Source organism: Juglans regia, chromosome 1 (genome assembly GCF_001411555.2).
Source record: "Juglans regia cultivar Chandler chromosome 1, Walnut 2.0, whole genome shotgun sequence".
Lineage (NCBI taxonomy): Eukaryota > Viridiplantae > Streptophyta > Magnoliopsida > Fagales > Juglandaceae > Juglans > Juglans regia.
In genome coordinates this window covers 10488226-10557896 of record NC_049901.1, presented here as the reverse complement: position 1 = coordinate 10557896, position 69671 = coordinate 10488226, and the positions used below count along the sequence as shown (strand labels likewise).

Below are 69671 nucleotides of genomic sequence, written 5' to 3'. Positions count from 1 at the left end.
TAAGAAAGGTTTGGAGACACAGACACTACTCGAGCTACTAATTCCATTTAACCTAAATCAATAACATTTATTAATCCTCTAAATTTCATCCATGATTGGCATCTCAAGAAACTTGACTTTCAACCCATTGTACAAAAAATCAGGTTTTAACGAAAACCATTGTTAGCATTTCCTTCTTTGGTATCCACCTTGTTTCCCTTCTTTCTTTCCCAACGAGAAGGAAAGTTCACAAGTAACCACATGAGTTAGAGACTTATGAACCCATTTAATAAAATATTTTATTTTTGATATATGTTTTAAGTTAATTTTGTATATTTGAAGTTTGAATAGTAGCCAGTACAACTCAGAGACAAGGAAAGGTCCCAATACACAAAAGTTCAAAACCTTTTTTCTTATTTCTTTTTACCTAAATAACTAAATCTTGTTCAAGAATTGGAGTTGGAATTCAATACCTCAAATGACAAGATATGGGTGTCAAAAGATTAACTTAGATTATTTGATAAATGATCACGCTGTTAATAAAGAAGAGGTAAACTACATATTGCTCCCCAAAATTATTACCTCATTTTCAAATTTAACTAGCTGTTACCAACACCCTAAGTTCAAATTCCAGCCTCAATTTGTACAATATGTCCAAATCAGGTATTAATCTGTAAGTAGTTAGAAGCACATCATCATCACACCAGATTATGGGAGGTTGTGAACTGTCTATAATACTAAGAAACTAAGATAAGGAAAGTACTCCATTTCCCCCACTTCATACATTGATTCAATCCCACGTTTTCCTCAAAATCCCACTTCATAGCTTCGTTTGGCTGCTTAAAAATGAAATCGTATGGAGCTAATATAACTATTTAAAGTCAGTAGACCGAACCTATTATGCTATCTTAGTTTGTTCCAAACAATAATTTAGTCTTTCCTTTAAAACAACACAATGAATACATACCATTCCCAATCTTCTTTAATGATACTGGCTACAATATAGGGTACTACATTGCCAATGGTATTTATCTAAACTGGTTAATATTTATTAAGACAATCCCATCCTCACAAGGGCAAAAGAAGAAATATTCTCTAGCAACACAAGAATCAGCAATAAAGGATATAGAGTGTGCATTTGAAGTTCTTCAACAACGCTTTGCAATAGTTTGTGGACCAGTTCGAATGTTTAAGGTCAATGATCTTAAAAAATTATGAAAACATGAAAATTTCTAAATAACATGAGAATCGAAGATGAGCAAAATGATAATCATGATCTTGACTTCGAGTACGAACAACTTGATGATAGTACTCCTGAACTGTCGCGCAGTCATACAACTAAACTTATGGAGTTCATTCAACGTCATCATCAAATTAGAGACACTTCAACTCATTATCTCCAATCGAAACTAATTGAGCATCAATAACAATTATATAGCCGGACATAGAAATGTCCGGAGCTAGTGTAATATCTATTTCACAAGTTACCCTTATTATTTCCCTTCCTATGTACGATTTAACTTTCTTTATAAAAGTTAGCAGAAGTTATTCTAACTAATTGTTTCAAATTAATATCTGTAATATTTGTTGGAGAAAAAATATTAAACTCTTGTGTTACAAACATTACCAGCATACAACATGCATTCAAAACAAAGTATAGTTGCATGCATCCAACGTAGCAAACATTATCCTCATACAACATCCATCCAAAATCAAGTGTTACAATGATTAATTCAATTACAACAAATTACCAACAAAATAACAAAGAGTCACTGCTCCTTCCTATTATGATTTGGGTTTTTGGTGAATAATTCAAGGTACTTGTATTTTAAAAAGTTTTAAATTAAAAAAAAAAAAGGAATCAGGTCGAAAATCAGATTTTTTTTTTTTTAATATGATTTGGGTCGGAATTTGGCCATGCAACTTCGGTTTGGAAATAGCTGTTCGAAAGTGTGGTGTTGTTGGGTCGGGTTGGTTTGGAAATCTAAGGACTTGTTTAGATTCAGAAATCATCTCAATTCAACTCATATCATCTCATTTAATCACTATAACTTTTTCAAATTCCTAACAAAATACAATAAACAATTCAATTTTTTTAAATCTAAAAAAAATAATATTAAAAATATAATAATAATTATTTATTGACATGTACTAAATATATTGTTGATCTTCGTGTGGAATCTTAATTAATTCCTACTCGCATCAACTTACATGAAAAATATGAGTAACGTCACGCTATTTACTATGAAACTTTTCATATTTATAAAATAAGCTAAAAAAAAAAAAAGGTAAATTAATGTGACATATTATATGCTTCTAACATTAACAGTACTGTGTTTAGAGTATCGATCAATAGAGGTTAATTTGCAAATAAATTTGTTTTTGATGCACCCATAACTGACACTAAACTTTGCTAATTACACTTTTGAGTTGCTACTTAACCTGGTGTCATGCGTTTGGTGTCAGTTAAGGGTGCATATATTCATCAGAAAATATGGATAGCACAGATCTAGAGACATGAATATATAGGTGTTTGAATAAACACGACAAGATTTAAAGTACGCAATGGGCCAACTTATTCAAATACTCACAGATATCGTGACCAAAACTAAAAAAATGAGAAAACAATGAGCACAAGACTTTTGGTCAAGAAGAAAAAACTTTTGAAGAACTCTTCAAAAGAAACTATTCGGAGTGCCCAACTTTAATCTTTAGGTTGTGTTTGGATGGTAAAACTATCTCATATCATTTGAGATAGTTTTGTATGGATGAATAGGCTCTCCATCCAAACACATATAACTTATTTCATCTGAAGTAACATTGTCTAAAGTAACTTATTTCATCCAAACACATATAAGCAGTATTACTGTTCAATGATGGGACTTTATTTGTAAAACATATAATCAAGAGCGGAACTAGAATTTCGTGTGTTGGGGCACGACTGAGAAAGTGTGTAATATGTAAGGGTCACTACAAGAAAACTGTTTATTTGTAATATGTTATTTTCAGCAAAATAATTATTTCCTGTCAAAATGGGTCTGTTTTTATCGTAAATAGTCGTTATCATCACAAATAATCTGTCAGTCGGGTGAACAATATCGACAAACCGACAGTCACTGACATTTAACATGAATCATATAAAGGTAGCTAGCTAAAGACAAACTCAATTATTGAAGCCGTCCCTCTAAACCTTTCACTTGAGCTCTACCTACCTGACTTCATTTTCCTCCACCATGGTTGCAAGCAAGCCAACGATTCTACAATCTTCCAACTTCAGAGCAATATGCATGTCGTGAAGAACAAAAAAATTAAAGTGAAAGAAGAAAAAAAAAAGTGGAAGATATATAAGAGAGAGTTGTGTTGTTATTCAACGGGTCAAGGGAAAAGAAACTCAAATTTCATTGTCATTTAATTTGTATCATAGACCAATGGAGATGGTGTGCCAATGTGTGAATAGAAATATTAGATTTAGGCTGTGTTTGGGTGACCAAGTATCCTCAACACTTTCTAAGTATTCTCGTACTTTTGAAAATACTTCACATGCCAAACAACTTAAAATACTATCAATGGAACCCACAAACCCACTTCAATCTCTACTCATAACTATTCACAAATATTCTATAATACTTATCACTATTATATATAAATAAAAAATAAAATCACTATAATATTTATCACTATTAAATATAAAAAAAAATCGTTATAATATATAAATAACAAAAATCACTATAATATATAAATAAAAAATAAAATCACTATAATATTTATCACTATTAAATATAAATAAAAAAATCATTATAATATATAAATAATAAAAAATCACTATAATATATAAATAAAAAATATTTATCACTATTATATATAAATAAAAAATAAAATGTCTATAATATATAAATAAAAAATAAAATCACTATAATATATAAGTAAAAAATAAAATCACTATAATATATAAAATAAAATAAAATCACTATAATATATAAATAAAAAATATTTATCACTATTAAATATAAATAAACAAATCATTATAATATATAAATAATAAAAAATCACTATAATATATAAATAAAAAATATTTATCACTATTATATATAAATAAAAAATAAAATCACTATAATATGTAAATAAAAAATAAAATCACGATAATATATAAATAAAAAATAAAATCACTATAATATATAAATAAAAAATAAAATCACTATAATATGTAAATAAAAAATATTTATCACTATTATATATAAATAAAAAATAAAATCGCTATAATATATAAATAAAAAATAAAATCACTATAATATATAAATAAAAAATAAAATCACTATAATATTTATCACTATTAAATATAAATAAATAAATAAAATCATTATAATATATAAATAAATAAAAAATCACTATAATATATAAATAAATAAAAAATCACTATAATATTTATCACTATTAAATATAAAAAAAATCATGATAATATATAAATAAATAAAAATCACTATAATATATAAATAAAAAATATTTATCACTATTATATATAAATAAAAAATAAAATCGCTATAATATATAAATAAAAAATAAAATCACTATAGTATATAAATAAAAAATAAAATCACTATTATATATAAATAAAAAATAAACTACTATAATATTTATCACTATTATATATAAATTAAAAATAAAATCACTATAATATATAAATAAAAAATAACATTACTATAATATTTGTAACTATTATATATATATAAATAATATCATTATAATATTTATCACAATTATATATAAATTAAAAATAAAATCATTATACTATTTATCATTATTATATATAAAAGTAAAATAAAATCATTACAATATTTATTAATATTGAAAAATCACTATAATAAAATCATTATAATATTTATTACTAAAAATCAAATCACTATAATATTTATGGGACCCACACATTTTTCAACTACCCACTCAAAAGTCAACAACTCAACATACTTTACACATCCAAACAACTCAAAATATTCTCAATGGGACCCACAAACTCATTCCAATCTCTACTCATAACTATTCACAAACATTCTACAATCTTCCAACTTCAGAGCAATATGCATGTCGTGAAGAACATAAAAATTAAAGTGAAAGAAGAAAAAAAAAAGTGGAAGATATATAAGAGAGAGTTGTGTTGTTATTCAACGGGTCAAGGGAAAAGAAACTCAAGTTTCATTGTCATTTAATTTCTATCATAGACCAATGGAGATGGTGTGCCAATGTGTGAATAGAAATATTAGATTTAGACTTTTAGAAATACTTTCGGTTGGGTGTTTGTGACACCATTAATGATCACCTAAAGGCCAGCATGATCATATCATAATTCACACGTGTCTTTTTAAACTTCTTTTTAATATGCTAACCAACAAGTCATCCAATATCATGTTTGATGTGGTTGCTTCTGAGAAACTTACCGAGTTAATCACCGCCATGGAGACCAGGAACGTTAACGGATCAAGATGAAAGGGACGTCAGGATCAGCTGCAGTACCTGGCCAGCCCTTTCGGTTTCTTTTAAGATTTTTTTTTCCCCTTTAAGCAATTCTAAACAATTGCAACTCATTCCTCAGATAAATATGTTTGTGGTTTGAAGTTTTTTTTTTTTATTTAATTTTTTTTAAGAAGAGGATGGTATCCCAATTTTATTGATAGTCCTTACTTATGGCTGATGAAAATCGTGGTTACATTCGTAGATACCTGGGGGTTCAAATAATCAAAGAAATTCAAACCCAGGCATTAAAAGAAAAAGAGAGAGAGAGAGAGAGAGAGAGAAAAAACTTAAAACTCCCAACCAGAATACAAAATACCCAAAAGGAAAATACTTAACCAAATATATATAAAAACCAATCTAAAAACCTGCAAGAAACAAACACAAAGAAGCCGCAAGCATATAAAAGTTAAAAAAAAAAAACAAATAAATCAAAAGCAGGTTATCAGGAAAAACTTACCGGATCCGCAAATTAGGAAGACCAAGTTTGTCCATGCGAAGAAGACCTCTTATTAAATTGCTAGGCAGTCTATCTCTATCACCTGTCCAATCCAAATCTAAACCCCCAGCTCCACTCTTGGCAAGAGAATTAGCCACCGCATTTCCTTCTCGAAAAATATATATGTTTGACGCAGTACTCCATAGACTCAAAATAAACATAAAACTCATTCCAAAAATCATCTAAATACCATATATTATAGTCGCCCCGAGTGATCCAATTCACAAGAATTTAGGAGTAAGTCTCAAATTTTACCCTGCAAAATCCAATTCAGATGTAATATTCATTCTCAATTTTTTATTATTTTTATTTTTATTTTTATTTTTTTCTTTTAGCAACAAAGAGATGAGTACTTATCCGTGAAGGTTAAAATCAACGATCTCATCTTCCACTTTGTTGAGTTTCAAAGAATTGTAAGACCTAATATATAATAAGTTTCATATCAAATAATTAAAGAAAATCACGATCAAACTATATATTTGGAAAATTTAGAACAGAAGAAGAACGTAAAGGTTCAGCGAGCTTCGACATCCAAAATATTGTCGTTGATTCCTCTTGTTGATATAAGATTTGAAACACTAATATTTCTCACCCTTTAATTTTTAAAAGCGTTAAAAACCTTATATATACATATATATATAAATATATATATATATATATATATTTATATATCTATGGGATCAGCTTACGACGTTGTTACGTACGAATATAGAAAATTAGAAATAACGCTGAATGTTCCCAAACAAGAGACGAGAAGTCCAATAACATGTCAAGGCGCCCAATAGTACAACAAGATTAACGTAGATCAAAAGTATTCTCTGTCCCATATATATATATGTTCCACGCCAAACTCCTGGCCGGTGACCGTGGCTTCCAAAACTGAAAGAAATGAAAATTCGGCTGGCTGTACTGTTTCCACACTAAGACAAATTCGAATGTATTAAAAAATGTGTAATATGTAAACTTTTTTATTTTTTTACTAAAGGAATAGAATAGCAAATGTAAACACCTAACCAAGATCCAAAATCCTTGACCATGACTAATTCATTGCCATGCCTTTATTATCTGTGGAACGAATTAGGACTGGCTTGGGGAGTGAAGTGAGATGAGAATTTTGTAAATAGTAGTAAGATAGTTTGTGAATAGTTATGAGATAATTTGAGTTGAGTATTTTTTAGATTTTGGGAAAATATGAAAAAAAAAGTTGAATAAAAAATATTATAAAATTAAAATATTGTAAGAATATAATTTTATAATATTAATATTTTTGTTTGGAGATTTGAAAAAGTTGGAATTGTTTTGTATTTTTTATTTGAAAGTTTGAAAATGTTGTAATGATTAGTTTGAAAATTTTGTATTTGAATTATCTAGATTATCAATCCACCCAATAAATTTATTTGCAAGGTATTTTATTTATTGATCACATACTAAGTATATTCATGTTGATCATCATGTGGAAGCTAGCTTAATTAATTCCTACTCACATCAACTTACATGCATGAAAAATATACAAGTTACTTTAATTCATGATTTACAAGTCTAGTGAATTTATAAAATAAGCTACAAAAATTAGATATATTAATGGAACCAAGATGGGTCAAGTCTTAAAGATCATTTGCAACTTCCAGATGGGCCAAGAAGATCAATGAGAAAATGCAAGGATTGATGTAATCCATTTGGGACAAGTTTAGCAAGAGCCCAACATTCAAGATGGGGCTTGAAGGATGAAGATCCAATTTTAATTCATTTGATCAGCTACGGAAGAGGGCAACGACAAGACTTAAAGGCTTTGGACTCTTGAAGGGTTTCAACTTATTTAATTCATTTAAAGAACTTATTTTATTAGTTTATAATAATTGAGTTTATTATGGACTTAAGGGAGCCTATGCAAAGGCATGTTGGGAAAGTTATTATTTTATTGAACTAGGGTTAGGGTTACTGTAGCCGAGTACTGTAGCACGGCACTGTAGCCGCGGCACTGTTCATCCAGGGGCACTTTTGGAAGATGGGGGTTTATTTTGGCTAGGGTTTCATTAGATTTTGCTTTAAATACTCTATGTAGCCTCATTCTAATCAGATTATGAAATTTATGAAATTTGATGAATTTTATTCATTGTGAGTTGAGTTTTACTCCTCTTGTTCTTAATTGAACTTTTGAACTTATCAAAGGTAAATCACAACCTTTGTGGCGTTCCTCCTTTATAATCTGGGTTCTTGAGACGGGTTCTTCAACGGGTCTAGATTTTAATATAATCTAGGTTCTTGAAACAAGTTCTCATCGGGTCTAGGTTCTCCATCCTTTGACTTGATTTTGGCTTTCTTGGGAAGTTTTCAAATTGACTGTGGGTTCAAGGGATTCCTTTCCCGCGGGTTCATATCATTTGGTATTCAGAGCAAGGTTTCCAATCAGGTCTGATTCTATCTTTTAATTTTAGCATCCTTAAATTTAATTCTAGGGCTTCATTGTTCTAGGGTTGCCAAAAAAAAAATTGAAACAAAAAGTAGGCTGCCAAAATTCTTAGGGTTTTGGGTTTGGCTGAAATTTGCATCACCTAGGGTTTCAAAATTCTAGGGTTTCTGCATCTCTAAGTTTGTCAATTGCTTGGAGTGTCGTTCCATTGATTCTTTTCTATTTCATTGTCCATGTTTGTGTGTTTTGAATTCAATTGGTTGGTTTTCACAATTGAATATTGCTGTTTGTGGATGAATTAGAGAAAAGAAAAGAAAGGAAAAGAAAAGAAAAGAAAAGAAAAGAAAAGGGAAAGGAAAAGAAAAGAAAAGAAAATTCCAAAAAAAAAAAAAAAGAAGAAGTTGAAGAGAAGAGAATGGCATATTCAAAGTTGCTACATAGTTACAACAATGAGAAAGAAAGAAATTTGTTGATTGAACCTTATCATCAAAGGGGCTGCTGCATACATCACTCAAGTTGGTATCTTGTCTTATTGTTACTCTTTCATTCGTATAACTTCATTGATTCTCGTGTCATTTTTATTCCTTCATGTTTCTCTTGTTCTTGTTTCCTGAATCTAATTACTAGTTGGGATAAAACAAGGTTGCCTTGTCTTGATTGAGTTCATTTAGTTCTGAAAGAACTTGAGTGGAAAAACTATTGAGGTAAAAGGCAAGAGAGTGTGAGACTATTATCGGGAAAAAGCCATTAAGAGTGAAACACGAGTAGAGTGTCATTATTCGAGTTGAAACACGTAAGGGAGTGTGTGAGGTTTTCTTTTTTTACCACTAACATTCTTCTGTGCAGCACCTTGTAATGTCTCATCGGAGTAGCTCATCACCAAGGGGGCGAGTAGATAACTCATCCTTTGTGTTGCATGCCATGCAACATGAGTTTGAGCGGTTGAACTTGGTGTTAGGTGAAGTGAGGAATAGCATGGATAATCAAGAAGCAATGGTTAGAAATCTGCAAGCAGAGAAAGATAGGAGGCGACATGAGCCTAATATTAAGAATGGGTATGAGAATGGAGAGTATGGTGAGGATGAGGAAGTGCTAACATCTGAAGTTGGATTGGGTAGACATAGAAGAGTTAGGCATGGAAGAGGCCTTAGGGCAAACTCAGGGGGTCGAGATAGAGTAGATAAGCACCTTGGAAGCATCAAAATGAAAATACCATCATTCCAAGGTAGAACTGACCCTGAAGTTTATTTAGAGTGGGAGAAAAGAATAGAGTTGGTGTTTGATTGTCATAATTACTCTGAGCAGAAAAAGATGAAGTTGGCTGTAATTGAGTTCACTGATTATGCGATTATTTGGTGGGATCAATTAGTATCCAATAGGAGGAGGAATTTTGAGAGGCCTGTAGAAACATGGAGAGAGTTGAAAGCTATCATGAGGCGGAGATTTGTACCTAGCCACTACTATAGAGACCTCTACAAAAAATTACAAAATCTTATACAGGGGTCTAGGAGTGTAGAGGACTACCATAAGGAGATGGAGGTGGCTATGATTCGGGCTAATGTAGTGGAGGATCGGGAGGCCATAATGAAAAGATTTTTGAAGGGGTTGAATAGGAGATAGCCAATGTAGTTGAGTTGCAACATTATGAAGAGGTAGAGGACATAGTGCACATGGCTATGAAGGTGGAGAGACGGCTAAAAGGAAAGGGTACATCAAGGTATACTTCGGTTTCTAGTACTTCTTGGAAACCAAAGTGGGACAAAAATGATCAAGTTGTAGCAAAGGAGAAGACCGAACAACCAAAGGGAAAAGATTTGGGTGAGGCTGAAACCTCAAGAAAAAGTGAGAATGAGCTTAATAGTAAGAGTGAAGGTGACAGTGAAAGTGAGATTGTGCTGAAAAGAAAGAGTGAATGTGAGATTGAGAAGAAAAGAAATAGTGAGACCGAAATGGAGAAAGACAGAAAAATGAGAGAGAAAAAAGAAGAGGGTGAGACTAAAACCTTAAGCAAAAGAGAGAATGAGTTGAAAAGTAATTATGAAAAAGAGAGTGAAAAAGAAAAACAGAGTGGAAAGAAAAGAGAGTGTGAAGAAAGTGAGAGAAAAACAAAGAGAAAAGTGAGTTTTTGTGCTAAGGCGAGTCTTAATCCTAACGGACTTGACGTATGTTTGCCTAGTATTGTTGTCTCTTTGTTGCAGGGATATGAGGTCATGTTTCCTAGTGGTGTCTTGTGTGGATTGCCACCTTTTAGGGAGATAGAGCACTACATTAATTTTATGCCAGGTGCGACAATTCTTAATCGACCTTTCTTGGAAAAACAAGAGTCATTGACACACTTAAAGGGACAAGGTAAGTTGTTGACTAGAATGCATACTAAGCGGGAGGATTGTATTGAGACTTTTCCTCATGTATTCAAATACACACAATGTATGAAAAATTTTGTGGTTGATGCTTTAGCAAGAAGGTATGTCCTTGTCTTCATTTTAGATGCGAAATTGTTGAGATTTGAATATGATAAAGAATTGCATGCTAATAATGATGACTTTGCTAGTGTGTATAGAACATGTGAGAATGCATCTTTTGGTAAGTTCTATAAACTAGATTGGTACTTGTTTAGAATGAATAGATTTTGTGTGCCTACTAGTTTTATGCGTAAGTTGCTTGTGTGTGATGGACATGCTGGTTTGTTGGGTAACCATGGTGTAAGGAAAACTTTTGTTGTGTTGCATGACTGTTTGTGGGAATACCATTTGCCATTCAAAGACTTGTTGCACGAACGTTTGTGGAAGTATCATTTGTCATTCATTCATGTATTGCATGAACATTTGTGGGAGTATCATTTGCCATACATTGACGTGTTGCATGAACGTTTGCGGGAGTATCATTTGCTTTTCATTGAGTTTGCATATAATTGGAGTGGTCATTCTCGTGAAAATAAGATTTCAGACATGTTGCATAAACGTTTATGGGAGTATCATTTGCCATTCATTGACTTGTTGCATGAACGTTTGCGGGAGTATCATTTGCCATTCATTGACTTGTTGCATGAATGTTTGTGGGAGTATCATTTGCCATTCATTGAGCATGCATATTGGAGTGGTCATTTTGGTTCGAGGAAAACTTTAGATGTACTTCATGCACATTTGTGGGAGTATTGTTTGTCATTCATTGAGTTTACATATAATTGGAGTGTTCATGCTACTACTAAATTTTCACCAATTGAAATTGTTTGTTTACTTAATCAATTTCCTCCTTCAGATTTAAAGTTTTTACTAGTTGATGACATGAGTAGCTTGGATGGACTATTCCAAATTCTTAAACAAATTAATGAAAATGCATATGTAATGGATCTTCCAGGTAAGTATCATGTTCCTACTATTTTCGATGTTACTAACAATTTTCCCTTTGATCCAGGTGGAGATTCGAGGTCGAATCATTTTGAGGAGAGGGGGAATGATGGGAACCAAGATGGGTCAAGTCTTAAAGATCATTTGCAACTTCCAGATGGGCCAAGAAGATCAATGAGAAAATGCAAGGATTGATGTAATCCATTTGGGACAAGTTTAGCAAGAGCCCAACATTCAAGATGGGGCTTGAAGGATGAAGATCCAATTTTAATTCATTTGATCAGCTACGGAAGAGGGCAACGACAAGACTTAAAGGCTTTGGACTCTTGAAGGGTTTCAACTTATTTAATTCATTTAAAGAACTTATTTTATTAGTTTATAATAATTGAGTTTATTATGAGAAGGACTTAGGGGAGCCTATGCAAGGGCATGTTGGGAAAGTTATTATTTTATTGAACTAGGGTTAGGGTTACTGTAGCCGAGTACTGTAGCACGGCACTGTAGCCGCGGCACTGTTCATCCAGGGGCACTTTTGGAAGATGGGGGTTTATTTTGGCTAGGGTTTCATTAGGTTTTGCTTTAAATACTCTATGTAGCCTCATTCTAATCAGATTATGAAGTTTATGAAATTTGATGAATTTATTCATTGTGAGTTGAGTTTTACTCCTCTTGTTCTTAATTGAACTTTTGAACTTATCAAAGGTAAATCACAACCTTTGTGGCGTTCCTCCTTTGTAATCTGGGTTCTTGAGACGGGTTCTTCAACGGGTCTAGATTTTAATATAATCTAGGTTCTTGAAACAAGTTCTCATCGGGTCTAGGTTCTCCATCCTTTGACTTGATTTTGGCTTTCTTGGGAAGTTTTCAAATTGACTGTGGGTTCAAGGGATTCCTTTCCCGCGGGTTCATATCAGTGTTTGAATAAACAAGGCAAGATTTAAAGTATGCAACGGGCCAACTTATTCAAATAGTCACAGATATCATGAGACCAAAACCTAAAAAAAAAATGAAAAAACAAAGAGCACAAGACTTTTGGTCAAGAAGAAAAACATTTTGAAGAACTCTTCAAAAGAAACTATTCCTAGTGCTCAACTAGCTATAATATTTAAGGTTGTGTTTGGACGGTAAAACTATCTCATATCATTCGAGATAGTTTCGTACATATGGATATACTCTCCATCCAAACACATTATATAACTTATTTCATCTGAAATAACGTCTTTTTTTTTTTATCATAACTCAGCAGTACTATACATTGATGGGACTTTATTTGTAAAACATAAAAATAAAATAATTATTCCATCACTACAACAACAAACCAATCAAGAGTGGAACTAGTAGAATTTGGTGTGTTTGAGTGCGATTGGCAAAGTGTGTCATATGTAAGGGTGAACAGTAATCGACAAAACTGACCCTCAACAACATTTAACATTAACCATATAAAGGTAGCTAGTAAAAGACAAACTAAATTATTGAAGCCGTCCCTCTGAATCTCTCGCTTGAGCTCCACCGGACTTCATTTTCCTCCACCATGGTTGCTAGCAAGCCAACGATTCTACAATCTTCCAACTTCGGAGTAGTATCCATGTCGTGAAGCACATAAAAAGAGCAAGAAGAAAAAAAAGTGGAAGATATATAAGAAAGAGTTATTTGGTTATTCAGTTGGTCAAAAAGAAAAGAAACTCAAGTTTCATTGTCATTTTCTATCATAGGCCAGTGGAGATGTTGTGTCAGTGTGTGAATAGAAATACTAGATTTAGACTTTTAGAAATACTTTCGGCTAGGTATTTGAGTGTTGAGGGGCAATCACGAATATTTTAAGGATATTTAAGTGTAGAATTATAATTCTACAGTACATAATATTATTTTTTAAAACTTTGTTTTGAGGGAAAGGAAGGGAGGGGAGGGGGGGGGGGGTTGGTACCCACTATTTTCTCAACTTTCCATAAAAAGTTAAACATATCTCTACCTATTTTAAACATTCAAACACATCTCAATAGGATTCACAAAACCTACTAAAAAATCTTAATTCACTACTATTCATAGATAAGTTCAGATTATCTAAAACACTCTTAGCAGCCAAATGGATATTAAATATAATGAATATCTTAAGCTCTTACATAGCATTTGCTTAAAGTTTAAACTTAAATATTGGACTGTAATCTCGGTGAGTGACCTATTCGATTGATCTCAACCTTCAATAGTCCCAAGACTCTTGAGTTCTTTTATAGCTTCTATCACAAACAATTCTCATATGTTCTAATGGAACTCCAGTAGCATGCACCACCAGTGAACTCACAAATGAACTTAGGGACCTCCAATACAGAAAGACCAACCTGGTGATGTTCTCATGTGTATAGAAAGAGAACAGTTAGGCTTGAATGCTCATCAATACCTAATGATATATAATGAGTTTTCTCTTAAGGATTGCAATTGGCCTAAAAACTTGTTTGGCCTGATCTCTCTCAACCCTGCAAGTTGCATATACTTGGAGTTGTTTAGGTCACTCGAAATATTCCCTTAAAATTATATGTCTACAAATAATTTTTACATTAACATGCACCATGTACCATCATCCTTATCCTTATTAGGGGTGTAAATTTAAACCGAAAAATCAGTCCGGTCAGTTTTGAACCGGTCCGGTTCGGAACTGGTTTTTATTTTATGAAAACCGGCCGGATCTGGTCTGGTTTCGGTTCCGTAGTTTCTGGGACTGGACCGGTTGGAAAAAAAATATAAAAATTAATTTTATATGTTATACAAAATATTTATATATAGAATATATAATTATATATTAAATTTTTATGTATAATATATATAATTATATATCATATATGAAATAATTTCATATTATAATTTATAAATTATAACATAAAATGTTAATATTAAATATGAACATTTGTAATTTGTTTGATCATATGTTATTAATATAATTATATATAAGATAATGTTGTTATAATTTATAAAATAAAAGTTTTATCTAAAAGATGAAAATTTAATTGATCATATGCTTTAAACATAATATATATATATATATATATATTAAATTATTAATAACATTTTATCATAAGAAGTAACACTTTATTATATGTTTTACATTTAAAAAAAAACTAGAAAACCAGACAGGACCGGACCGGACCGGAATTCGATAAAACTGGAGGTACCTGTTTAGGAAAGTAATCGGGACATAATCAGTTTTGAAAAATGTAAAACTGGTACATACCGGTTCGGTCCTAGATTTTGTTCAAAACCGGACCAGAACGGACCGGTTACACCCATAATCCTTATAATCATATTTCCTGTCGTTAAGATCTAAGTTTTGCAGTTTTGCATAGTACATTAAAATTAGACGACATGTACATAATGAAAACTATATACTAGAGACACAAATAGATCCACAAAGAGATTCCACAAACTGACGTGGCATAATAGTATTACTAGGCCACGTCCGTTTATGCTAAGGGTTTTTTTTTTTTTCCTTTCCCCCTCCCCATCCCCCCTCCCTTTCCCAAACCCTTGCGTCCCCCAAACCTCCCTCCGTGCAGCCTAGTGCCGCCGCTACTCCCCGTTGACGTTCACGTCGCCGCACTGCCAAGTATCTGTCTCGCTCTCGCTCTCTCTCTCTCTCTCTCCACTTTCGATCTTGTTATGGATTTAGTTTGTTTGGATTGTTCTGGGACTTATGTTTTCTTTTTCTTTTTTGGATGAACTGAGTTGGTTAGGTTTGGATTTATGGATTTTTTTTGGATGGACCAAGTTGTGGGGTTGGCTATGAGGAATGATAATGGCTGTGATGGTGTAGAGATGGGAACAATGGCGATGACGTCACCCACAGTGGCGATGAAAATGCAGGGGACGCGAGTTGGGGACGAGGACAACTTCTACATAAGGAGTTTGTGGGCGAGGAAGAGCAAGACGTGGGGCTAGCGGTGAGGGATGAGAATGGTGGTAGTTACAATGTCACCCATAAACTCACAGTGGCTTCGATTGGAATGCAGGGGGATGCAAGTTGGGGGTGGAGAAGGCTTGCGCCAACTGTGGGAATGCAGCAAATTAATGAAAAAAATAATAATTTGCTAACGTAGCAAAGTACCACGTACGTCAGTTTGGGAGATCCATTTGTATCTCTAACAACCCTCGTACGTAAATATCTATGCCTTTTACAATGACATAATTTTCTCCTCACACTTCTTTATATTTGAAAAAAAATATTGAGGTCAATTATTGCTATTAGCTAGCTATTAGTTTCATACTAGGGAAAAAAAATCCTTGAAAGAAAAAAACAAAAACAAAAACAAAGAAACTAACGGGCAATGAAACGATCGAATTACAAAGTAAACAAAATGATCTGAAAGTAAAATTATACATGTGTTGCTTCAGTCATGAGGCCGTTAGGTTAAGTGATATTCTTTTTGCTGCAATTAATCAGCTCTCATCCAGTAAGTAATAAATCCGATTGGACAACAAATTATAATTAGTTCTATTACTAGTCGACGTACAGCTCGTAGTATATCAACTACTGTTATATGGGAAAAGAAAACTGTTTTCGACGTGAATTTTGACCAACAATATTGCGTGGCGGCGACTTGCTTGACGTTTTAAACTCGATTTGATCCACAAGGGGCGGTGAGAATTGATGAGATTCAATGCAGAAAAAGGCCACTCGCACTAATTCGCCCGTGGTTTTGATCTCCAAAACAAGTGGTTTATCTCGGACCAAACGTAAATACGGTACAGATCATTGGCCGGAATAATCCAAGAAAGTCTGAAATTAAGAACGAAAAAGAAATAATATTAATGGGATATGATGAGATAAAGATCACTAAGATAAATAAGTGGTCAACGGAAATTATAATAACAAACAATTATTTATAAAATTTATCCGAAGGGCACATCTATCTTACGTACTAGTCATGGGCCGGGGGTGTCAATCCTGTTCCACAACAGAGAATCATCGTAGGAAGGATCATATGTTATTTTCTTAATTAATTACGTTAATGTTGATTATGTTTGTTACCGCATTGGATTGAGACGAAAATTTTGCACGCACATTATATATCAAACCTGGAGCTTTTGATGCATCATGCCGATATATAAAATAAATGCTACGAAATGTTTGTGCATATATATAAAATATGTGTGATGGGTGGGAAATGTCTCAATGAACTTTTCCATCATAAGCTGTTAGATCGATGCGTTGTGCCTTCTTGTTCTTGACACGTACGTACACATGCTAATTAAGTTCATAACAGCTGTAGGCAAACTTCTGCGACCAATTAAGAATTGCTTCTTGGGACAGCGACATTTATAAGTCATGACTAAACATTTGAGTCTGAATGCCCAATTAACAACTTCTATTGGCTGATAGTAATAACATATATGTTGAGGTTTATCAACTGATTTCAAAACCTTAATCTCAGTCTAAAAAGACCGGCGCTGCTGGGATTTGAGTTTTAACGTACGTTACACGACGCGTACGTAATTTTTAAATATATTTTTGCTGACTATAATTGTCACCGAAACACATTTAGACTGTAAAGAAGTGAAAGAAAGAGAGAAATCGTCCAAAGAAAATTCCAAAAGTAGCAAGTTAAATTGGTCTTGGAGGACGCGGGATTAATCTTATTATAAAACCTGGGCCTTGGGCTTTGGTAGCTGCTTCAACTCATTACGCCCTTCATCATCATCATCAAGATCTAGAGATGGTGGGGAGATTGGTGCTTTGGACCATTTTGTCGTTGTTGTCAATTAATTCATTTGCAGAAGCAGCAGCGAAATTATTAGCTCAAAATTCATCATGTAAAGATCGTTGTGGGAGTGTTCATATTCCATACCCTTTTGGAATGGGAGCTGATCATTGCTACGTTGACGATTGGTTTGAAATAATTTGTAAAAAGGACAGTACCCTGGGCACTCCCAAACCTTTCTTGAAGAGGTTCAACCAGGAGTTACTGGCGATTTCAATACTAGAGAGCACCGTTCGCGTCAGCCATCGCATTACTGCAAGTTGTAGTACTACTACAACAGTGAACCAGTACAATAAGGAGTTTGAAAATAGCCCTTTCGCCTTCTCGGAGAGCAACAACATGTTCGTTGCCATGGGTTGCAACAACTCTGCGTCAGTGTGGTCGCTAGATGGGCGCATTATATTTGGTGGGTGCAAGTCTCCTTGTGACAGAGGTAGATTCATACATGGAAATCGTAGCAATGGCACCTTCAATTGCTGCCAAACTGAAATTCCTTATGATCTCAATGCATTCATCACAACTATAGAGCCCAAAGTTTCCCACAATATTGCTAATGTTAATGGAGAATGCAACTATGCATTCTTGGTTGACAAACATTGGTTCCAGAAATATTTCACAGTGCCAAACCCTAATATATCAGTTCCAGTGGTATTGAAATGGGGAATTGATCCAACTTCATACTCTTCGAAATTGCATGGTCCAACCAGCAGCAAGCAGTATCACTGTCATCGCCATGATCCTACTTTGTTGGGTAATCACAACTTCACAATATCCACTCATACATGTGCATGTGCTCATGGCTACAAAGGAAATCCCTATCTTCCTCAAGGATGTCAAGGTATTTATACCTCTCGTAATCTCTTTATTATCCCATGATCATGCATTTAATTCTTCTTTCTTGAAGATAATTCCGTGAATGTAAGTTTCGAACGCAACACATATTATAATTGGTTCACGCCGTCGTTACATTATTAATTTTTAGAAAAATCTAATTGTAAACGATTCTGCGCACTAATAAGCGCACTTATTCAATATGATTGGTCAGAAAGTAGATTTTATTAAAAACAGTACTAATTTGAATTTAGAATATGAAGGCAACAACATTAATACGCAGATTGGTATGCAAACTTGCTTGTACATAACAAAATTCTTAATTTTTTTAGTTGCACACCTAGCTAGGATGTCTTTTTGATGATATGATATAACCTCAATCGATCTGATAGATCTTTTATGCGGGAATTTAATTTCAAAATTGTGTTAATTTGAGTCTCATCTTTTTTTTCAACCCGAGTCTCGATCGGTATTTAAAACTTTATCATGTTCTGAATTTTATAAGGGATTACCGATCTTTTTTTTTTTTGTTCCTCCATTGTAGGGTACTGGTCTTCTGATCCTTGATCTGTCATTGATATATAATCTCTTTAAGATTAAGTGAACAGAAAGTGTACATGATCAGCCTCATATAATATATAAGAACTTAAATTATGTGATCTGACATAATTACAAAATTACATGTAAGTTCAAAATTACAAAAATCAAATCAACACATTAATGGACCATTTTATAATTTCTAGATTTTATTAATTAAAGAGCCTAAATGTCATAATTAAGTGCATGATATGAAGCACACAAGCTTTCTTTTTATCCAAGAAGTGATTTCTTAGTTAATTAATTGTGAGAAAGAAATAGCTAGCTATCAAATTATCAAACAAACATGATGGATAAATCATCCAAAAATACTTATGCCAAACACAATTTAGAATTGGGTTTGTGATTTTTGGTATATAAGAGTCGAAGTCAAAGTTTGAACGTCGTAACTCAAAAACAACTCCGACTCTAATAATTACTTCGAAAGGTTAAATTTTAATAGTTATAATTATGAAACTTCTCTATAACTATTTATAGCATATTTATATAATCATATTATAGAAAAAACAAAGTTATATTGTACAACCGTGCATAATTCATACAGTACATTAAATGTTATAAGATCCATATAGTGTTTATAGCATATTCTAATTCATACAGTACATTAAACATGAACATTGTTATGCTAAACTTTGTTTGGTACGACTGTATATATTAATTCTAGCTAGATCCAAGTAATAATTAATAAAATCGTTTTAGCAATAAACAAAGTTTAGCATAACGTAATCTTCATGCGCATACAACCATATATAATCAATATATATATATAATTTGTCTTTGTAACTGTATTCACTAAGTAGAAAAACTCGCATGGATTTTTAAAGAATCTTTTAGGTACTTATCCATCTGCTTCGTAAACCCTCAGAAATAGATCAGGACACAAGCTAAAATCATTTTAGACTCGGAGATCTTTCCAATATCTCTATTTCAGATGGTGTTGACACCCTTTTATTAAGGGATCGATCATGCAATATTACTTGGTCTATCATCAAGTGTTACAACCATATATCATCACTAGCTACATGATGAGATGCGGCTTCTTGAGGCAATTAAAATGTTGTGAAAAGAATTAGATTTTGCGGAAAAAACCTTATTTCGCCTCAAATAGTCATTCTGACAAAATCAATTAGTTTTCATCGCCAAATTAGAATCATGCACAGAGGTAATCTTTTTTATATAGCATGCATTTCGTTACATGCAGAAACATATGATCAATTATTTTATCTATAGATCACCAACTAGAAAGAAACCCATTAACAATAGATTCCCATATCATGACTATTATTCTCTTTGTCAATAAACTTTAGTCATGGAGAAATATAAACAATAAGAGTAATGCATGCTAGGTATAAACTTCAATAATTATAGACAAACCGCATGCAAACCATTTGTAAAAAAGTGACAAACAATAGCACCTTCAACAATTTTGTCTTAAGTTATGTATATAAGCACTGCAAGTCTTTCATGAGTAGATCAGAAACTCATGCACCCTGATTTTGAAAGAAATCTCTTAGTCTATCCATGATCTGATCTATATATATGCCCGCATAGATGAAGTACTACACAGACTAAAATCATGTTAGGCTAGAGACCATTCTATCTCTATTTAGAATATATAGTACTGCATGCTATAGTATCCTTCCATTAATAGATGCAACATCTGGTGTATCATCAAGCGACAGAAAAGTGCAACATTATTGTTAATGGGAAGGTAACATTATGTCTCTTAAAATAAGAGATGCATCTCAGATATATAACATTTGCATAATGTCTTCGAGTTTTCCTCATATACTATATTCCAACAATTCTACTGCATCTGTTTGTCTTTGCCATGCCAGATATTGACGAATGTGCATATCCGGAGCTCAATCATTGTTCGAACTCACGCTGTGAAAGTACTGATGGGGGTCACCGTTGTACGGACACCCGGATGTCGATAATTATAGGTATGGCTTCTTTTTCAATCAATCAATCTAGCTACAGTGAATATTGTTGGAAGAATTAGGAATTTTTCAATCAAAGAGTAGTACGATGATGCTTAATGCTAATTGCAAATTAATATATGAAAGTTTTGTTAGAGCAATTAACAAGTGATGCTAGCTCATGTAGTCTAAGTAAGATCTTAAGAATGTCCAAGCCACAATTACTAACGTACGCCACTTTATCAGAATGCATATAAATATATATATATATATATATATGTATGTATGTAGCTTTGAAAGATGATCGCCTATCTTTTACAAGTGCTTCAGGTCATAAACTTTTATGAGGTTGGTGTGACACGTCTATTTTGAAAGCTTACGAACAAAAGCTAGCTGTGCCACGTGCGTACGTTCTTGATAATGGAACTTATTAATAATGCTCCAAATTAATTAGTTATATTATTTTAGCTCATTTTCGTTAATGATCTTCCGGATCAATCGTGGACATGACATGAGTACGTTCTTGAATGATAAAACAATACAGAATGAAATTATATTGATCAAGAGAAAAATATATATATATATATATATATAAATATATCTATATATATATAGAAAATGATAGATATATATATATATATATATATATATATTATATAGGAAGAAGATTAGAAATAAGAAATGATCATAGAGAAAATTGAGGTGGTCTGAATATATGTTATACCTAAAGGTCAATGAGGATTTACTTTTATTATCTTGACTTGTGATTTTCTATAAGAGAAAATACACATTTTTAGGAAGGGAACCAAAATCTCAATTTCTTGTCTAAGAACCAAATGGGTTTGAGACAAACAATCCGTGATCTCGGTATTTGAACTCTAGCTAGCTATTCGAATTGGGGAGATCGATAGACATAAATAGTGCTTAATTTGATAGAATTCCTCTCTTTTGCAGTACCATTGCTTGTAAATTTCTATATTTCTCGTAACATGATGTCTTTCGCATATGATAGTTTGTCAAGCTTTCTAATATTTGAGAAAATGTCTTTCTAATTTAAGTCGACATCTTCACAATTCAAAACTATTATTATATCTTCACTATTCCAAGGAGTAATGATCTTTTCCTATTCTATTGAGTTGAGAAGGTATTAGCACAATCCTTGGAGCATTATTTATGGTTATTGGTGGATGGTGGTCATACAAAGTGGTCCAGAAAAGGAGGAGGTTGAAACAAAAGGAGACATTCTTCCAACGAAATGGTGGACTATTGTTACAGCAACAATTATCTTCAAGGGAAGCACATGTTGAAAATATTAAATTGTTTAATTCAAAAGATTTGGAGCTGGCCACTACCTGTTTTAGTGGAAATAGAATACTTGGCGAAGGAGGACAAGGCACTGTCTTTAAAGGAATGTTAGCAGATGGAAGAATCGTTGCAATAAAAAAATCCAAGGTAATGGATGAAGAAAAACTCCAAGAATTCATTAATGAAGTTGTCATTCTTTCGCGAATTAACCATAGGAATGTGGTTAAACTACTCGGATGTTGTTTGGAGACAGAAGTTCCACTGCTAGTTTATGAATTTATTCCTAACGGAACTCTTTCCCAATATCTCAATGATCAAAATGAAGAGTTTCCACTAACATGGGATATGCGTTTACGAATTGCCACAGAAGTTGCAGGAGCTCTCTTTTACTTGCACTCAACAGCTTCAGCACCTATTTATCATCGGGACATTAAATCTATAAACATACTCTTAGATGAAAAGCTCAAAGCAAAAGTAGCAGACTTTGGAATTTCAAGATCTGTTGCTATCGATCAAACTCACTTACGCACTCAAGTACAAGGAACTTTTGGATACATAGACCCTGAATATTATGAATTAGGTCAATTTACAGAAAAATGTGATGTTTATAGTTTTGGCGTTGTTCTTGCCGAGCTGTTAACAAGAGAAAAGCCGATCTCTTCAACAAGGACATCAAAAACCAAAAGTTTAGCTATATATTTTATTACTTCAATGGAAGAGAATAATTTATTTGGTATCCTTGATAATCAAATCTTGAAGGAGGCTAAGAAAGAAGAGATCATTGTGGTAGCAAACCTTGTAAAAGGGTGCTTGTCCAAGAAGGGAAAGAATAGACCGACGATGAAAGAAGTGACAATGGAGTTGGAGCTAGTTCAAATGTTGCGGAAAGACTCCATTCCTGTTCAAAATTGTGAAGAGGAGGAAATTGTCAGAACTGATAAAATGTATGGCAAATGCATGCGATGCTGTTAATGATCTCTACCTAACAAAGAAATGTACGGATATTGATGTAGGCTCATCTTTGGACCCCAACCATTACTGTCTTCCTAGGTGGATAGGCGCGCGCTGTTTTCATTATATCTACAAAACATTTTATGAATATTTTCCGAAGGTGAATTCACACAATTTAATGTCTTATTGGTAGTATATGATAGCAAAAATCTTCATTTTCGTGTTATGATCACGGCTCATTTTTCGTAGTAGGCAAAATGGATCAAACCAGTCCTCAAGCGCTTAAAAATGCGTCTCCCTGTCTATCTAAGTCTGCAGCTCTCTTACTAATTCGGCGGCCTGTTGATATCCCCTACGGTATTGGAATCAGCATGGTTAGCAAATAAAAAATGGGTGCCTCTTTCACAGCTCACTTTAAGCTTTCAGCACGTCTTTTTCATTTTTATTTATTATCTAACGGGGTGAAGAAGGCTTGCAAAAACAATAAATAAAAAACAAATTCCTTGGGGTACTGAATGCATCACTTCGACTCACCAAGGAGAAGGTAATTATTTAGTAATTTTATATGGTTTTTTCTTGAGTGATATAGATCAGACCATTATTTTATACTCAAATTAAAGCAAGTTTCAGGTCACATGACAGCATTCTTAATTTCTTAATTTATCTCATGACAAAGATCATGTATGCATTACGTAAATGCATGTTTTGTGAGGAGGAGTGAATAATCGTACGTACGTTTGTCCCACGTTTTCAAATATAATTTCTTTAAGTACTTGTGTTTAGATAATGTTTAAAGAATTTAAATTTAAGCTTAGATTTTAAATCAAGAGATTTAAGATATTTTGTTTGGATGAATTTCAAAAATAAAGGGATTATAACCTATTTGCCATCAAGTAAACCATGCTCTCAGCATTATCAAGCTAGTTATCAAGCTAGCAGGCCTCCAAATTAACCGCTACTTCCAATACTTTATATATAGGATCATTGGCCGAGTAAGGAGTCTTGGTTGTGTAATACTAGTCTACTAGATCAGTTGCGCCAGACGTCCTACGTAAGGTTTTTCCATGGGACCTTGAGGCGTGGCTTTGCGCCAGACGTCCTACGTAAGGTTCTTCCCCTCCAGCCGGCATCCCTCCCCTTCCAATCTCAACCCCTCCCATGCCGCCGTTATGTAACACTTCACACACAAATAGGTGACAAAGGGGTTTCTCACTTTGAGGGTGAGGGCCTCCAGATTTAGACGAGAGGAACAAGATGAGAGAATTGAGGGAAAATCACTGAATATTACTTTTTGCATAAAATCTCAACAAATCATCATTCTGCCTATACAAATGGCATAGGTCTAACAGAAAGTGGTCACAACCAATGGGATAATGATACATAAAGCAGGGATATAATAGACAATACAAATATAAGGATTGATAAAATCGTAAACTACAGAAAGTGTCGCTACTAGTAATTTCTGCTACATAATTAATAAGGTGTTGATGCGTCCACGTATAAGCTCTAGGTGCTTCCAACATGCATGATCCAACGGCTACGAACCAACTCCTTTGTACCAGAGACTTCAGAACAACATCACTTCACTTCGTCTTCCTCCTTCTCGACTTTACTCCAAAAACTCTGCCTTTTCTTCCTTTTGTTCGCCAACTGTAACAATTCCCCATCATTAGAACACCTTGCCTACAAGGTGGGGATACTGATTTTTCAACTCCACATATGATTCCCAAGTGGCATCTTCCGGTCCCTGCCATGCCATCGTATCAGCACCTCCATGCATGGCTTGTTGTTCTTCTTCAACATATGACGGGCTATGGCTTTCTCGAGCTCGGGTTTCAAGGTTCTTGCGGCGTCAATGGTTGGTAGGATTGCTAAAGGTGTGACCTTCGCCCCGACTTTTCTCTTCAGCTGGGACACATGGAAAGTGGCGTGGATCTTGGCAGATGGGGGTAGATCCATACAGTAGGCCACAGAATCGACCCTCTCTAGCACTCGAAATGGGCTGCAGTACCTTGAAGCTAGCTTGAGGCCCCTCCTCTACAACACCGAAGTTTGTCTATAAGGCTGTAAACGAAGATAGACCCACTCCCCCACGGTAAACTCCCTCTTTGATATCTTCAAGTCTGCATATTTCTTCATTCATTCTTGGGCCCGATATAGATTTAATTTGAGGGTCTTCATCATTTGTTCTCAATTTTTCAACTCTTTAATTTGCTGTACCCGGCATGTAACTCCTGAGGCGAGGTGGGGCATACCCGTAAAGGGCCTCAAATGGTGACAACTTCGTGGAGGAGTGAACATTGGTGTTGTACCGCCATTCGGCCAAGGAAACCCATTTGGACCAGTTTCTTGGCTGATCTCCAGCAAAGAAGCGAAGGTAATTTTACAAACTTTTGTTTACTGCTTTCGATTGACCGTCGGATTGTGTGTGGGAGTATCGCCCCCACTACTCCACCCAAGGCATCACACTCAATGGTGAACGGTTGGAAAAAATCCGGTAAAGCCAAAATAGGTGGCTGTGTAACTACTACCTTTAGTTTTTCAAAGGCCTCCCGTGCCTTATTTGTCCATTCAAAGCTGTTTTTTCTAAGTATCTGAGTTAGAGGTGTTGTTATTCCCCTATATCCACAAATAAACCTCCAGTAATACCCTGTGAGGCCCAGAAACCCTTTCAACCCCTTAACTGAATTTGGGAGTGGCCATTGAAGCATGGCTTATAGTTTATCAAGATCTGCCCAAACCCCCTGAGCTGATATTAGGTGTCCCAAATAAGTGATTTCACTACAACCAAATCGACACTACGATAATTTGGAAAATAGTTGCTATTTCCGCAAGGTTTCCAAGGTAATTTTTTAAGTGCTCCACATGCTCCACCTCACTTTTGCTGTATATTATTATGTCATCAAAAAACACCAATATAAATTTCGATAGAAAAGGTTTAAACACCTCTTTCGTGAGGCTTCAAAAGGTTGAGGGGGCGTTAGCTAGCCCAAATGGCATAACTAAAAATTCATAGTGCCCCTCGTGTGTCCAGAATGTTGTTTTAGGCTCATGCGAATCTGGTGGTATCCAGAATGCAGGTTCAGCTTAGAAAAAAATTTAGAACCATGTAGTTCGTCCATAAGTTCTTCTACTATGGGGATAGGAAACTTATCTTTGATTGTGACCTGATTAAGTGCCATGTAGTCGACACACATGTTCCAAGTGCCATATGCTTTTCTGACCTGCAACACGGGTGAGGAAAAAGGACTTTGACTCGGTCGGATTACCCCCGAGTTGAGCCGCTCCTTCACTATCTTCTCAATTTCATCCTTTTGAAAATAAGGAGATCGATATGGTCAGACTGAAATTGGACCAGTTTGGGGCAGCAATATAATTGCATGATCATGTGTCCTAGGAGGGATAACCCCTTAGGTTAAGAGAAAACATCAAAATAGGCCTATAACAGTTCTTGCGCCAGCCCCATTTCTTGTGGTTGGTCATTATTTTCTGTTTCATGGAGTAACTATAACAGTACCCCCTGAGTCTCCAACTTGTGCTTCTTGTTTCTATCCCCTTCCTCAATAAGATGAGACGCTACCAACCATTTAATTTCCATAGCCTGGTTGAAATGGGTGAATTTCATTGTGAAGTTCTCAAAGTTCCATGGGATAGAACCTAAGCCCCTCAACCATTGGATGCCTAGCACCATGTCACACCCCACTAACACCAAAACATGCATAAACTGGTTCCTTGAATATTAAATCTGGTTTGCACACTTTCCCTTTCACTTAGGAGCTGTTCACCACAAGCCACCCTCTCCTTCACCTTCTTATATCGATTAATAGGCAGTTGGGCCTTTAGCACTACCGCAGGATCAAGAAAATTATGCGTGGACCATGTATCAATTAAAATTCTAGCCTACTGTGAGCCCACCTTCCCTTTAACCCTCATAGTTCTTGGGTTAAGGGAACCTGTGATTGCATGCAATGATATCTCCGAATTAGCTTCCACCGTAGAGAGATCTAAGGTAGCAAGTGGTTGTTCCACTTCTGGTTTATTTCCCATTTCACCTTCACCACTACCTTCCCATACCTCCTCAAGGATATATAACTTCAGTTTTTGACACTTATGGCCCAGACCCCACATGGAGTCGCAATAATAACACAATCCCCTTTTACGTCTATCTTTCATTTGGGCTTGATTAATTTTGTCGACTGGTATTTGAGGCTTAACAGCCCCTTTGGGTGGTTCAAAGTGCATGACAGGGGGTGTTTTCAAAATTCCAGGTTCACTGGAAGGCAGTATGGGGGTATAGTGGTATCTCCTTGCCAAGGCCACATTCTCCTCTTGCAATCTTGCAAGGCTATAGGCAGATATGAGATTGGAAGGGGTAAACATCCTAACCGGCACCCGGATCTCATCTTTAAGGCCACTGAGAAAGCAACTCAGTTTAAGAGGTTCCGTCAAGCCAATTGGACAGGTCTTCAAAATTAGCATTATAATCATCAACTGAACTAGTTTGGCGTAATTTAGTAAGTGCCATAGGATCATCATAGGCACTAGGGCCAAAACGCATTGACAAGGCACGAATGAAAGAATCCCAATCTGTGAAAGCTCCGATTTCCTCCATATTTTGGAACCACACTAATGCTTGTCCTTCCATGTGGAAGGATGCCAATCTCAACTTATGCTGGGGTAAGGTATTACGAAAGTTAAAAAAATGGTTTACTTATAAATCGATCCGTTAGGATCTTCCCCGTGAAATGATTGAAACTCCACTTGAACTGATCGTGGAACTACATCACCAAAAGCTTCCCTGTGATTTTCGTGGTGTGGGTGAGTGACTAAAGATGATTTGGGTTCTTCATTGTACTGACTATGTGATTTCTTTTGCAATTCCATGGTCAAGGCTGCTAGCTGATTGCTTACCTCCCAAAACAAGGCAGTCATTTTCGTTTCAAGCGTTTTGAATTTAGACTCTGAGCACTTCTACAGATTGGACAACTCAAACTCAATGGCACGGTTCTGGGTGTTTGTAGTTTTCTTCAAGGCATTAAGCCTTCTTGTAATTGGTTATATCTAGTTCCTTCAGCCATTGATTCTAAGAAAGGATCGGTGACAACTGATACCACTTGTAACACTTCACACACAAATAGGTGATAAAGGGATTTCTCACTTAGAGGGTGAGGGCCTCCAAATTTAGACGAGAGGAAGAAGATGAGAGAATTGAGGGAAAATCACTGAATATTACTTTTTGCATAAAATCGTAACAATCATCCTTCTGCCTATACATACAACAGAGGTCTAATAGAAAGTGGTCTCAACCAATGGGATAATGACACATAAAGTAGGGATATAATAGACAATACAAATATAAGGATTGATAAAATCGTAAACTACTGAAAGTGTCTCTACTGGTAATTTCTGCTACATAATTAATAAGGTGTTGTTACGTCCACGTGGAAGCTCCAGGTGCGTCCAACATGCATGATCCAACGGCTATGAACCAACTCCTTTGTACCAACCCATTTGACCAAGCATCACTTCACTTCAACTTCCTCCTTCTCGACTTTACTCCAAAAACTCTACCTTTTCTTCCTTTCATTCGCCGATTGTAACACGTTAGCCTCCATGCATGACTGCAAGCTGCATGACTTTTATGCTCCAGCGCCGTCGTGCTAACACCATTGGCCACCAGCTTTTCACCACAACACCGTCGACCCTTCAGCATTCCAAACCACCCCTCCTTAGCCCCGGTCCACCACTGTTGAAGCCCCTCTAGCTCATTTTTCGATTTAGGTATTTTAGCCTCCAACCGCCGCCCATGCTACCACCCACGGCCAACGACCACCACCACTAGCCTCACCAACACCTCTAAGCTCTTCCCTAGCTAGCTTAAGTCTTTGTTTGTCCCTGTTCAAAAGGTGGGTTTTTGACACCCACAGCCATAGTCCAAAATACATTGTTGTGTTGTTGTGCCGCCATCTCTTGCACCTCTTTAATCCTTCGAAAATTATATTTTAGCACTGTAAGTAATTTTTCAAAGAATTTCTTGAGATTTAAATATACTTTTGTACTAACAAAATCTTCTACAGTCTGGTTGGTTCTACCGGACATTGAGTCCGAGGAGTATGGGGGTTGTTTGGATGTAAGGATGGATTTTTATTTAATTGAATTATGCTTGTGTGCATTTATGTTGTGTTTGGCATCATGACATTTATTGCATCATGTCATGCATGCTCACGTATTGTGAATGAAAACTGGGTTTTCATGTAAGAGATGATTTGTTATATGTTTGAAATGAATGGATTGAACGATTTGAAAGAGAGGACAAAGGAGCTGTAGGGATGATGGTAAGCAGGGACGGTGGTAGAGACCTACCTGCGATTCCTGCCTACAGCGCGAGCTATAAGGATGGTGGTAGTTCCACCTGTGATTCCTGCCTACAGTTCTCTGATAGGTACCCCTTATGTGGAAAGGAACTATAGGGATGGTGGTAGAGTCTCCCCTGTGATTCTTGCCTACGGTGCACACTGTAGGGATGGTGATAGACAGAGATGGTGGTAGTCCCGCCTATGATTCCCGCCTACGGCGAACGCAGTAGGGATGGTGGTAAGCAGGGATGGTGATAGTGTCCCGCCTGTGATTCCCGCCTGCAGTGCCTAATAAATGATTATGTTGGGCCATTTTTTAGGAAAATTGTGGTTTATGATTTAATGGTTATGAGCACCATTTTCTGGGAAAATGGTTGGTTTATGTTTGGGCCATTTTTTGGGAAAATGGTGGATATTATTCATGGTGCGTTTTGGGTCAAATGGGATCTTTTACATGCGTTGAAAAGTAATCATTTTCGAGAAAAATAAGGGTTTTGGGTCACATTCATGTTTCATCATGTGCACACATGTTTGTTGGATGCATTAATATGTTTTTATCTCATGGGTTGTTTGGATTGTTACTTATTGAGATTCACATCTCATGTGATGTTCCTTACCCTGCGGTACCATTTTATGGTATCGCAGATTTTGATACATGTGAAGACGTTGAGCCTGAGGATTTGGCTCTGCTGGAGGAGTGATGTGGGATCACTCGCTCGTGTTGGGGAATTGTTTCGCGTTTTGAATTATGTATTTGGTATTATTCTGTTTTTATTGGATTTGTTTCCCTTTTGTCTATGTATTTGGCTTTTTACTTTATTTTCATAGATAATTATATAATTTTTTGTAATACTTTTAATTTGGTAGTCTTGTATTTAAAATTATGGTACTTGGCTGACTTATTACTTTATCCGTTGCATTGTTGTTGTACATTTTCTATCTGTATACACACTTGGCACTTATCGTTGGGATGCGTGATCCATGTTGTCATCATCCCGACGTCACGATTCCTTCATTTCCGTATGTGGGAGTCGGGGCGTCACATAAATTATTGGTGAAAACAATCTCAAATTAGATCATTTTTATAACTCTAGTGGCACCTCATGCATATATATAGTCTTTTGAGGGTGCATGTCCTAAGTGACGTTTAAATTCCCCTTTAACCAAAGTTGTTGGACAAATATGTTCTTGTGAGATTTAAACAGTATATATGATATTGTTATATGGGAATTGCCAAATAAAAGAAAATGTTATATACTATACTATATATGCGTATCAAGATCAGGTATATTATCAGGTAATTATCGGCGGGCCATGCTGAGACTGTGGAGGTGGCTCAAAGGGGACTTTTGCATGCATATATAAGGAGTTTTGAACTCTTGACATACATTATGTGAGGTGTTTGTCAAGACTAAGATAAAGATTTACCTTCGAGGTATTTCTAATTGTTTTGATCAAGCATCACCTCTTCTATTGATCTTTAAATACTACTACTTTTGGGATCATGCTTATATATATACTAGGAAGGTAGTAACGTGCAAATCACGTTTGTCTAGTTGGGTGAATTTAATTTTTTTTTAATAAAAAGGCGCACTACCATTTATATAAACTAAGGGTAAAAAATGTAATTATGCAAAGAAAGAAAACAAAAATCAACCAACCACTCCAGGATAACAATGAGAAAAAATAATGGAAAAAACACTAACCAACTAACACAAATTAAACAGACAGAGACACACGAAAGGAAGAAACACTTGACAGAGATATAAGAAAAGGAAAATCACTACACTAAAAGACCGACTGACACACTGACACCAAAAAACCCTCAACCACTCGACAGTCAAAGAAGGAAAGAGAAAAAAGAAAAAACAAACGGACTGACATAAATAAAGCCATCACTTTGACCCACGGGCACTCAAACCATCCTCATCCCCAACACTCAACCTGACCGACTGACACAAAAATCCCATCAGCCGATCCCTTCTCCCAAGACTCAAACCATCCCCTTCCCCCAAACATCAACAATAAAAAAAAAAAAAAATCCAAAAAGATCATAACATCCAATTAAAAAAATAAATAAGAAACATCTACTCTTTCCAGAAATCCAACCAAAAAACACAACCATTTATTTGATCTGAGGTTGAAAAATGTAAATACACTAAAATAAAGTGGATATATAAAAACTTCCAACAAAAAGAGAAGAACAAAGCAACTTTTAAGCTGAATATGAACAAAAGAAAAGGGAAAAACTAATATACAAGCAGCAATAATAAGGGGAAAAAAAAAACTTTCAGATCTACAAAAAAATATTCCAAATCTGAGAAATAAACACTCAGGTCTATGAGGTCAAAAACAAATATGCTAAAATCACAAATGAAAATTCATATTGAACCAGAGGAAGAGAAAAATATATATAAAACCAGAAATGAGAAAATAAGAGATGTGGAGAATAGAAGTTCGGATATGTAAGGATTCGTAAGAAAAAAAAAACCAAATATCCAACAAAAAAATGATAATAGCGAAAAAAAAAAAAAAGGCAGAAATAACATCTCAGATCACCTGTTTGAGTTTAGAAAGGAATATGCCAAGAAATAAAGAAACGGCAACAGAGAAAGGGATAAAACAAATGGAGAAGAACATACCAATATATATCAAACGAAAGAAGAAGAAGAAATTTCCAAATTTGAAAAATATAACTTAAGAGAAATAAATAAATATTATTTCCAAGTTTGAGAAAAAGATAATTGCAAGAAAAAAAAGTCCACATATAAAATGAAAAAAAAATAACATTTTCATGTCTGAGAAATAATATCTCAAATCAAGTTTGAGAAAACGCATATTGAACCAAATAAAGGAATATACACACAAACAAAAAAAAGTAAATATTAACATTTCTAGATCCAAAGAAGAGATCTATAGGATCTGTAAGCATTTGAAAAAAAAATAGCCCTGCCCAGCCCGTGTGAGTGAGGGAGCCCAACCCCTTGTGGTGAAATGGTGTCGTTTAGGCAAAAGCCCCTAGGGCTTCATCATTTTATCCCCTCTCCCCTGTTGCGCAGCTGCCCCTTTTCCTTTCCCTTTTTTTCTTTTCTTTCTTTCTTTTTCTTTTCTCTGCATTCTCCTTCATTGAGCACTGCAACACCACCCTTTGCCAACCAGTGTTTGCCTCGCGTCTCCTACGGCAAACCCCTCAACCATCGGCTTACACCATTGCCCTTCGTTCCACACTCGATGACCTCCCTCTCTCCTCACCCGATCTCCTTCCTCAAGATGCCCAACGCCGCCGTGTGGCACCTTACGGTGTCATCGACCACCTCACCGGCGACCAAACTCTATTGTCGAAGCCCCTTGGCAGCTCCTCCCCCAACCACACGCAAGAAACCCAAAATGGGTTTTCTCACTCTCGCCACCATGGTCAGCCTCTAGCCCCACAAGCCATCAACCTACCCCCTCACCACCACAACTCCACCAGCACCCCCTCAAGCTCTTCCATGCCTGGCCATAGTCCTAAGTTGGTTTGGTCGCCGACGTGGTGAGAGGGACCTCGTTTACATCGACAAGAACAAACCAACTCACATCAAGCGAAAGACCCAAAAAAAAAAAAAAAAATCTCAAATCTGAAAGATGGAGCTTTAGATTTGTACGGTTTCAAAAAGGAAACTTGTGAAAAATCAAAAAATCAAAAGAAAGATAGAGGTGGTGAGTTTTACAAATCTATCGATCTGTAAGCATTTGAAAAAAAATGGTCTTACTGAAGTTGGACGGCGGCACCGATGGGGAGAGGCGATGGCGAATTGAGTTGGAGAGGGGATGTGGGGTGGCGTTTTGGGTCTGGAGAAAGAGAGAGGGGAAGAGGGAAGACAAAAAAAATGAGGGAGCTGACACACAAACAGAATAAAATCCCTTCAGATGGCTAAAAGACAAATATATCCCTAAATACACAGAAACACATCCACTAACTTAATTAAAAGAAGGCTAAAATTGGCATAAAAAAAAATAAACGGAAGAATTACACGGATGGACAAAAATCTACTGTTCATTACTGTAGTGGCTCAAGAGCCGCTTATTATAATAGAATAGAAATAAATCAAAATAAATATTTGTGATTTTTTCAGATGTAAACCGGGACAATTACCTCTACGCATGTCTGATGAACTGCCATTATCTATACGCATGCATTGATGCAACCGACGGAAAATCACAGAAATTAAATCATTGACACAACACACCACTCACAAAATCGAGAAACACACTTCTGCATTGACACAATCCATCACTCAGAAGAAAAACACGTATAAAAAGATAAAAAAAAATTGACTGACAGAAGCCATTACTCATAATCAAAAAACACATATAAAATAAAATGACTTACACGAACTGTAAACGGAATAAAATAGAAGAGTGAGAAATAAATACAGACAGAACACAATGACAAAGAATTTATTGTTCATTCCTGTAGCAGCTGGATAGCTACTTATTATAATAGGAATATATATATATATATATCTTAATCACAAACATGGATAGGTTTCTTTTAATTTTTTTAATTCGTCTTCTTGTCACTAGCTAGACATTAATTAGTCAAACCGATTTAATGCTAAATGCATGCTAGCCATCATAATTTAAACAAGAACATGATATATAAGATTCAAAGAAAAGTTGATCTAACGTTTTTTTTAGAAGATGATGGTACCTAAATTTTATTGATAATCTTCACTTATTATGGAAGAATACTTTATACAAGAGAGAGCTTGATGGTTATTGTAAGGGGATTCCCACCCCCCCAACTTCTTAAGCCCACCAGGTTTCAAACCGACACCCAGCCCCAGGGCCCAAACTTGCCCATAAAGTAAGTCACCTATAAGGAAAAGTAAACAATCATGGTAGATGGGATGGACAAGCCTGATGTCGTTCGGCCACACTCCGCTATGGGGACTTGTACAGGGCAGAACGGGGAAAATGGAGAACCGTTAATCCTCTGACATGGGGGCATCGACGGACCACCGAAGGTAAACCAAATCGAGGAACCACGCCACATTAATGGCACCACTACCCAAGTTACACGCTACACTAATGACGTCGTCACATAGGCACGCCTCATTAAAAGACTCTGACAAAATGAACAATACAAAGGACATGGATTCCACAGGGCGAACACGATCTGTCCCCCCCCCCCTCCCCAAAAAAAAAAACTCCCAGTATAAATATCAACTTCCAAGTACGAGAAACTCTCTCTGATCCTTAGACTCTTTCATTATTTACAAACTTCCAAAAGACGATACTAACTTTGGCATCGAAGACTTCTCGGCCCCAAGGCCAACCTCTCCCAGTTGCCTTCTTCTCTATTTTCGCAAGCCTAGTTCTGAAGACCTGAGTTACTAAAACCAAGCTCAAAGGCGTACAAAACACGACGGTAATAGTTATATTCATAATCCAGCCAAAACCATGCACCTAAAAACTATGTGAAAATTATTAAAAACAATAAAATGTTCCCAAATATAAATTTATAAAAGAAAGAAACAATTAATGCCTGAGATTGTGAATACTTACATGATCTAAGACAACAAGATCAACCATATGTTTAGGAAGTTATAAAAGGGAAGAGAAACTTACCGTATTACCATACGCGCTAAATGAGGCAAGACTATTAGCTAAAGTATTGCCCTATCGGTAAACATGATGTATTCTAAAAAAGAATAGTTTTTAAGATGCAAAATATCATCCCTAATATCAAAAATTATGGTAGCAATCAAACCATTTAACTACTAGTAGGGAGTCCTATTTCACAATCATTCAATTAGTAACATAAAAGCAAGTCAATCTTTAACTGCAAGCTTTGCAAAAGTGTTAGTATGATTAGTGCCAAAAAAAAGCTATTAGGGGTCCTTATAATGCCCCCACAGTCGTAGGACCAGGGTTATCTGTAAAAGCACCAGTAATGTTGAGCTTTAGAGTTCCCGGGGGGATCCATTTCACAAGAAAAAGGCTCTTAGTTCTAATGGTAGTACTGGAAATATCAAGAGACTCGAGGATTGAAATATTGAAATGGAACAATAAGGACATAGGCTTAAGCAAGGGGATGAGATCATGCAACCACTTGGTAATATTGTAACTGATAGTACTAACACTGGTGTGGCTATCTTCAAATCTTGTCTTCTTCCTAGTTAGCCAAACCTCTCGAAGAATAAGAGAATGCAATAAGTGGGCTAGCAAGTGAAATTTGTGGGAGACAAAATAAGGATCACCATTAAATAGTGTTATTCTTCCAACAACTGCTTTTATTTCCGTTTCGTTCAGGCCAAAACAGCCAAAATTTTTCGTGCCGAAATGGTAACCGGCATGGCTTAGATGGGTGTTTCATCCCGGATTAAAGTCAAGCCATTTCGACCTCTTTCGGTCCATTTCGGCCTGATTTTGGTATTCCAGCATGATTCCACTCTGTCTCGGATTGTTTGCCGTTATTTGCTTGTAGAGCTCTTAATGGCTCGTTTGGACACTTTATCTCATAATATTTGTTCATAGTAATTAAAGGGTAATGATACCCTTACACCTCCTTTACTAAAGCTTTACTACTTTTTTTTTTTTTTTGGGTACATTTTGCTAATAAGAAGAAAATAAATTCAATCAACTAACGTAATCTTGTAATTTGATTAAAAAGAAATCCAATTTTATAAAAATTGACTCAAAGAGTAAAATAAGGTCGATTTTTATAAAATTGAATTTATTTTAATTAAATTGCATGATTACGTTAATTAATTAAATTTATTTTCTGCTAGATTATTCAAAAAGATCGTGTTCTAATATTTTTAGCTCATTCAATGAATAAAAAGAAAAAAAAAAGTTAAGTAGTAAATTAATAATAATAATAAAGGTGTACGGATTATGCTGATATTTTCAAAGAAAAAGACAAAATTAAATATATAAATAAAGCATCAATAGTATTATAAATCTTCAAGTAACCTCTTTTTCTAATATGTCTAAGAATTAATTCTGGCCAATATATCCGGTCTGTCTCGCATTTGTTTGCAGATGTTTGTTTGCATAGCTATAAGATTCGACAGGACAGTTAGTGTTGTATGTTTCATAACATTTCAGTAATATTGAACTCAGGAAAGTTACTTTGAAACTATATAGCACTACAACACAATTGGTTTTTAATGATGGTTGGAAAATTGTGACAATTCCCAAAACGTCACTAAAAAGCCTTTTTTGTGACAGTTTCTGAAAACCGTCACTAAAGACATATAAGATTTTTTTTACATTCCAACGTATGAGAAATTTACGTTCGAACGTCATATATACGTTTGGATATTGTGGCTACTTACATGCGAACGTGAAATGTTTTGGTGCCTACGTTCGAATGTCAGTAATTAATGTTCGAACGAGTCTAATTTAAAAATTATGTGATTTTTAAAGTGCATAATTTGTGAACAAGTCTAAAAAATTTACTTTTATATATTTATATATACACAATTTGTAATATATAAATATATATATATTTATATGTATTTGAAGTGCAGTGATTTAGTATTAAAGTTAGAAAATATAACATTAAAGAAAATTGAGAATTGAAATTAAAAAACTATAGAAATATTAAATAATATTTTTCTTTACATATATTAAAAGTAAAATACAAAATATGATAGAATTTCGTAAACAACACTCAGATGACAACGTTGTTCGTGCAATTCGTACTACGTACCTCCTCAGTTAAGGTATCAACCTTGTCGTTAAGGATACCTACACGATGGCTATCTTGGTGACAGACGCCTCTACAGCTACGAGCGATCAATCAGTCTTACGAACGATATGCGTAATCAGCTGTAAGATCACAGCATCAACCCAAGCAGGCCGCCTATCTCCCGCAGATGTACTCACCGGCTGCTGACTACTACTCCCCACATGATCTGGCTCAGGCTGCGTCGGAGAAACTAGATCCTCTGCAGGGTTGGCTGACGTCCCATCATCTGTCCAATACTACGTCAATGCGTGGTCATGTCGAGGGGGCACATCTGATCTTTGACCCGCTCCTCTAGCTAGTTTGGCACTCTTCGAGCATGTAATAGCCGGCTGATTAGGACACCGTATGGGAGATTATCCACGGATTCTCTCAAAGATGTGCAGTGGCAAATCTATAGGATCTCCACGTGCCACTAGTATTAAAAACTGTGCCCGAAGCCAACTAAATGTAGTTTTATGTGCCACATGATCCACGTTTGTTACAACAATAAGGTGCAACATGAGGAAGAAAAGTAACATATGGTTCTGGTTAAAAGCGTTCTTCCTCTCGATCTGCATGCGGTCCCTCCCGGTGAGGATGTACAAATCCTCATCTCGGTCATCATCTTGGGCCTCAAGCCTAGTATCCTTAGCCTCTGACCGGTCTGCATCTCTGGCTGATGCTGGCTCAAATGGGCAGCCAATAGATGATGCAGAAGTCCCTACATCCTCACGGGGTGTAGCATGTGCAGATATCTCAACTCCTCGATGAATCATGAGGTGCTCAGCGATGACATCTGATGAAACCTCAATGGAAACACCGCGTACAGTCATGGTGTGAGAGGTATATCTTCCCCCTCAATGTGCAGATATTTCCCCAGCCTCTATTGAAGAAAATATCTCTTAGGTTCGTCTGCTCCCATATGAGTTCGTCAAACTGATTGATTAAGACCTCTCGCTCTACCATGACAGTACGAACCCCGATACGAGCAGTGTCTTGAGTGGCTCCTTCCCTCCCTCGTTTCCTAGTATACAGAGGATGAGCCATATCCTGAAAATAGAAAAAGGAAAAAAAATTATTTACATTGATGCATTTTTTGTATTAATTTTAAGTAGCTCTGCATTAACATTCGAACAGAGTAAAATAAACGTTTGAACGTTCAGATAAAACGTTCGGACATGTATCCTTTACGTTAGCACGTAAAACACATATGTACGAATGTAAGCAGTAAATAAATTTAAATGGAGTACGTTCGGACATTTATATTATACGTTCGAACGTATGGGTTTTACGAGCGAACGTAAAGGATGCATGTCTGAACGTTGAAGCATAAATAAATTTAAAAAGTAGTACGTTCGGATATTATAATTAAACGTTTAGACGTAAATGTTACAAAAAAATAACATCCGAATGTAAAACAATACACGTTTGAACATAAAAGCCTTAACGGCTATGTAATTGAAACGTCGTATGTTCGAATGTCTTGGTGAAACGTTCAAACGTTACAATACAGAATGGCTGAGTCGACTCAGCCATTATTGAAATCTCGAAAATCAATCTACAAGGTTTTAAATGCAGAAATGCCACCGTAAAAATGAAGTATACACTTCAAGAAACTTTTCTACGGTGACTATTTGGCCAATGGCAAGCTGTGATGGCCGGAAAATGGAGTTGAAAATCTGGCCACCACTTGCACGTTTTAAACTAAACCGAACTCAAATCTCAATTAAAATACATGTTAGAGGTTAAAAGATGGATGCCTACCTTTTAGTGACAGTTGTGGCGGTGTTTGAAGGCAGCGGCGACGGAGGAGTGGCGGCGTACAAATGGGAACAAAGTTAGATAACGGTGAAAATGACGTTTTGTCATTCTGTTTTGGACTTATATACATGAAACGTTCGAACGTAATTCTTAGTACTTTCGAACATTTGTCGATTGATTTTCCAAAATATTCAAAAATATTATATTGTATTATTAATATATGTTATATATTATAATATATACTATAACATGTAGCATACTATATCTAATATTATATTATAATATATATTGTATATTATAGTATATATATATACTGTGTATTGTATATATAATGTATTATATAGTATATTATATATTGTACTATATGTCTAATATTATAGTATATATCTAATATTATATTATATATTATAATATAATATTATTATATATTATAATATAATATATTATATGTTATATATATAGGATCCATTATAAACTAATGAAAATAACATTAGAACCACAAGTTCTTATTACTAGCCCAAAAGGATATACTTTGTTATTAAAATCTAGTACACAAAATTCTAGTGTACTGATATGAACTGGTTCCCATCATGTACAAATTTCTAAATAGATTAATTAGAATCAAATTACTCTCCCTAATGCATAACAATTAGATTAATTGGTTTCTTTGAATTTGTGAGTGCTAGTTATATTTCTAAAGTTTAGGAATATATTAATACATATTGTTATGATTTTATGCTTAATCTTGAAACAATTGTAATTATTATTTGTGAATTTTGGGAATAGTTTGTGAGTTTTTTATTTTCATTGATGAATTAATATGTGTAGAAATATTGTTGTGAGAATATTATTGTTGTTGTGATATGGATTTGAAATATTGTGATTATTGTTTGTGAATTTTTATTGAATATGTTTAACAAGAAAATTATAAGTTTAGGATCTTAATTTAAGTAAAGATTAAAAACATTTAATATATATTTAATATGAGAATTAATATTTAACATTTAATAAGTATATATAATATATTCATACTAATTTTGTTAGAATATGATTATTATTCAAATTATAAGTATAGTTTAAAACTTAATCTTAAAAAAAAGAAAAAAATATATATAACTTAACTATATATAAAATATAATACTTTTTTCATATAGAGGGAGATAAAAAACGGGGCTATTCATTGGATTAGTAAATAGCAAGGCAATTTTAGTGGGAGGATCGATCCCTTTTGTTTTCAAAGTAATGTTCAAACCTCCTCCATGATTGTGTTTCAAGTAATAAATATATAGAGGATTGACTAGCTAGCTAGCTTGGTGATCATGTTTTAGTTGTGTACCTTCATTTGTTCCGTTTGTGGCTATGGAGTGGGCCATACGTATCTTCAGACATCGATATAGGTGTCCATTAAGTGAGTCTCAGACGTACGGGCCTCTGCTGATAGTCGTGGTTATATTAAATGTCCATGTCGATGGTGTAAGAATTTGTATGCGATAGGTTTGGATGAAGTTAGAAGTCATATATTTATGAACGGTATGGATCTGGGTTGGATGAAATTAAAAGTTATACAAATTATGACCCTCAGATTATGTGATTCCAAAAAATTATTACTATATAGTATATATATAGTGCATTATATATATAATGTATTATATATAGACTATATATATAGTGTATTATATAGTATTATATATATACTATACTATATATATAATACTATATATGTACTATATATATTATATAGTACTATATATATATAAGTTTTGTTGTTAGTTTTATTAATTATATATTTTATATATACAGTATATTATATATACTATATTACTATAATATAGTATATAATATAGTATATATAGTATACTATATATAGTCCAAATTATTCACATTGGCATCCACCTCTCATAATCCTAAAAATGAACATTTTTCTTCAACATATTCACAAGTGATTGGAGATGATGCCTAGATACACACCTTGAGTAAAAAAGAATTTAATAAGTATCAAATAATATCTCGAACAAGCGGGTTATATGAAAGAAGAAAATAGTCACAAAAAGTTAGTATTTTTCTCAACTTTTCAAAAATAAAAAGAGATTACATTGAAGAGAAATATTATGAGTATCGAGAAAAAAATACATATATATATAACTATTATATTAATAAATACTAACCTATGAAGCTAAAAGTAACGTTCGAACGTGCATTTTTTTCATTCGGACGTTAACATTATATTCCCGCTCGATTTTCTCATATCTGTGATGATCTTCCCACGTTCGAACGTACAATTATAATACGTTCGAACACGAGAAGAAAAATACAAGAAATTTTTCACTCTATTAAGGCACCTTTGTGATGATCTGAAACATTTGGACGTTAAATATTTACGTTTGTAAATTTTTCTAACGTTCGAACATGCAAAATAAAAGTGCGGGAAATTTCCTGCTCGATTTAGGCACCTCTGTGATGATCTGAAATGTTTGGACATTAAAATTTTACATTCGAACGTTAGTCGATGAAAATCACTGGGAATTTATAGACGTTCAAATGCCAAATTTCCTAACGTTCAATTATGAAAATAAAAGTGCAAGAAATTTCCCGCTAGATTTTGAAGACTGTCATAGGAAGATACGTTCGAATGAGTATAGAAAAAATGTCCGAACGTTATCTGCAGAAAATTTAACCGAGTTTTTGAACGTTCTACCGTCATCTAAAAATTGGGTGGGATAACATAACGTTCGAACGTACAACTTAAACATTCAAACGTTCCATCTAAAGAGTTTGTGATTGAATGAATACACGCACAAGAGGCAGCAGACTCATTTCTACTGCTTCTCTCGTGCGCACAACAGAGAGAAATGGTGAGAGAGGGTATTCTTGGGTTAGAGGGAGAAAGGGTTAGAGAGAGAGAGAGAGAGTTCAGTGAGTGGGAGTTGAGTGAGAGAGGGTCGTGGGTTAGAGAGAAAGAGAGTTATAGTGAGAGAGTGTTAGAGTGAGAAAGAGTTGAGTTAGAGAGGGTTAATTAATATTTTCAAACTCTAGTTTCATTGATTTTGGTAAGGACAAACTATTTTTCTTTTGTATTTACTTGAATTTTATGATATTTGTCTTGTGTTTTTGTTATATATATGCTTCTAATAAGTTAGTATTGTATTTTTTTAAAGGATTGGTTGTGATTATTGGCAAGTTGAAAGCTTTTGATTTGTGAGAAGATATTGTGAGTGCTAGATATATTTCTAAATTTTAGCAATATGTTTATACATTTTATGCTTACTCTTGAAATATTGTGATTATTGTTTGTGAATTTTTATTGAATATGTTTATATGGTTAGAAATATATTGTGTTTATGTTTTGGAGAATCGTGAAATTTTTGATATTATAATTTTTTATCCCTTTCTTTAACAAGAAAATTATAAGTTTAGAATCTTAATTTAAGTAAAGATTAAAAACATTTAATATACACTTAATATGTGAATTAATATTTAACATTTAATAAGTATATATAATATATTCATACTAATTTAGTTAGAATATGATTATTATTCAAATTATAAGTATAGTATAAAACTTAATTATAAAATATATATATATATAACTTAACTATATATAAAATATAATATACATATAATAACTATAATTAATAATTACTTATTAAATATTCTTACCATTGTGAGGTTCCAAACCATTATATTATGAAATATATATATATATATATATTTATATATATAAAGAAAGAAAGTAAAATACTATTCAATAAAAGTCTTGAACCTACCAAATAAGTAGAGTTGGAATAAATAAATATACATATTTAAAAGAAACTAGAGAGTAAATAAATAAGGATCAAATAAAAGCTTATATAAAAATTATATACTTATTGTCTATATAAGTAAATAACTCACTCAATTAAGTATAGCAATTAAAATTATAATTTAGGAATGATAATAATTAAAATTATATAATAACCTTTAAAATTATATATAACAATTATAATAACAATAATATAATAACGAAGAAGAATGATCTTGAAGAAATGTCTATCAGTTTGCTTGATTATCATAGTCTCTCCGACCTTAACAACTCTCATCTGGTCTTGACAACTCCGACCTTGAGAGTTGTCAGGACTGGAAAGTTTATGACAGTTAAGCAATTAGACTTAAATTTAGATGTTTTTTCAAGATCATTCTCCCTCGTTATCTACTAATGATAAGAAACTTGTGAACATATTCTTCCATCTGTCTCTAATTTAACATTATAACATGCATTACTATTTGTTTGACAATCTAGACATAGAACATGAGGATATTGTTTGTAGTGTTTTTTTATAGATATGGTGTGACATTGTATAAATAACCTTAGACCCGTTTGGGAATTAGTGTACATTTATGTGTCTACTAATTCCTGAATTATCCAGTGTGGACATTTTGAGATTATGTTATCTGTATTGCACATTTTTGTTACTCCTACTTTCCACGTTTAATATGAAGTTTCAATGTCTTCCTCTACTGTACTTCGGGTATATTATTCGTAGAGTTACAATCCCTCTATTTGAACGTGTATACTTGGAGAATTTTGGGGAGGTGCTGTCGAAATTTCTACTAACGTGGAAAGTACAAGAGTCCCGAGATTTGTGCAATATGGATAATATAATCTCGAATGGGATAGGACCAACTAACTTATAAAAAAAATGAGAAATAGAGCATGACATGCATGTGAATTTTCTATATACGTGTTATTAATAGATAGATGTTTTAAAAAATAGAAAAAAATTAGATGCGTCTGGTCGATAGACTTGGAAAGGATTACGTACCCTATGCGCGTAGAGTAAGAACATTCATTGATTTTGCAGGGGCATCTGCTGATAGTCGTGGTTACATTAAATATCCATGTTGAAGGTGTAAAAATTTGTGTGCGATAGTGTTGGATGAAGTAAAAAGTCATATATTTGTGAACGGTATGGATCTGGAGTATACCCGATGGGTACTGCATGGTGAGCCGTATGAACAGTCATCAAATGTATTCGTCAATCATCACAATTATTTACAGCACATGGATGATGATTATGAGCAGGATGAGATGGAGGAGATGTTGGGTGACATTAGAGCGGGGATGTTTATGGATGAGGTTGACGACAATGCCTGAAGTGGCGGAGTGACTGATTGTATGACCCTTGGGTGCACAAACGGGTTATGATTTAATTGATGGAGAGTTGGGTAAAGTTCGGTGGTATGTGCTAAATAATTACCTGGAGATTGATGATTATCTCAAGCATGTCGTTTCATGCTTTGAATAATTCTAGTTTTCTTGAATTTTAACTATAATAGTTGTGCTCAAAATATACTTCTTTTGCATTTATCTATAACAGTGAGCACATGGACAAATTTAGGAAGGAAGACGTAGAAAATATAAAGGCAAGACACGAGGAAGAGTTTTCTGGATGGTTTGAATAACGTATATGAACTAAAATTATATATATGTTATATTTTGAAACTTTTAACTCTGGGTAATTTTTAATAAATATGTATTATTTCAATCGTTAGATTTTGCAACAATGTGCTCATGATCCCGGATCAATTTCTTCTGAATTGTATGCATTGGCCCGTAGTCCCTTAAATAGAGCACTTTGATATACTGCATGCACGGTTCGAGGTTATAGATCATTTCTTACTCTAGACCATGAACGTAATATAAAGACTCAAAATTCTGGTGTGTTGGTCGATGGGAGTCATGGAATAGATGATAGTGACTATTATGGTTTCATACGTGATATTATCGGATGGAAATATCTGGGTGGGTCTGTAACATATGTCTTTAAATGTGATTGGTGAAATTTAGGCGGTGGTTGGGTTTTGATACATAGGAATAATCACTTTACGAATGTCAATACTGCATCTAAATGATACGAAGATGATCCATTTGTATCAGCTTGTCAAGCTACCCAAGTCTATTACTTGATTGATCCAATGAAAAGTATTGATGAAGATAATGGAGAGATAATTTGGCGAGTCATACAAAAATTTGTGCCTCGAAATATATATGAAGTAGGAACAAGTGCAAATTAAGAGAATAGTGGAGATGAAGATGACACTCCGATTGTAGAGGCATACCAGGAAGATGGAGAGGGTATTAACTTGTTTGTTGACCTCAGTGCACTCGAGTTACTCCCCTTGTGTAGAGATGATGTCCCACCCGTCCATCTCGACCCGTCCGTATTAAATGATCATTTAATTTATGTAAGTGAGTAGGAAGAAGATGAAGACGAATCAGAATCCGGGTAGAAGGTGGATAAGGAGGATGAAGAATAGGTGCATGATGATGATGAAGATGTTATTGAGAGAGATTTTGAAAGAAGCATGGAAAATACATCCAAAGATGAAGAATAAAAGTACTAAATATTTTATTCATATAGGTGACTATAAAATATCTTGAATTTTCATAATTTCTTTTAATTAATTTTCTTTGATATAATTAATTATTTTCAAGGATGCCGCCAAAACGACGAAATGTGCCTCCACTAAGTCCAAGTCTCGAACCCATTGAGGACTCAAGGAATCCGCTCCTGAAGATCAAGTTAACACGCAAGAGAACAACAACCAGTCGACACCTACCAGTAAGGAAATATTTTCGTTGATAATTAATTATATAGTTAATACTTTTGTCTCAATAACTATATAACTATAATTATACTATTATCATGTAGTTGATGCATCTGCACATTGCGGTCATGGCTATACATGTGGCATCTCTCTTGAGAAGAATAGAAGGCACAGAAAACTCAACATCATCATTCCTGATAATTTCACTGGAGGAGTGTATGATAGTGCAGAATCGTTTTCCTCCTATATTGGTACAGTAATTCGAGCTTATGCTCCATTTTATGTGTGCTCATGGCGAGATGTTCCGAATGAGATTAAGAAGCACATTCGAAGTCGTGTGCTGGTAAGTTTACTTTGAGAGTATATATTTTTTCACCTAGATTAGTATATCATATTTTTAAATTGATTCACTAGTTATGATGAATTCAACCTCGACTTTGACCGTAGTAAGGATTTGAGAACTGTGAATGAGTTTATGGCTACACTATTCCAACGTCACAAGAGACGATGTCATGACCACTTCAAGAAGTTTGAGACGTTGAAAGAGGTTGCACAGTCTCCTTTCCAGCAAATGAAATTAGATGATTGGATAAAGTGTTGTGATCTTTTTGCATTTCCAAATTATCAAATATTTTACATTTATATCTTTTAATTATTTACAGTCATATTCGTTTTATATATTATATGTATATATATTACAATTAACATTCTTAATATATTTTGTAGCATTTGAGTTCTACAAATGCAAAGAATAGATCTATTCTGACTGTCCACCATCATGCCAGTTCAAGGTCATTCCATCGTCATGCAGAAAAAAAGGTAATAAAAAAATTATAGAATTTGCTTATTTTTTTGATATTCTTTTATTTAAGTACTAACATTATCTTTTTAAAATTGCTAATGTTGCTTTGTTAGAAACATAATGATTCTGAAAACTTTTCTTACATTCATGTTTATGCTGCTGCTCACACTAATGAGCATAGTGAGTGGATGGATCCTGTCGCTGCAGATAATTATGTAAGCAGTGTTAATTTTGTTAAATGAATTTTGGAACATGTGAATAATTTATTTTTTATTTCTATTTCTTTTAATATGTTACTTATTAACGATCATTACCTTTCAAATTGCAGGAGAAAATGATGGAGATGCAGTCGGCTTCTGGGAAATCCTCTCCTAGTGACATAAACATATCAATACTGCTACATACAAGCCATTCTGCGCACCACTTGCGCACCGAGAGATGACATGGCATATGTAGGGGCATTTAAGTAAATTTAGAAAATAAAAGAAAAAGGAAAACCAGCATCTCGTTTCCCTCCCAGCCAGCGTCTCTGTTTCCCTCCCAGCAGCGTCTCCCTTCCCAGTTCCCAGCTCATTTCCCTCCCTCCCACTTCGTACAGTCGCGTGTCTCTCCACAGCTCTTTCTGAACGAAGCCTTCCCCAAATATCTTCATCTGCACGCGATGGTGAGATTGATTTGAAGTAAGTGTACAAAAACACATTTATTTATTATATTTATTATATTTTTGCAACTAAAATTTTTTAGAAGAAAAAATGTGAGCTATCTGAATGTACAAAAAAAATGGCATGATTCAGTGTTAAAACTCTCGTAAAAATGGGTAAATATAAGCCATGATGAGTGAAAAAGAGAGGAGCTTTTCCTCTAAAATGTCGCCAATCATGGAATGAAATAGTATGTGTTAGATGGGCTGGTGAATTCATATTTTTCTATGTGATGTGCACTTGTTATGCCCACATGCTTATGGATGTCATGCCTTTTGCTTCTTTGAATAATGTTTCATATTTTCTCTGCCATGCCTCATGCTTCTGCTATTATCCTGTTTTGTTTCCCAGTTATGGGCTACTCATTGCCAATGTTTCTTTTAGAGGGAAGATTACATCAAGCTTAAATTAGGTAAATGATTTCCTTGAATGAGAGAAGAATGCTTATTATTGCCCATAATCTCACTTTGATATGCCTTTTAATTGTGCTATAGGCTATTGGGAAAATCATTTCTAGAAGAGTCTTGATTCCTCAAAATCTCACTTTGATATGCCTTTTAATTGTGCTATAGGCTATTGGGAAAATCACTTCTATAAGAGTCTTGATTCCTCAATACCTCCTTACTAATGAACTTTCATTTCATTATGGATCTCATAATTGAGTTGGAAATCATATTATGGCAACGTTTTGTACAATATATCTTGATTGAAGGGTTAAAATGATTGAAGAACATAAAAACATCACATGACTGGTGGGAAAGGGGAAGTAGAGCTGTCAATGAAAAATTAGTTGTTTAAAGTTCTATCTATGTTTAGCATTTCTAGAATTTAGAATATCAACTTGTTATGAACTTAGTTTGAGATTTTTAAGAAGTTTCAAATATTTGAATTTTTTTTTTTTTTTTTGCATTGCTTGGATTTGGAATCCCAAGTATGTTAAAAGTTTTTCCTATCTATTTAGTGATTGTATTGGATTAATTTCCATTTTACACTCTTATTCTTGTGCAGGACATTCAAGCACTGATCAACAAAATTATTAAGTGTATAGTGGCTCCTCTTCAAGCAAAGTATTTTGATGGAGCGTGGGAAAGAGCACGCATCTCCTATCACACCTCCTACCACAAATCCATCAACAAATCCATCAAATCAGATGATACCAAGACCATTTTATACATATTTTTCAACACCTCCTTGCATGGATACATCTATCAATCCTGCAAATCAGGTATTATGAATTTAAAAAATTTTGATGCGGGCCAGCCAATAGATTTAATTTTGATTTTGATATATCTTTAGACCATTTTAGTTTGAATTGTTATATATATATATATATATATATATATATATATGAATTAATTGGAAAAATAACATTAGATGCTTTCTTTTTGAGACAAGAAAGTAGTAGTGGTGTAGGTACTGCTTGTAATTGGTTGAACTAGTATGTGTATATAATTAGATGCCTTATATTATATGCCTTATATATATATATATGTTTATATAATTGGTTGAACTAGTACGTGTGTATATAGTACTGCAGTAATCTATTGGTTACTTGTATATAATTAGATGCCTTATATTATATGCCTTATATTATATATATATATATATATATAATTGGTTGAACTAGTACGTGTGTATATAGTACTGCAGTAATCTATTGGTTACTTGTATATAATTAGATGCCTTATATTATATATATTTATATAATTGGTTGAACTAGTACTTGTGTATATAGTACTGCAGTAATCTATTGGTTACAGTACTGCAGTAATCTATTGGTTACGTGTATATAATTAGATGCCTTATATTATAATATATATATTTATATAATTGGTTGAAGAACTAGTACGTGTATATATATATATATGAAAGTAGAAGTGGTAGGTACTGCTTGTACTGCTTATAATATATATGAACAATCTTTAAGCTTAGCTAATGAAATAGATTTTTAATTTTATTTGATTATAATTAATTATTACCTATATATCATGTTTTGTAAGGATCGATCGGTCGATCGCGCGCATTAGGTGATTGAATTAATGTATCTATAACTTGTTTTATATTAATGTCTATATTTATTACTACATTCTTGATTAATTGTCATTATTGATCTACATGTTAGGTGATACCAATGTCTTTTTATCCGGATTTCTCAAGCTATATGCATGAGGGCCATACACCAATGCCACATGCTTGGTTCCCACCATTCTTACCTCGTCCTAGTGCCAACCCAACTCCATGGACTTGTCAGGTGATGAGTTAAATTTTTAAGTAGCGTGTGTATTTTTCAAAATGTTTGAATTAATCCAAAATATTGTTGTCAACTGAATGCAATCTTTTTTTGGGATTTCAGTCATCAACCTCCTCTCCGATTGGTTTAAACACTGCAAGCTCAAGCCATGTGGAAGAAATTCAAGAGCCAACACCTGACTCGAGGGAGGTTGAAACTTTGTCCACGCCCTCTGATTCCAAAGATGATAATGAGACCGAGACAGAATTTACAGTGCATACTGAGGGGGGGGCCGATATCATTGAGGAACCGAAATTGGGGATGGTGTTTAACTCTAAAGAAGAGTTAATTTCTTACTATAAAAGTTATGGGAAACAATGCGGTTTTGGGATATCGACACAAAGGAGTCATAGGTTTGAGGATGGGAGGCTCAGATATATCACATTGGGTTGTGCTCGTGGTGGGAAGGCACGGAATCGGACCACAAATGTCGCTCGACCACGTCCGACATCAAAGATAGGCTGTAATGCAAGGATAAACGCTACGTTTTTTGAAGGGGTGTTGAAGTTGTTGACTGTGCACAATACCCACAATCACGGACTAAGTCCACAAAAATCAAGGTTCTTCCGCTGCAATAGAGAAGTGAGTTTGTCTGTTAAGAGAATGCTAGATACAAATGATCAAGCTGGTATCAGAATGAATAAGAGCTTCGCCGCTCTTGTGCAAGAAGCAGGTGGGTTTGAGAACTTGCCATTCAATGAAAAAGACTGTCGTAACTACATTGACAAGGCACGCCACCTTCGACTTGGGAAAGGTGGTGCTGGAGCCCTCCATGAATATTTTGCTAGGATGCAATACAAGAATAATGGATTCTTTTCATTACTGGATATGGATGATAATGGGAGGTTGAAAAATATCTTCTGGGCAGATGCACGGAGTAGGGCATCATACAAATATTTTGGTGAAGTTGTCACGTTTGACACTACCTATTTGACAAATAGGTATGGGATGCCGTTTGCACCATTTGTTGGTGTAAACCACCATGGACAGTCAATCCTTTTGGGGGCAGGATTGATTTCTAATGAGGATACAGAAACGTTCACATGGTTGTTTCAGAGTTGGTTGAACTGTATGGATGGTGAAGCTCCAAAGGCTATTATCACAGATCAAGATAGAGCCATGAAAAATGCAATTGCGCTTGTCTTTCCGAATACCCGACACCGATTTTGCTTATGGCACATACTGAAGAAAGTACCTGAAAAACTCGGTTCACATGGTGCATACAAAGATGGGTTGAAAAGCCAGTTGCTTAAGTGTGTGTATGACTCTCAAACAATAGAGGAGTTTGAGAAATGTTGGGAAGTGATGATTACAACATACAACTTGCAGGAGAATGCTTGGTTGGGGAGTTTATATGCTGAGCGTACCTATTGGGCACCGGTATTCTTGAAAGAAGTTTTTTGGGCTGGAATGAGTACAACCCAACGAAGTGAGAGCATGAATGCATTTTTTGACGGGTATGTTCATGCAAGAACAAACTTAAAAGAATTTGTTGATCAATTCGATAATGCGTTGAGGAAGAAGATTGAAAATGAAAATGCGGCGGATTTTCACTCATTCAATGTCACAATTCCTGCAGTCTCTATTTCTCCACTTGAGAAGATATTTCAAGCCACATACACCAATTCTAAATTTAGAGAAGTTCAAAAAGAAGTAATAGGAATGGTTGGTGTTCTTCCAACTCTACACCGGAAGGATGGTGTAATTGCAACGTACCATGTAGAAGATGAAGTTTGTGTTGATGATTTCATCAAGGAGGTGACCCAAACGGTGTATTTTAATGAGGCTGAAGTTGATGTGAAGTGTTCATGTGCACTGTTCGAAATGAGAGGGATATTGTGTAGACATGCATTAGCCATTATGAGAGTTAACAAAGTGAAAAAGGTGCCAGAAAAGTATATATTAGATCGATGGAGGAAGGACATTAAAAGAACATACACTTTTATACGAAGTACTTATGACTCAGTTGATGCAAGGCCAGAAGTGAGCAGGTATTCACGCATATTGAAGGTATGTCATTTTCTTCTTTTCACTTTGTGACATTCACGTTGATTTTGTTGGTCGTGGTTTGTTACGTGGTGGGATTTTGACATTCTTTTTTTTCTTATGAACTTATAAAAAAAAATATTAAAGGTCTGCTATGACGTTGCCACAAATGCAGCGTCATGTGATGAGCATGCTAATGATATGATAGATAAGTTACATGCCATGAACATCGTCTATCGCACGAAGAAGTCGCCCCAACGACCCTTGGAACATGTTGCAGATACAATTGTCGATGCACCTACAGCTGAGAATTCAAAGAAAGTCCTGAGTCCACTTGTAGTTAGAGGTAAAGGGAGACCGCCATGCCTCAGGAAAAAATCAATGATTGAGAGAGTCAAGCCCACAACCAAGAAGGCTACTCAAAAGGGAAAACGTAAACAGGTGAACTCAGTGTTCCATTATGAATATTTGATATTTTTATCTTTTCAATATTTGTTTGTTAGACTTCATTTGATTTTTTATTGATCTGTAGCCACATGGAAGAGATATCGACAGGGTTGACACGTGCAGAAATTTATTTGGGCAAACAAATGTCGGGACACAAGAGAGTGTTGTCTTTGAGGTAGTTCATGATTCTATTGTCATACTTTTTTATTCTAACTTTTTTTTATTGTTTTGAAGTTCACAATATGATTCTAACCCATACACTTTTATATCTATTTTTAGCCTCTTCAAAACACTACCGAAGTGTTGGACTTTGGTGAAACCCAACTTGGGGATGGCACATATGAAGCTCTAGATGGGACTGAAGATCATGGACATGTGCAAGGATGAAGATGTTGAAATACTTTCATCTCTTTCTAATTTTGTGCACGGACTTGTTTATGTTATGACTCGGTTGGTATAATGATGGGAGGTTGAGATTTTGAGTTGTAAGTGTTAAGTCATACTTGTGAAGTAGGGAGTATGCTATTGGTATATGCAATAGAATCTTATATATAATGAAATTATATTTTGTTGCTTGAAATCGGGGACACCAATGAAGTTATATTTTGTTAAAGTGAAATCAGAGACTTGAAGTTATGTTACTGTTTTGTAGAATTTTGCATGTAATTTGTAGATGGTTTCTTTTTTTCAACAATTTGCCATGATCTGTTTAACTGTTTAAAGTACTTTCATGAGAACACATATGCATGTTTCATTATTTTCCATGTCAGAATAATCAATTTATGACACTCATGACCAAGGTATAAATAATAATTTGTCTCATAAAAATCACATTTCTTCATACATTGAAATTATATACAATACTATTGATGCACATGCATCATTTACAACTAAATTTCTCAACTAGTTGCTTAAGGTTATACACAACAAAAGCCACAAAAGTATGTACAAATTTTCCTCGAGTAATATGGTTTCATTGTTTACAGATGCAATACAATGAAATTAATATAAAAAAAAAATCCATGAGATTTTAAGTAGTGTGCGTTCACGCCGGATTTTTGCTTGTTGCCTTTGAATATCAAGTTGGTCGTTGTGGATTCCCAACTTATACTTCACAATCTCTTCATCTCTTCTTCGAAGCTCTTCCTCATTCCTTAACAACTCAAGTTCTATCTTCATAAGATCTTTTTCTCTTTCCTCACTGCGATTTGCCCATTTGAAATAGTTGCAGTGTGGTAATCCCTGATTATAAAGAAACAAACGTAAAATATTAAACTTTCTGGGAAACCAACATGCACGTCAAAGTTCAAAAAAAAAAAAAAATTTACCTCTGTATTGTAATTTGGACACCCAAAAAATGATCGGCCCGGATTTCTTAGCGTATTCGATGTTCTAAGTTTTGCGGGCTTCCCACAGGTGCACATTGGGTTGTTCGCCGAAGTCCATGAAGAAGCTGACGATGACATCCTAATGAAGAAGCGGGCTTCCACAAACATATTCCCAACAAACTTTAAATATTACTCCGCATATTACCAAAACTTTACAAATTACAAAAACTTAGCAAAACTTTAAATATTAGCTCACTTAAAACTAGTGGTGTATGCCTGTTTGCTTGTTTAACACCATAGGAAATTATGCACTTGTTATGTGGTTCCGAGTGTTATATGTATATATATTTGGTTTCATTAGTGGTTTCCTGAGTTCTGTTGGAATTTGAGTTGTGCGTTTAGATACTTTGTCAATGACAAGTTTTGGGTAGTTTCTCTTATAAATTTTGCTGTAGTAGGGAGACTCCCTACTGTGGACACCTTGATTTCAAGATGGTTAGAATATGAAGGTGTTGGTCCTAATAATTTTATTGTCCCCAAGCTGCAATCTGCAAGGGATCTTGGTGTATTGAGGATGGTTTCTGACAATTAATTTAAATGAGAGGACTCTCTATTATGGGAAAAAAATCACATGTTCTTGGAAAAAATTAATTCATGATACTGATGCTTTTAGGTATTACCTCCTAGAGTGGGAAGCACATATCGACTTCCAAAGCTAGAAGAAGCACCAACAAATTAGGCTACATCATATGAGAATCTTAGATGAGACATTCACAGCAAATTTACACTCTTATTGTTCTTTTCCTCCATGCTTAAATTACCAACAAAACCCAAAACTAAACAAGCAACTAGAAAAACAGAGTAGGGATGCAAAAGCTGAACATCACCAGCTATAAACACATATGCATTAGAGAATGAAAAGATATTTGAAGTTTGAAGTTGTTTGCAAAACATAGTAGTTAATGGAAATGGCATGCATATGGAGATATGTCAATATTTGTTCAGCAACTCTACACGCATGTTATAAATTACTTCAACTAAACTTCAACTTGTACAAGCCACCAGCTGGAAGTTCTACTACTGAGATGCTAATGGCAGAGGATGCGAATTCTTCATATGCCCACAAGCTTCTTACCATGACAATTTCCAACAATTTCCAAACAATTTCCAAACAATTTCCAAAGAATTCAAACAATTTCCAAACATTTAAAGTACAATTTCCAACTATTTCCACATGGCTTCCAAAAATCACAAAAATCACAATCGGAGAGGAGGATCCTATTGGCAGAGGATGCGAATTCTTCATATGCCCACAAGCTTCTTACCATGACAATTTCCAACAATTTCCAAACAATTTCCAAAGAATTTCCAAAGAATTCAAACAATTTCCAAACATTTAAAGTACAATTTCCAACAATTTCCAAACAATTTCCAAAGAATTACAGATGATTCTGCAATTCCTCATATGCCCACAAGCTTCTTACCATGACAAATTTCTCTTAATTTAATCTCATCTAAACCACATTGACAGAGGATGCGAATGGCCATGTTTCAACCTAAATTCAAAACCTAAATTCGAAACCTAACTTCGAAACCTAACTTCGAAAAACCACAAAATCAACATATATACACATCACAAAATTAATCAAATGCGTATTTATCTATTACACACAGAGAGAGAGAGAGAGAGAGAGAGAACCGGTGGCCGCAGCTGTGTTCGCTGGGAAGAGGCGCTCGACGGCTTGAAGAGAAGAGATCCCTCGACGGCTTGAAGAGAAGAAATTAGGCAAGAGAAATGGGAAAAAAATTTGGGGGTTAAAGAGAAGAGATTAGGCAATCGAAATGGGAGGTTTCGACGGCTTGAAGAGAAGTGTGCTTCGGGGCAAACGAGGGGCTCGTCTCCTTCACTTCGCTGGGGCAAAACCAGAGAACAGCCAGCGTCTCTCTGTTTCCTTCACTTGGTTCAAAACTGTGCGTTTTGAATTCCTATTTCGATTTAATTCGTAGTCCCGCTCAAATGAAGTCTCGTCTCCCTTTCCAAACGGTTCGTTTCGAGTTCTTCATTAAAACTAGTGACATGTCAGCGGTTCGGTGCGCATGGGTGCGCAGAAGCGCTTGCCTCCAGAGTTTTCCTAAACATATTCACACAAGTGCTCGGGCCGCAGTCTAGTATGGTAAGAGGTTTGGGACAATCTATCAAGCATAGATGTTCATCATCCTCAACCTCATCGACTTCGCAAATTAATAATCTTACAAAACATTTAGAAGCTGTACGGCGTGAGAATGAATATATGATGTCGAGATAGCAAGAGTTAGAATCTCTCTTAGAACGACAGTCTCATTTAGAGACGCGTTTGCAGGACCAGCAGAGAGACCAGGAGGAAAGAATACGCAGTGAAGTCCAAGAGCAAGTGCAACGGGAGATAATGATGTAAATGGAGCATGTTATATTGTTACAAAAGAATCACGGTAGGCGAGGAAAAAAGAAGAAATAAATCTTATTAGGGTAATAACCAGTTTTAATATCTAATTTTAAAATCTTATAAGACATCGATAGTTGTTAATTGATGGTATATAATATGATATAATTGGTATGTTTTTAAATTTTATGAAATTAGTATTTCTGATATGTACGATCAAATGTAAATTAAAAACATTCGAACGTGAATACATAAAATTGTATAGTAACAATCGAATGTAGGCCTCTACATTCGAACGTACTCACCCTCAAACGAACAAAACGTTCTAATGATTAAACGATTAACTTTCAAACAAACCTTCGAACGTACCACTTGCATTCGAATGCTTCTTTGCTAACATTTGAAATAACTTCCGAACGTTAAACTCTTTACGTTTGAACATTGGTTCGTTAACGTTTGAACATAAATTTGAATGTTGATTGTAATTAACGTTCGGACGCATTAACGTTCGAACGTAAATATGATACATTCGAACTACAATCAACGAACGTCAACTTCTGTCATTCGAATGCCAATCGGTCGGTTGTCGTTCGAACGTTTAATTGGACGTCCGAACGTTACTTTCTATGACAGATCTCAACCGTCACAGAAATACGAAACGTTCGAACGTTAAACCAAACGGAACACCTCCAACCGTCACTAAAAATATTTTTAGTGACGGTTCAACAGTAAATCGTCACCAATTATTTTCTGTGATGTATATTAGGTGACAGTCATGGTGACGGTTTCAAACCATCAACAAATATCTTTAGTGACATTTTGGTAATTTTTTGTGACAGTTTCCTCTGTCACAAAAGACAAATTATGTTGTAGTGTAGGTTCAAATGACATTTCAAAGGAAAACCAGAACATAAAAGTAATTTAATTTTTTTAAAATTTTAAAATTAAAAATAATATTTAATAATATTTTAATTTTATAATATTTTTTATTTAACTTTTTCTCATTTTCTTTCCAAAAGCAATCAATATTGAACACAAACTATCTTATTGCTACTCATAAATCATCTTATTATTGTTCACAAAATTCTTATCTCTCATTTTCGAGTATCTCCTAAGATCTCGTTTATTTATACAAATGAGATAAAATGAGATGAATGTTAAATAAAATATTATTAGAATATAATTTTTATTTTAAAATTTGAAAAAATTAATTATTAATTATATTTTATATTAGATTAGTTTTTTCAAACTCTCACATAAAATATAATAAATAATTTAATTTTTAATTTTAAAATAAAAATATTATTTTAATAATATTTTATTTAAATTTTAATTTATTTTTCATCTTATTTTATAATCAAACGTTTAGGTCTTTGTCGTCGTTCTATCCCACGAAGTTTCGTCGTTGCTGTCGTACGTTTTTCCATCATCGTTTCTTTCTTTTTCTTCGTTTACTCCCCGTGTTAATTAATATCTTTGTCGTTGGGTTTCAGAGAAAAGCATAAAGCATGACTAGACTAGCCAGACTAGTACAAAGAAAAAGATAAAATTAAATATATATTTATATATGAAAATGCATGGTAATCGATAAACTGTCCATTTGGATCTATAAATGATTTTATTTTCGTTTGCTTATAATTAAGAAAATTATTATTAATAGATTTATGTATATTTTTTAAAATATTAAAAATATATATTTATATATAAAGAAAACTAAATTACGATTGAAATTATCAGTACTTATTGGCGACATCGATAACAGGATTCTATAGATAAAGCATCAATACTTAGTTTCAATACTAAAATTATCAACACATATAATCTCATCTCATCATAATAATTTTTATAAATCTTTATATAAAATATAATAAATAATTTAATTTTTTTAAATCTTTAAATAATAATAATACAAATTAAAAAATAATATTATAATAATATTTTATTTAATTTTTAACTTTTATCTAAAACTATATCATCTCATCTCACTGTTTAAACCACCACCTAAAGGTAATCTCTTTTCTAGTTCTAGGAATTAATTTGGTATCCATATATCGAACTGAAAAACACTTGTTGCAAGCGTTTGATGCAAACGGCATGCAAATAAGACTGACGTAAAAAAAACAAAACGATTCATTTCGTTCAAAATTGAAAACCATTTCTTCTCTCTTTATCGTTCAGCTCACATTTTTGTCTCCTCAATTCCCGATTCCCTCCTTCTCTGTGTTTCCGCCGAAGCTCCCTTCCTCGACTAGAAAAAGTATAACTCTTACGTATAGTCTTGAATTATTTGCAATTTATTTGTTGGGCGGTGTAGTCGGCCACTCATCATGGTTAGACTTTCAGATCAAAGGCATAGATAATTTCTTCAGAGAGAGGAAAAAAAAACATATTTGAAGGGACTCTACGAGCTTGTGTGGGCGAGTGTGGAACGAAGAAAAATGCCCATGCCACTTGCGTATATATGTTGAATTCTATGACCAGACGACAAAGAGAGGAGAAAAGGGGAGTAACTTGTTTGAATATAATTGTAAGGCTAATATATTGTTTGCAAGGAGTACTGTATTTTGTATTGGCCGGCTAAAACTTCATTTATAGTGAATATTGAATTAGGCATCCAAATTTTTTTTTTTTTTTTAGTATTTGTATTATTTTGACTCTTCATTAAGATTTTTGCTAAGAAAAAATATTATATAGTTTTTTATCGTTAGTTTTTTCTAGTCGTTTCAATTGTTAGAGACCAGTAATACGTTGGTTAGGAAGTGTAATTATAACTAAATTTGTGCATAATTTTACTATTTTAAATACATCATTATCACAATTACTTATATTTTTATTAATTTTGAAATAATTATTTTTCTCACTTAACTTTAAATGTTATCTTAACGAAAGAATTTAGACTGCGTTTGGATCTTGAGCTGAGCTCAGCTGAATTGAGTTCTTTATAAATAGTAGTGACTTAAGTAGTGAAGGGAATTATATACGTGGGGCTTATCTAAATTGAGTTTAAAGTATGTTTGGATGTTAATATGAGTTTAATATTTTTTATAGAAAATTGAAAAGGTTGTTGGTCCCACGTATAAGATGTTTTAAGTTAAAAAATATTATGGGTCTCACGTGTAAGAAACTTTTAAGTTAGGATGAGTTTAATAATTTGAGATTTGAGTGTTTGTATGTTAAACTTAATTTAAAATTAAACTGAATTCAGCTCAACTGAGTTTGGAAACTAAATGCACCCTTAAAATAGATAAGAATTATAAGGCACATTAGGGTGTGCCAGAAGATATATATTTATCAGTTCTTCTATATACAGTCGATAGATACAACAGGCGTGCAGTCGTCCATATCACATCAGATTTAAAATGAATTTTTCTTCTCTCTCTCATCAGTTCTCTCTCTCATCAACTTGGTCTTTCTCTCTCACCAGCTTCAACAGCTCGATCTCTCCCTATCTTCAGCTCTCTCTCATCTCTCTCATTAGCTTGGTCTCTCTCTCATCAAGTGTCTCTACGTCAGTCAAGTTTGCACGCTGTTTGTACCAGATACGTGCAACAAGCGTTTTTCTATATTTATTGAAAATAAAAGTATAAAAGAAGTATAAAATTTAAGAGAGTAGTGTAGAAGCTGGACTTGCAAAGACTTGGAAAGGTGATAATAGAAGATAATGCACATTGAAACATTGGACACGCTAAGGAAAAGCTAACGTGAGAATCGGATCGAAAAAAAAAAATGGAGAGAGAGAGAGAGGTCACAAACGGAAAAGGAGTTTTGACGCTTCCAAGGTCTATATAGACCTAACGTTGGGCTCTCTCTGCACACTACACACAAGGCCGGCACTGGACGAAATCAAAAGAGACAAGAAAAAGAAAGACAATAATTATATTTATCATTCTCATATACTATATATATATTAAATTTTTTTAAATAATAAATATATGAGGTATAGATCATAAGTACAATTTAATTAGTTTAATAAAAATAAAAAATAAAAAATATTATTAAAATATGTAAAATATGTGTTATGGGATGACGAGTTCGAATATGTCTATCAAATATATGTTTATTCATATATCTTTATTTTTTATTTTATTTTTATAATGATTAAAGAAATGACTATTACTAAATTTATATTTTTATTTTATTTTTTTTAATGATTAAGGATATTTAAAAAATGCTTAAAAAAAGAAAATAAAAACAAAAAAGCTCATTTGCATATTTAGGCTTTTTCTTTAAAATTTCACAACAAAAGAGTAATGGCCGGGCAAGTTGAAAAACTACTTGATCGAAGTATAATAATTTCCACAGCTCAAAATTGCAGGTCGCTTTTTCTTGGAAACTATATTCTTTTATAGGCAAATTCCATAGAAACATCTCAAGGACGCGTGAATCACATTATAAAAACCGGGGCCTTGGTGTTTTTGCTAGCAGCTTCACCACACTCCCATTCTTCATCATCACAGAGAGAAAGAGAGAGAGAGAGATGGCAGGAATACTACTGAGATTAGGGTTTCAGATAATTCTGTTATCATGTTCAATCTGTGCATTCGCACTGGCAGCAAATATAACAAGAAGTCCATCATGTCCAGCAGAATGCAGTGGGAATAATGTTAGCATTCCGTACCCATATGGAATAGGTGATGGTTGCTATATTTCCAAATGGTTTGAAATCGTATGTAATGAAACTGACACTTTCAATGGTAAGTCCAGAATACCTGTCATAAGGCGGTTCAACCTGGAGGTGCTGGAGATTCTATTAGATAATGGCCAAGTTCGGGTCAACTACCCGGTATTTACGAGTTGTACTAATGATCCAACCACCACATTCAAAGAAGAATTAGCAGGAAGTCCTTTTGTCTTCTCCAGCAGTGGCAACTCCTTCGTTTCCATGGGTTGCAACAACGCTGCCTCAATATGGTCCAACGATGGGAAAGTCTCAATTGGTGCAGTGTGCCAGTCCGCTTGCGATCACAAAACAATATCATCAAGAAATGGAAAAAGTTGCCAGGACATTGACTGCTGCCAAACCACAATCCCCAAAGATATCCAATCATTCACTGCAAGAATAGAGCCAAGATCAGATTATTCCGAGAAGGTAGTCGGAGAATGCAGGTATGCATTCTTGGTACAACGGCAGTGGTTTGAGAACAATTTCGAAATGCCAAATCCAAATATATCCTTTCCAGTGGTATTGGATTGGGTGATTGATAGTACTACCAAAAGTTTGCTTCCAGTAGATCCGAATCACTCGCCACCAAGTAGCTGTGCCTCCGGCGGTTATTCTTCTTTTGATTGGAGCTTTACTTACATTTCCAGATGTAGATGCGATCGCGGCTTCCATGGAAATCCCTATGTTCTTGAAGGATGTCAAGGTAAACCTCTACCATCTATAATGCCTATTTACTATTTTTAATTTCTTTTGTTAAATCGACTGTTAATTAATTATATTTAACATATAAATTATATTTTCATCTAAAAAAAGTATTGGTTTTAATATATGTCGAACCATTATTTTTGTTTGTTTATATTTAGAGCTTTACTATTCATCAATATCTCTACACATTATATTTTTTTTTATTTTTTTTAAATTAATTGAGTTCTTCTACTCATCGTGTATACATTACATATTTAACAAGAGAAAAAAATTAAAAATTATAAGTAATATGTGATGTAAATATGATAAATAGAATTTTTTTTACATTAATTTATAATGCCTATCGTGAGTTCTAAAGAGCTGTAATATTGATGCGTGTATAGGTGGGTTAGGGCAGGTTTGGGGTACAAGACAAAACACAAAATTCTCATCTCATCTCATCTCATCATTACACATTTTTCAAATCTTCATACAAAATATAATAAATAATTCAACTTTTTTAAATCTCAATACACTTTTTTCAAATCCCAAAACAATAATAATATTAAAATATAATATTTTAAACTTCAAAACAAAACACAAAATTCTCATCTCACCTCCCAAACCTCCCCTAGTCGCACCGGCCCAAGGACCCCTCCCTCTTTATTTAGTTATAATTATTATATCTATATATATAATTAATTAAAAGTGTTTCCTTAAAACTAAAATAAAATAACTCAATGGTGAAACAAATCCCACTGGTGGACTCATAAGAAATTAACTGCTTTTGTATGAATATCCATATATTTCTATATTTATGTATGTATTCTAGTTTGCATATTTATCTCTCTTACTTCGAAAATACGATTTGTACTTATACAATAAGAAAATATTTTAGTTATAAAAAAGTTACATAAAAATAAATTCATAAATTGACGTGATTTAATCATATGATACGTCATATTATAAAGTATTTTATTTTATTATAAATTAAATCTAACGGATCTCATAAAACCACATTAATTTATGAATTAACTTTTGTGTAATTTAATTATGTCGGTAGCAAGTCTCTTTACTATATATAGATATTGTTGATAGTGTAAATATATTTCCTGCTTTTGCACGCGCACACACATATACATGTGTGTGTGTATATAATATATATATATATATATATATATATTCTATACTACTAAGTGTGTTTATAACTCCAATATCAGATATTGACGAATGTGAAAACTCAACTAATAACTATTGTGGTCATCAAACACGTTGTGAAAATACTTGGGGGTCTTATAACTGTATCCCAATCTCAATCCCAACTCGTGGGAGTGCCAGGCTTGCCATCATTATTATAGGTATGTCTTCTCACTCTCTCTAATGATCGATGTCTTCTTATTTAATTAATATGGATATATAGCACCTGCCTTGTTGATAAATTAAAACTTAACCTTAAACCTAACGTCTTACTCCTGAGTTTTTTAAGTTCAGTACCGTGCACGATGGCATAAAATTATATATAACTATTCCAGAAATACACATATTCAATCCGAGATTAATACAAATATATAATCATGTAGACATGACTACTACTTATTAATTAGGTCTAACATCAAACAGATTTTATATATAATCCCCCCAAAGTTGGTTAATTTGTTGGCTTTATACCACGGCTACTTGCAGCATGAACTGCAGTAATCAGCATCGACCCACTAGCTAGCTTCTGATCTGAAGTGTCACCCAACAAAGAAACCAGGATCACTTCCATCTTCCAATTCAACTAATTCTACTCAAATTAATCTAAAATAAAATGAAAAAAAAAATCATATAATGATCAAGCTGTGATTAGGAAAGACGTCTGAATCATATAACAATTAGAAAATAATGTCTCTTTTTTTTTTAGAATATAACGTTTTCTCCCATTTTCATCGAGTGTATTAATCTTTTTCACTATTTCATTGAGTTGAGCAGGAATTAGTCTTGGGCTAGTAGTAATACTTATTGGTGGATGGTTGTCCTACAAAGCAGTAAATAAAAGAAAGTTGATTAAGCAGAAAGAGAAGTTCTTTAAACGGAACGGTGGACTATTGTTACAGCAACAATTATCTTCCAATGAAATCAATGTTCAAACCACTAAATTGTTTGATTCAAAGGAGTTAGAGAAGGCCACGGACCGGTTTAATGTAAATAGAATGCTTGGTCAGGGAGGACAAGGTACGGTTTACAAAGGAATGCTATCAGATGGAAGCATTGTCGCAATAAAAAGGTCTAAGATAATTGATGAACGACAACTAGAACAATTCATTAATGAAGTTGTTATTCTTTCACAAATTAACCACAGGAATGTGGTTAAACTACTTGGTTGTTGTTTGGAGACAGAAGTTCCTCTACTCGTTTATGAGTTTATTCCTAATGGAACTCTTTCCCAATATCTCAATAACCAAAACAAAGAGTTTCCCCCAACATGGGATATGCGCTTACAAATTGCCGCAGATGTCGCCGAAGCTCTCTTCTACTTGCACTCAGCAGCTTCTTCACCCATTTACCATCGAGACATCAAGTCTACAAACATACTTTTAGATGAAAAGTATAGAGTTAAAGTAGCAGACTTTGGAACTTCAAGATCTGTTGCAATTGATCAAACCCATCTGACCACACAAGTACAAGGTACTTTTGGATACTTGGATCCTGAGTATTTTCAAACTAGTCAGTATACAGAAAAAAGTGACGTTTATAGTTTTGGAGTTGTCCTTGTTGAGCTATTAACTGGACAAAAAGCAATCTCTTCATTAAGAACAGAAAGTACCAAAGGTTTAGCCTCGTATTTCATTCGTTCAATGGAAGAAAACAATTTGTTTGATATCCTTGATGATCGAGTTTTGAAAGAAGGTGAAAATGAGGTCTTTGTGGTTGCGAATCTTGCAAAACGGTGCTTGAACTTGAGTGGAAAAAAACGACCTACGATGAAAGAAGTTTCAATGGAGTTGGTGGCCGTTCAAACGTCGAGAAAAGGCGCTTCTAACCTTGATCAGGAAAAATATGAAGAGGGTGATTATGTTAGAACTGAAATGTATGGGCAATGGGCTGGTTCTACATCAACAACGTTAACATCATGTGTGGATAGTAGCGATCAACATCTTTTGCCAATTTCTTCTTAATAGGGTATAGAAAACACTTGTGCTGTAATGATATATATGTATACATTTTCATCTAGTAGGGTGCATGGTTTTCTTTTACATTGTATCTTAATGATAATTTGATCATGAATCTATCTGTGAACATGGATTTGAAGAGACAAGTTTACTCTATTACTGTCGTGAATCACTGCAACATGTTTTGCTCCATATTTTCTACTACGTGATTGTAGCAATTTATTTCTATGTATAGCATTGTCTTACTATCATGTACAACATTGTCTCACTATCACCTTAGCTGTAAATAGCTAGTATTGTAATATGTAAAGTTCTATATAAATCAATACAGAGACCCTGCATGATGCAAGGGCTATTCATTTATATGGTATCAGAGCGCCAACGGGATTCCAAAAATGTCTTCATCCTCTTCTATGTCGGTCCTACTTATGGATGAATTTGAATCCATGGATTTTCCCTGTAACACCCCATATTTTATTGTATTTTTACTGAATGATTATTTTTATTTATTCAAAAATTTATTCTCTTGTTTTAAAGTTATCAGATTTTTTTTAGTTGGTTTATTTTTATGATTTTTAATTTTGTTAAAATTAAATTGATGTGATTTCTTAATATTAATTATTGTTATGCATTTAAATTGATTTTCATATTAAATTAAGTTATTGTTGGTTTTAACTATTTTATTTTCATTTAATCACTACGTTTGAATTATTTTATTTAACTTGCTGTTTTGAAATCGTTTCCGTTGGATCATTTGTGTGACCCAAGATGTGAGGATTGAACTTCATTTCTTTCCCTTCATTTTTCTTTCCCCCCCCCCTCTCTCTCTCTTCTCTCCCGCGCGCTGCACCCCCCACTCTCCCAGTGCGTTTTCTTATTCTCCACCCAGTCACCGCCACGCCCCACCGTGTCTGACACCGCCCCTCCCATTAGCTTCCTCACTGGCCGACGACCATCTCCCCTCAATCTCAACCCCTAACTCGCCGTCGTTCTCCTCCAGGCACGACTTGAAACCGGGGAGTTCTCTTCGCTCCAGTGCTGTCGTCGTGCCACCTCCGGCCACCTTTTCTTCACCACTTCATTCTCGACCTCCTAGCAACCCAATGAACCCATCCTCACCTCCGATCTGCCACCGATGAAGCACATTCATCAATATTTCTGTTTTGAGCATTTTGGCTGTAATCCGCCCTCTACGCCGCCACCCACTGCCAACCACCACCACCACTAGCTTCACTGAAATCCCTAAGCCCTACTCTATCAATCTCGGATCTTGCTTTGTCGTCGTTCAAAAAGTGATTTTTTTGAGACTCACGGCCACAGTGCATTTGGCACTGTTTTGTTGCTGTGTTGCCACTTCTTGCAACTCCGTGATCCTTTGGGAATTATAAGAGAGCACTGTAAGTATTTTTCAAAGAACTTTCGTGATTTAAATATATTTTTTCACTAACTCATTACACTGTGATCTGGTTGGTTTTGCTGGACTGAGTCCGAGGAGTACGGGCGTCGGATGGTTTAGTGGAGGAAGTTTGATTGTGTATTTGGGTTGTGTTGAATTGTTGGTTGGGAATTGTGTTGTTCATGTACATTATATATTTGCACGCATGATCATGTTTGTAAATGAAAACTGAGTTTTTGTGCAATTGTATTCATGTTCATGTGTTTAATGAAAACTGGGTTTTCATGTAAGAAATATTTTTGGGTGCGTGTGTATCACGACCCTAAGCTGAGATGGGGCATTATCTCGATGGAGCTTCTTTGGTCACTCGAGAGCGGCTAGAGGATGCTTGGCCAAAACACACTGGGCGCGGAACTGGGCATCGCTCGTTGCGTAGAGGATGTTTGGCCATGAACGCGCTGGGCGCGGAACTGGGCATTGTTACGAAGCCAGGACGTGCAGATGGTCCCTAAGGGAGATCATGGTGCATATGGTAATAATAGATTAGTGGACTATTTTCTGAAAAAATAGCGTGTTGGATATGGATTTTGTGTGAATCATTTTTTGGGAAAATATTTTACGGATATGTTTGGGCCAAAATGGAATTTTGGCATGCTTTGGAAAATTATTCATTTTCAGGGAAAATGACGTTTTGGGGCATAATGAATGTTTCATCATATGCATGCATGTTGGTTGCATTAATGCATTTATAATCTCATGGTTGTTTGGTTTATACTTACCTGTGGTATCGTTTTTGGTAACGCAGATTTTGATATAGATGAAGCTGAGGGTGAGCCTGAGGATTCGGCTCTGCCCAAGGAGTGATTTGGGATGACTGTATAACTTTTTAAACTACTTGTACTGATGTTTAAATTGTGTTAACAATTCTGATAATTAGTTGACTTTAATTATCCGTTGCGTTGTTTTTGTACATTGTTGCATGTACACACACTTGGCACTATCGTTGAGATGCGTGACCGTGTTGTCACCATCCTGGTGTCTCGATTCCCGTGTTCTTGTAATGGGGGTCGGGGGCGCCACATTCCCCCTACTAAAACCAACTTGCCTGATGTTTCCATTAAGTTAGCCTCCTCAAATTACTTGATTTAGAAAGCACAAGTAGTCCCTGTGTTACGTGGGCATGGCCTGTTAGGCTATGTAAAAAATGAGATTCCTTGTCCAACACCAACCATTATGTGTGTAGATGGAATGTCACGATCCAACCCTGCTGCTCTACGCTGGCTTCATATTGATCAACTTATACTTGGTTGGTTGAATAGCTAACTCTCGGATGCACCCTTGTCTCAGGTGATCTAGCAGTGAATCCTCCCACGATGCTTGGGAAGTGCTGAGAACTTTGTATGTAAGTCATACAAGGGATCGGATCCAACAAATAGTTTCAAACACTCACCAAAGGCATGTCCTCGTTGGAGGACTATTTCCACAAAGCCAAGTCGTTGGCTCTTTCTCTTTAGGGTACTGGCAAACTAGTGGATGAAGATGACTTCATCACTTGTGATATGAACCCGCGGGAATGAATTCCCTTGAACCCACAATCAATTTAAAAACTCCCCAAGAAAGCCAAAAATCAAGTCAAGGATGGAGAATCTAGACCCGATGAGAACTCGTTTCAAGAACCTAGATTATATTAAAATCTAGACCCGTTGAAGAACCCGTCTCAAGAACCCAGATTACAATGGAGGAACGCCACAAAGGTTGTGATTTACCTTTGATAAGTTCAAGAGTTCAATCAAGAACAAGAGGAGAAAACTCAACTCACAAATAAAATTCAATATTGTCTAATCTCTCAAATGAGGCTACAAAGAGTTTTTAAACCCAAACCTAATCAAAACCCTAGCCAAAATAAAGCCCCTTTTACCCAAAATTACCCTTGATGAACAGTACCGGCTACAGTACGCGCGGCTACAGTAACCCCTACAATAAATTGATGAAACCCTAGTTCCTAAAATGTAACTTTCCAAATAAGCCATTGGCCAAAATACAAGGCCTTCCCAAAAACATAGTTCAAAAGAAATAAGACATGTGAGCCAAGCATCTTCAAGCCCACTTATTCTAAACTAATAAAATAAATCATTTAACCAAATTGGAAGCCTCCAATAACAATAGGCCGTATCTCTAAGTCATGTCTTCCACAGCTTGAATAAAGTGGATCAAAGCTGGTTCTTCTTCTTTCAGACCCATCTTCAGTGTTGGGCTCTTGCTGGCTTCATCCCAAGTGGATTGCACCAATCCTTGCATTGCTTCCTTGATCTTCTTGGCCCTTGATCTTGTAATTGGCCCATCTGGAACTTGCAAAGGATCTTTAAGAGTAGGCCCACCTTGGTTCCTATCATTCCCCTCTCCTCAAAAGGATTCGACCTCGAATCTTCACCTACATCAAAAGGAGAAAGATCAGAAATATTGAAAGTTGCAAAAACTTTATACTCACCTGGAAGATCCACTTTATATGCATTGTCATTAATTTTCTCAAGAATTTGGAAAGGTCCATCTCCTCGAGGATGCAACTTAGTCCTTCTATGGGCTGGGAATCTTTCTTTGCGCATGTGAACCCAAACCCAATCTCCTGGTTCAAAGATGACACGCCTTCGTCCTTTATTGGCATGGGAAGCAACCCTTTCATTCTTTTGGGCAATTTGAAGCCGTACCCTCTCATGAAGTGATTTCACCAACTCCGCATTCTTTTGTCCATCCAAACTACTCCTGTCATCAACAGGTAAAGGCATCAAATCCAAAGGAGTAAGTGGATTAAATCCATAAACAATTTCAAAAGGAGAGTATGAATTAGTAGTATGCATCGTTCTATTATATGCAAACTCTATAAATGGCAAACAATCCTCCCAAGTTTTTAAATTCTTATGAACAACAGTGCATAAAAGCTGAGTTAAAGTCCTATTAACTACTTCAGTCTGACCATCAGTCTGCGGATGACAAGTAGTGGAAAATAAGAGCTTAGTACCCAATTTCCCTCACAACACCTTCCAAAAGTAGCTAAGGAATTTAACATCCCTATCAGAAACAATACTCCTAGGTACACCATGGAGTCGCACTATCTCCCGAAAAAACAAGTCAGCTATGTTTGTGGCATCATCTGTTTTATGGCATGGAATGAAATGTGCCATCTTACTGAATCTATCCACAACCACAAAAATAGAATCTCTACCCCTTTTGGTCCTAGGCAGCCCCAAAACAAAGTCCATAGATATGTCTACCCATGGCTCACTAGGAACGGGTAAGGGTGTATACAACCCATGTGGCAAAACCTTAGATTTGGCCTTTCTACATGTAATCCACCTTCCACAAATACGGTTAACATCTCTCTTCATCTTAGGCCAAAAGAAATGTTCATGCAAAATGTCCTAAAGTTTTCTTGACACCAAAGTGTCCCATTAATCCCCCACCATGTGCCTCACGCACCAATAACTCACGCATAGAACAATTTGGCAGACAAAGTTTGCTTTCTTTAAACAAATAACCATCATGCTTGTAAAACTTACCAAATGCCGCCTTATCACATGCCACATACACATTTGAAAAATCAGCATCATCGGCATACATGTCTTTCACGTATTCAAACCCAAGCATTTTGGCACTCATAGAAGTAAGAAGTACATACCTCCGGGATAGAGCATCAGCAACAATGTTCTCCTTACCTTGCTTGTAACGGATGACATAGGGAAAGGTCTCAATGTATTCCATCCATCTAGCATGCCTTTTATTCAACTTACCTTGACCCTTGAGATGCTTCAATGATTCATGATCGGTGTGGATCACAAATTCCCTTGGCCATAGGTAGTGCTGCCAAGTCTCTAATGCATGAACAAGAGCGTAAAGCTCTTCGTCATAAGTAGGGTACTTCAGGGATGCCCCACTTAACTTTTCACTGAAAAAGGCTATGGGTCGCCTATCCTGCATCAAAACGGCTCCAATCCCTATTCCTGAGGCATCACATTCAATCTCAAGAGTTTCGTTAAAATCAGGTAATGCTAACACAGGTGCAGAGCACAACCTTTCTTTAATAGTGGCAAAAACATTCTCTTGATTAGCCCCCCAATGAAACCCAACATTGTTTTTAATTACCTCAGTGAGTGGTGCAGCAATGGTGCTGAAGTCTTTAACAAAACGCCGATAAAAGCTAGCTAAGCCATGGAAGCTTCTTACCTCAGTGATGCTTTTTGGCGTTGGCCACTCCTTGATGGCCTTGACTTTCTTTTCATCCACCTCAATACCCTT

General features: G+C 34.7%; 3 protein-coding genes and 2 long non-coding RNA genes across 5 annotated transcripts; all 5 read left to right on the top strand.

The window, feature by feature from the left end:
- The first annotated feature begins 17439 nt into the window (after positions 1 to 17439).
- LOC108996120 (putative wall-associated receptor kinase-like 13) lies at positions 17440 to 23111 on the top strand. Its single transcript, XM_018971890.1, has 3 exons — positions 17440 to 18322; positions 20751 to 20858; positions 21976 to 23111. Exons 1-3 carry the CDS (start codon positions 17440 to 17442, stop codon positions 23109 to 23111), a joined length of 2127 nt encoding a protein of 708 aa, XP_018827435.1.
- Positions 23112 to 24482: 1371 nt separating this feature from the next.
- LOC108996091 lies at positions 24483 to 45782 on the top strand. Its single transcript, XR_001996957.2, has 3 exons — positions 24483 to 25467; positions 45400 to 45526; positions 45617 to 45782. It is a non-coding gene; the product is annotated as an uncharacterized LOC108996091 (long non-coding RNA).
- Positions 45783 to 48041: 2259 nt separating this feature from the next.
- On the top strand, positions 48042 to 49442 carry LOC108996210. Its single transcript, XR_004797637.1, has 3 exons — positions 48042 to 48240; positions 49138 to 49266; positions 49369 to 49442. It is a non-coding gene; the product is annotated as an uncharacterized LOC108996210 (long non-coding RNA).
- Positions 49440 to 52317, top strand: LOC108996244 (protein FAR1-RELATED SEQUENCE 5-like). The gene is made up of 4 exons (XM_018972010.2): positions 49440 to 51315; positions 51439 to 51732; positions 51824 to 51913; positions 52018 to 52317. The coding sequence occupies exons 1-4, from the start codon at positions 49567 to 49569 to the stop codon at positions 52123 to 52125; spliced, it is 2241 nt and encodes a 746-aa protein (XP_018827555.2). The 5' UTR covers positions 49440 to 49566; the 3' UTR covers positions 52126 to 52317.
- Positions 52318 to 59963: 7646 nt separating this feature from the next.
- Positions 59964 to 63991, top strand: LOC108996119 (wall-associated receptor kinase-like 22). Its single transcript, XM_035689662.1, has 2 exons — positions 59964 to 60852; positions 62805 to 63991. Exons 1-2 carry the CDS (start codon positions 59964 to 59966, stop codon positions 63989 to 63991), a joined length of 2076 nt encoding a protein of 691 aa, XP_035545555.1.
- The last annotated feature ends 5680 nt before the right edge of the window (positions 63992 to 69671 follow it).

Excerpts from the sequence above, each read along its gene's own strand:
- LOC108996120 (XM_018971890.1), top strand. The coding sequence starts at position 17,440 with ATGGTGGGGAGATTGGTGCTTTGGACCATTTTGTCGTTGTTGTCAATT. Across the intron at positions 18,323-20,750 it reads TCTTCCTCAAGGATGTCAAG|ATATTGACGAATGTGCATAT; the intron begins GTATTTATACCT and ends TTGCCATGCCAG. Across the intron at positions 20,859-21,975 it reads CCGGATGTCGATAATTATAG|AAGGTATTAGCACAATCCTT; the intron begins GTATGGCTTCTT and ends TATTGAGTTGAG.
- LOC108996244 (XM_018972010.2), top strand. The coding sequence starts at position 49,567 with ATGGTGTTTAACTCTAAAGAAGAGTTAATTTCTTACTATAAAAGTTAT. Across the intron at positions 51,733-51,823 it reads AAAAGGGAAAACGTAAACAG|CCACATGGAAGAGATATCGA; the intron begins GTGAACTCAGTG and ends ATTGATCTGTAG. Across the intron at positions 51,914-52,017 it reads AAGAGAGTGTTGTCTTTGAG|CCTCTTCAAAACACTACCGA; the intron begins GTAGTTCATGAT and ends ATCTATTTTTAG.
- LOC108996119 (XM_035689662.1), top strand. The coding sequence starts at position 59,964 with ATGGCAGGAATACTACTGAGATTAGGGTTTCAGATAATTCTGTTATCA. Across the intron at positions 60,853-62,804 it reads TGTTCTTGAAGGATGTCAAG|GAATTAGTCTTGGGCTAGTA; the intron begins GTAAACCTCTAC and ends TGAGTTGAGCAG.